Source organism: Crinia signifera, chromosome 7 (assembly GCF_055691185.1).
Source record: "Crinia signifera chromosome 7, ASM5569118v1, whole genome shotgun sequence".
Taxonomy (NCBI): Eukaryota; Metazoa; Chordata; class Amphibia; order Anura; family Myobatrachidae; genus Crinia; species Crinia signifera.
The window spans coordinates 79,733,103-79,805,191 of NC_139223.1; the positions used below are offsets into that span (position 1 = coordinate 79,733,103).

The 72,089-nt window shown below is 45.1% G+C and overlaps 1 protein-coding gene across 6 annotated transcripts; it reads right to left on the reverse strand.

The window, feature by feature from the left end:
- Positions 1-12,795: 12,795 nt before the first annotated feature.
- LITAFD (LITAF domain containing) lies at positions 12,796-52,126 on the reverse strand. Of its 6 annotated transcripts, none has more exons than XM_083153371.1 (5): positions 52,073-52,126; positions 26,933-27,051; positions 24,789-24,845; positions 15,742-15,901; positions 12,796-13,014 (listed from the first exon to the last, which is right to left on the reverse strand). In XM_083153371.1, exons 2-5 carry the CDS (start codon positions 27,036-27,038, stop codon positions 12,906-12,908), a joined length of 432 nt encoding a protein of 143 aa, XP_083009497.1. In that variant the 5' UTR covers positions 27,039-27,051; positions 52,073-52,126; the 3' UTR covers positions 12,796-12,905. The 6 variants fall into 6 exon arrangements, with proteins under 6 accessions (XP_083009497.1, XP_083009496.1, XP_083009498.1 ...); XM_083153370.1 differs by lacking the exon at positions 52,073-52,126 and adding an exon at positions 28,209-28,262; XM_083153372.1 differs by lacking the exon at positions 52,073-52,126 and adding an exon at positions 27,924-27,992.
- Between the last annotated feature and the right edge of the window lie 19,963 nt (positions 52,127-72,089).

Consider the following 72,089-nt stretch of genomic DNA (forward strand, 5'->3'; position numbering starts at 1 on the left):
GTGTTTGTTTGGTATATATATATATATATATATATATATATATATATACTAGGTGATTCATCGCGCTCTACGGGCGCTCTTCACACCGGCGTAAGGGGCTACGCCCCTTAATTTGTGAACATTTGTATTGTGAGAAATATATTTAGAATTGTATGAAAGATGCCCTGTATTGCAGCTTCTGGCAGTGGGTGAGGGTCCAGCGTGGCAGCACAGGAGTACCGGACGGTGGCCCTGAGTCAGTGTCTCCTCCTACTGGGTGGGAGTTAGGGTGCATGAGAGCAGGAGGCTGGGATATGAGGCATGATAGGGGTATGTGGGCAACACAGCGTCAGCGATTACCCAGTGGTGGAAGTTACGGTTCAGGAGAGCAGGAAGCTGGGTAGTGATAGGGGTGTGTGGGCATACGGGGGACTAAAGAGGGTGGTGGACACTGTGCAGCTTCTGCCAGTGGGTGAGGGTCCAGCGTGGCAGCACAGAAATACAGGAGTCAGTGTCTCCTCCGACTGGGTGGGAGTTAGGGTGCATGAGAGCAGGAGGCTGGGCTGTAAAGCATGATAGGGGAATGTGGGCAACACAGGGTGAGCGGGTCTCCACTGGCGGAAGTTACGGGGCAGGAGAACAGGAGGCAGGGCAGTGTCCTCCCACATTGATGGCAAAAGTATTCAACATCGGCCATAAACCATCGATTATTTGAAAATCATTGATGGTCGATGGGCATCCCTAGAACTGGAGGAGGGTGGGGGACAGTATGCAGCTCCCGGCAGTGGGTGAGCGTCTCCTCCCACTGGGAGGGAGTGAGCGTGCATGAGAGCAGGAGGCTGTATAATAGTGGTATGTGGGCAAGACATTGATAAAAGTTGTGGCGCTGGTGCAGAGGGCAGTGGGGAAACCTGCAGTGCGGCAGCCAGGGCCGGATTTCCCACCTAGGGGCGGTACCTGCTTGTGGTGGTACAGGATCCCCCATTGTCACGGGGGTACGTGAAATGCGGGAGCGGGGTCCGCGGTGGTCCGCTGGGGGGTGGAATTGCCGGAAGGGGGTCTGGGGGGTCTGCAAATTGCGGGAGGGGGGGTGGTGTGTGGGGATCCACGGTTAGCGGGAGGGGGCGGGGGTCCGCAAATCGTGGGCGGGGGCGCGGGGGGGCTTGAATCGTGGGAAGGGGGGTCCGCAAATTGCGGGAGGGGGGTTGTCGGGGTTAGTGAATTGCGGGAGGGGGGGTTGCTGAGGTCCGTGAATTGCGGGAGGGGCGCGTGGGGTGCCGTGAGTCAAGGGGGGGTGGTGCGGGGGTCCGTGAATCACGGGAGGGGTCATGAATCGCAGGAGGCGGGGGTCGTGGGGGGGCTGCGAATCGCAGGAGGGGGGGTGTGGGGGGTTGCCGTGAATTGCATGAGGGGGGCGTGAATCAAGGGAGGGTGGGCGCAGGGGGGTGGTGCGGGGGTCCGTGAATCGCGGGAGGGGGCATGAATCACGGGAGGGGGGGTCGTGGGGGGTTCCGAATCGCAGGAAGGGGGGTATGGGGGGTGCCGTGAATTGCGTGAGGGGGGCATGAATCGCGGGAGGGGGGATCCCCGAATGTGTGAATTACGGGGCGGTCGCAAATCGCGAGAGGTGCCGAGGGGGCCCGCAAATCGCGGGAGGGGGGCGCTACGGGGGGTTTCGTGAATCGCGGGAGGGGGGGTCGTGGGGGGTTGCAAATCGCTGGAAGGGGGGTGTGGGGGGTGCCGTGAATTGCGTGAGGGGGGCATGAATCGCGGGAGGTGGGGTCCCCGAATGTGTGAATTAGGGGGCGGTCGCAAATCGCGAGAACTGCCGAGGGGGCCCGCAAATCGCGGGAGGGGGGCGCTACGGGGGGTTCCGTGAATCGCGGGAGGGGTCGGCGCGAATTGCGGGAGGGGGGTCGCAAATCACAGTAGGGGGGGGTGCCGTGAATCGCGGGAGGGGGGGTCGCGGGGGGCCCTTTTAATGCCGGGAGGGGGGGTCGCAGGGGTCCCGCGAATCGCGGGAGGGGAGGATGCAGGGGTCCTGCGAATCGCGGGAGGGGGCTCGTGGGAGGGAGGGGTCGCTGGGGTCCCGCGATTTGCGGGAGGGTCGCGGGGGTCCCGCGTTTCGCGGGAGAGGGTGGTCGCGGAGGTCCAGCGAATCGCGGGAGGGGGTGGTCGGGTCTGGGACGGATATTAGACAGCACTTACATCGACAGCCATTACATCGACACCATTAGTTCGACAGCTCAATAGGTCGACATGGTTTTAGGTCGACATACCATTAGGTCGACATGTCATTATGTCGACAGCTCATTAGGTCGACAGCTCATTAGGTCAACAGCTCATTAGGTCGACATGTTTTTAGGTCGACACTGCTATTAGGTCGACAGAGTCTATGTCGACAGTCAAAAGGTCGACATGGGGTTTTTCACTGTTTTTTGGCCGAAATGTCGACACAGTCGACATGGACACAGTTTGAAGTGTACCGCAGCCGCTCGCTATGCTTCGGGCACGGTGCCTTGCTGCGCTCGGCACACTATTTTATTCTCCCACCACCCCCTAGTGGATAGTAGGGCATGAAATACCGCCTGTCGGCACATGTCGGCTCAATAAACAGTGAAAAAACCCATGTCGACCTTTTGACTGTCGACATAGACACTGTCGACCTAATGGCAGTGTCGACCTAAAAACATGTCGACCTAATGAGCTGTCGACCTAATGAGCAGTCGACCTAATGAGCTGTCGACATAATGAGATGTCGACCTAATGGTATGTCGACCTAAAACCATGTCGACCTATTGAGGTGTCGAACTAATGGTGTCGATGTAATGGCTGTCGATGTAAGTGCTGTCTAACAATAGTCCGGATACCGGGGTGGTCGCGGGGGTCCCGCGAATCGCGGGAGGGGGGTTGCGGGGGTCCCGCGAATCGCGGGAGGGGGGGTTCGCGGGGGTCCCGCGAATCACGGGAGGGGGGGTCGCGGGGGTCCCGCGACTTGCGGGAGGGTGGAAAGCGGGGGTCCCGCGAATCGCGGGAGGGGGGTGCGGGGTCCTGCGAATGGCGGGAGGGGGGGTCACGGGGGTTCCGCAAATCGCGGGAGGGAGGGTCGCGGGGGTCCCGCGAATCGCGGGAGGGAGGGTCGCGGGGGTCCCGCGAATCGCGGGAGGGGGGTCACGGGGGTCCCGCGAATCGCGGGAGGGGGGTCGCGGGGGTCCCGCGATTCGCGGGAGGGGGGGGTCGCGGGGGTCCCGCGATTCGCGGGAGGGGGGGGGGTCGCGGGGCTCCCGCGATTCGCGGGAGGGGGGTCACGGGGTGTCCCGCGAATCCCGGGAGGGGGGGTCGCAGTGGGGGTCCCGCAAATCGCGGGAGGGGGGGGGTCGCGGGGGGTCCTGCGAATCGCGGGAGGGGGGTCGCGGGGGTCCTGGCGGAGGGTAGGGATGTGCAGGAGTAATGGTGGATGGTGGCTGTGGAGTAATGGTGGATGGTGGGCGTGTACTGTAGCCCTGGCTGGGCGGGGGGAGGTGATGTCATTGGGCAGCACTCCAAAGGCTTGCAAAAACTTTATTGTATTAATAATAAATATTTATATGATTGCCATTAAACAATCAAAGCCTTTTCTTCAGGTTTGGCTGCGTGCAAAGTGCTGGAGCTCAAACAAAGTGACATTGTGTAATTCAGGTGCACAGTCTGGAACCTGATCCCTAGAGGAAAAGGTGGGCCCAATGAGGGTTTTCTCTATTCCAATGTGGGCCAATCCAACCCTCGACTGGTTTCAAAATTTAAAGTTATTCGTTTTAATGTAGCCATATAAAGAAGTAATTTGTGTTTTTGCCTTCTGGTTTTCTATGTTTCCTTCCGATTCCTGTTAACAAAGGATTTATTGTGACATTTCTCAACACACACACCCCCACATACAGTATACATATATATATATATATATATATATATATATATATATATATATATATATATATATTATAAAGGCAAAGTCATAACAGATGTACAGTAAGGTGATCTGACATTTTAGTAAATAGTGCTCTTAATTATTAACCAGTGACTCACACCTACATGGACAATGATGAATATGACGTAGCTTGTTTGCATTGTGTAACACTGCAGGATAATTGCTACCTTAGTGTTCTATTAATTGCAGTGTGAGTAATAACCGTAAAATACCTATTGTGAAACTAACAGGTTACATTTAAAGGAGAACTAATCCAAATCCATTTTTTATAAAATGGCAATAACTGCAGGATTGCTTGTTGTAAATGTTCTTCAGAAAACATTTTAGCCTAGTTACCAGTCTGCCAAATGTCTGAACAACATAACAGCATCGGTGGCTGTGCACACCCAAACATAGCAATGCTTGTATTGCTCCATCAGATGCCTTGTAGTGGTTGCCAGCTCACAATTCCCCCCACAGAATTCCCCCCATAGAGGTGAGGAGCAGCATTACCATTTTCTTATATAAGATAAGCTCCATACACACTAGATTACTTTTTAAAAGATATCACTCATTTTGGTCCTTCTGACCAATATCTTTTAAAAAATGTGCTTAATGTGTAAACTCAATATCGTTAACGATACGTGCTCCTGAACATCGTTAATGTCTAATGGTGTGTACACATTGTGAGATTACCTTCCGATTCGACTTAAGATTCGAGTGCTATACAATCTTGCTATCTCTGTACTTTTTACATACAATCAGCTTTAAATTTGCACCTTTTAGTCATTGCTGCGCTGTCTATCTGGGTTTTCGAATTTTGTGCTGTCATGGGAGCACACATCGGGATCACAAGGTAAAAAAACCTGTGCGATCTGCATACGATCTGTATACGATCTGCATACGATTTGACTATATAGTCAAAATCTAATGTCAAATCTCACCGTGTGTACACAGCAAAAGACCCCTGTTGTCACCTGTGTTGACTATATCGTCAATCAGGCATGTAGGAGGGATGACATCACTGATGGTATTGTTTACCGATATTGCTCAGTGTGTACGCCAAAAATATAACTTACCTGGGCTTACCCCCAATATCATTTTGTAGTGTAGGGCTGTTTATAATTTCCAAATGAAATAAAGTGATTAATAAGATAACCCCTGCCTTGCGAATGGTTAGCCGGCACCAGGGCCGGACTGGCCATCTGGCCCTTCTGGCAAATGGCAGAAGGGCCTATGGCCAGGTGGGCCGAATTTGAGTTCCGCTGGCCGTGGCTTTAAGAATATGGGTGTGGCTTAGGAAACATGGCCGTCGGCCTCCTGCACTGAGGACCTGTCTCCTGTGAAAAATGTGACTGCGCATGCGCGAGTCACCGGAGTTCTGCAAGAGCGGCGTCATGATGTACCCCGTCATAACGTCATTGTCCTAAAAATTCCAGCCACCGTGGGTCTCTTTGGGGCACTATTATCTGGTGGCAGTAACACTGGAGGGTGGAGAGCGGGAGTGTCAGTACCATAGGAACGGCGGCACCTGCACAACAGTACGAGCAGGGGCAAGGGTAAGATTTAAATTTTAACTAGCTGCTTCTATTCTCATCCCCACTGCTATAATATTATTCATTAGGCTCCGCTCCGTTTCTCTACTTCAGGCATCCATGCTGCTGCAGCTTCATTTAAATGGTTCCTCTTCCCCCTCCCCGCCACTTCATAATTTTTTTTATGTAGCAGAGGGAAGGGGGGGGGGGGGGTAGAGAGATGTATTGGCAGAGTATCTGGCAATGGTGCTCGTGGTTGTTAGATGACACAATTCAGAAGACTTAATTACCAGCTTAAGGTTTATTCTAAATGATATGCACGCAATGTACAACAGTACTGCAGAGGTTAACTTCAAGTATGATATAACTGGTGCATGGACCACAATCACAGGTACAATCTCATACAGGTGATATTCAGCAGATGTATGATGCAGTTGTCTACTTATCTGTTCCTTGTAGCTTATAGGGTAATGCAGGCAGCCCTGAGCGTCTAGACTGATCTGCACTTGGGAAGTCTGTCCCGGACTCTGTCCCTCTAGCCCTTCGGGGTGAATAAAGGATCCCTCCATATATAGGACTCGCTGACAGCGGGGATATAACGGGACTCCCTGAATACACACTCTGGTGCTTGGGATGACAGCTCTATATGCATGGGAGGACGCCACTACACACTTCTCCGGTACACAACAAGCGCCAAGCTCAGAGGAGGAAGCTGTAACAGCCGGGGTCAGAGGATGCTGCCCTGCTGTTTGGCTACGCACGCTGTCACTCAGTATAGTGACAGCGAATAGGGATGCTGAGCCTGTGGGCTCCTCGCTGGTGGGGAAACTATGAAGACAGGATGCTGAGTGCTCCTTTCCAACAAGATGAACTGAAGCAGGGGGAGAGGATCAATTTTTATGAAGCTGCAGCAGCGTGGAAGCCTGGAGAGGGGAGAGGAACGAGCTTTAAGAAGTGGTGGGCAGGGGGAGATGAATCATTTTTATGAAGCTGCTTCAGCACAGTGGAGACAAAAGAATACTTTTTATGAAATCAGCTACACAGCCTCATCTATACAGGGGGAGAATAGGAGTCAGGACACCACAGGCTTCTCCCAGATAACCTCTCTGAGAGAAGCCTGTGGTGTCCTGACTCCTCAGTCCTGTTATTGTTAAGGGGAGCAGGCTTTGGTGTCCAGTTATTGTGCAGGAGGAGCAGCCTGTGGTGTTGTTACTGTGCAGGGGAAGCAGCCTGTGGTGTTCTGTTATTGTGCAGGGGAGCAGCCTGTGGTGTTCATTTATTGTGCAGTAAGGACAGCCTGTGGTGTTCTGTTATTGTGCAGTGGTGCAGCCTGTTGTGTCCTGCTATTATACAGGGGGAGCAGCCTGTGGGGTCCAGATTGTGTCATATTCTGTAATGGGCATTACGGTATGTTCCATAATGTGTAATGCCTCCTTTCCATGAGACCTTGCCCCCTTTGGCTGCGCAACGGTCCCGCCTACTGCAGGTGGGCCTGTGTGCTCAAAATGCCAGGGACGATTTCTGCTCCCAGTCTGGCCCTGGCCAGCACCACCCATTCGCAAGCGGGATACGTTCGCAAGGCTTGCGAATGGATGTTTTAAATGAACATCCATTTGCATGCCAGTGGGAACCTCCCCCATCTTTCGATGGTCGCCGACCATCGAATGATGCTGATAGCACATGCAAGGTTGGTCCAGACCACTCGTACATATGCATGTAGAATTCCAGGGAATTGGGCGACAGCTGACATCCGGTTAGGTCAGCTGTCCGCACCCCGCACTTGCGTCACAAACGCATTAGCATGTGTATGCCCAGCATTTTTATGGGAACGCCCATGAAACACTGGGTGCTCACATATGCTAATGGCCCAGGCTGGCACCCCACGCCGCTTTTAACCCTCCACTCGCAAGGTTGGGTGCGTGCACGGGGAAAACAGACTTTATGCCGAGTTTGCACACACCCAGTGTATACACATGCGCAGGAATGCTGCTGAGCATACGCAAAACATCGGTCTGCGTGCAAATTCGTGGCTGCTATGAATGAACCAGAATAAGGGCCTATATGCGGTTTAATGAGGACAGGATTGTGCTACTGTGTGGCCTGTAATTTGAATTTGGGGCTACTATTTTGTGACCTCACACCTTCTTTGGGAGACCATACCCCCTTTTTTGCCATGCATCGTTGATTTGCACAAAGAGTCCCAGAACACCCTAGCACAGGGTCCAGATCCACATTCTCTTGATGCTATTATGATCAGATCTGTCACAGTGTCTTCTGTTTTCAGTTATAGTCTTTTAGATCTACAGTATCTAGGTCTACAATAAAAAGATTGACAAAAAATTGTTGATAGGGCCAAAGGTCAATGTTCAAAAAGTTAACAGGATCAAATGGTCGACCTTGAAAAGTTCAACAATGGTTGTCATGAGTCTTTCATGTGTTTTTTGGATGACAATGGTCGATTTTTTTCATTTTTGGTATCTATGTTGACATAAGTTGGCACAGACACATGCTCCGAGCACGGTGCTTTGCTGCACTTGGCATACTATTATAATCTAACTGTAAAACGGTTTAAAGAAAAATTAAAAACTCATGTTGACCTTTGTCAACCTTAAAAACTCATGACAACCTTTTTCATGCAGACCTTTTGACTACGTTGATCAACCATTGTCAACCTGTTGATTGTCTACCTAGACACTGTAGATCTAAAGCCTGGATGCCCTGGTTTCTGGCAGTGCTCTGTCCACATGTGCTGTATTTTGTGGAACAATATCAGTCATAAAAAAATATGTTCTATAATTAATATAACATGACACAAATGGATAGTTTTTTTAAAGGGACTGTTATGATGTAGTTATAATGCCAATTTGACATGTTAACACTGAACAATGTTCACATGAACAATGTAACCTTTCTGCAAGGACCAGATGGTTAGGATGCAGGGGAGGTTATGGTTAGGGCTGCAGGAGGGGTGGGTAAGAGATAGGCACTAGTGGGAGAGTTAGGCTACAGGAGGGGTGGGTAAGAGGTAGGCCCTAGTGGGAGAGTTAGGCTACAGGAGGGGTGGGTAAGAGGTAGGCACTAGTGGGAGAGTTAGGCTACAGGAGGGGTGGGTAAGAGATAGGCACTAGTGGGAGAGTTAGGCTACAGGAGGGGTGGGTAAGAGGTAGGCCCTAGTGGGAGAGTTAGGCTACAGGAGGGGTGGGTAAGAGGTAGGCACTAGTGGGAGAGTTAGGCTACAGGAGGGGTGGGTAAGAGGTAGGCACTAGTGGGAGAGTTAGGCTACAGGAGGGGTGGGTAAGAGGTAGGCACTAGTGGGAGAGTTAGGCTACAGGAGGGGTGGGTAAGAGGTAGGCACTAGTGGGAGGGTTAGGCTACAGGAGGGGTGGGTAAGAGGTAGGCACTAGTGGGAGGGTTAGGCTACAGGAGGGGTGGGTAAGAGGTAGGCACTAGTGGGAGGGTTAGGCTACAGGAGGGGTGGGTAAGAGATAGGCACTAGTGGGAGGGTTAGGCTACAGGAGGGTAGGTTAGGGCTAGGCACTAGTGGGAGGAGGGTTAAACACTAGGAGGAGAGTTATGCTGCAAGAGGGGAGTGGAGGGTTATGGTTAGATTACAAGAGAGGATTGTTAGGGTTAGGCACAGGGCTTTCCTGCGCTTCTTTTTCTTCCTTGCTGAGAATCTTAAAGGGAAAACCTGTGGGCAAAACATGGTTTGGTCTCAATAGCAAGGGCGCGCCACATAATAGTTTCCAATAGTACAAGAAAATAGTGGGTGACTGGGGATGAAGGGATGATAGGGAGGGAGCGGGTGGCTCTGTGACAGTTTCTCTAGTTAATTGAAGCCTGTAAGTGGAGGGTTACTGTGTGTCCTGGGCACAGTGCGGGATGCATGGGCCGGAGAATAGTCTTCTGGCTCCAGCAGAAATTTCATATTGCTTCCCCATCACCCTGGAGCCAGCTGAGAAATTAAATCCACCCACCCCCCGCCCCCCCACACACACAGACCAGATGAGATTCTTTTCGACTTTTTAATCATGTCAACATTTCATCAGTGCAAACATAATGAATGTCAATATGGTACACGGGGACATTATGGATGTTAAAATATCACACAGACTGTACATTCAAACATATACTTAAGAATGTGGACTATATTTTTGGTATCTATGCATCTTTTATTGATGTTGTATGTATGTATTTATCTACCTACCCGCACTATAAGAAGTGGGAAAAATCAGGTGAGAATGAGATAAGGATGATATAAAGATAAATCCAAGTTCAAATATCTCTCCAATTGAAATATGTATTGCCCACTTCAGTGAAAACTAATGTATAATATTGAAAGTAAAAAAAATGATTTACTACTTTAATTATTATTTTCTATTCTCTGCTTATACTGTAGATGCAAATGATGCATATTGAATAGAAGAATGAAATCTCCAAAATCAATGTTTATATTTGAATCAATTTATTGATACTATTATATTGAGATTACTTGACACATAAAACTGTGATTGAATACAAATTTTTGCAGGTACATTTTTTTTAATACATATCCAATAAAAATTGTATTTTAAACACACACCTGAGCACAACCAACCTTGAATACCCTGTAATAGTGCAACCCAATAGACTCTTTTTCCTGTATATTCCATTATTCGTATCTAATCATACACACTGAATATTCCATTATTCATATCTAATCATACACACTTAGCAATAATATTTAATGTAGTATTCAATATATTTAGCTCAAGCATTCAAATGACAGAACATTACATTAAAGGGTACTTATGTATTATCTGGGCTCCCATGTTAAATGCACCCCATTTTTTCATACCCCTACTATCCAACTACGCATGGAGTTGATTTTATATAGTGTGGCGAGCGCAGCGAGCCCCGCAAGGGGACGCGGTCTCATAAGAAAAACGGGAGCCCAGATATTACATAAGTACCCATTAAAAACAAGTCCAATAACTTTGGTCTAGTTCAGGACAGGCCAACCTGTGGCTCTCCAGATGTTGTGAAACTACAAATCCCAGCATGCCTTGCCATAGTTTTAGCACTCCCTTATAGCAAAACTGTGGCAAGGTATGATGGGATTTGTAGTTTGACAACATCTGGAGAGCCACAGGTTGGCCAGGCCTGGTCTAGTTCATGAGTGTGAAATAATATTTTCAGATGTGCACTAAACTCTGTGTGTAACGGCCTCATATACTATGCAAGTTCTTCCCTCGGAGAAGTCTCATCAAATCCCACTTTCATCACCCGGGACCTTCCGATCGCATGCGATTCCTATTCCATGATACCAGGAGGGGGAGTGACCTGGAGATCATACGTGCAGCACGTATGATCTCCAGCTCTGATCTGATGCACACGGGACCGTGCATCGGATTGGATGTCACACACAAATCATTAGAAACACCACTTTCTCTATATGAAAGATGAGACATGTGCTTGCCGCCTTTTTTATGATCACTTCCTTTTACCAATGTTTTTTTTTACAAATTTGAAATAAAGTTTTTCTAGTATAAATAAGAGTACCCAGCAGTGGCCAAACCATCCTTGAAAAAGGAGTACCCACTCGAAACGTGTTGGATGCTAGATGACCGCAAGTCGGAAGCGCCGATACCACACCCGGAAGACGCTATCCGAACTTCCGGTCAGAGCCGGACAGCATACGCAGAACGGACCGGCTGGGAAGAAGTAACACCGAACTGGCAGCGCCACACAGAACAACAAGCAAAGGTATAGTAGGGAAAGTGTAGGTAGCTGCTGTAGCACACTTCAAGAATTACCGCCACAGTCATTCCGATCCCACCACCAACAAAATCACTCATTAAAGAGTGTAAACATTTTTTCAGTACATTTACATATAAAAATGCTTTTCTTTTAACCACCATTTTTTCAAAAGGCAAAGCACATGTCCATCTTTTATTTAACATATAGCGCTCCCATTTCTTTTTATTAACACACACATGCTATTTGGGCCAATTTCCCTGGAATTCTTGTCCCAATCCGTGTAAATCTGGCCCAAATAGCATAGTGTATGGTGGCCTTAAACATTTTCAGTCCCCAGCACCTTGAGCCTAATGCTAGATACACAACTAAGCAATGCACCAACCCAGTGAGGTGTTGTATGGATATATTGCATCATCTTACACCATGGGCCTTCAAACTGTGGCCCTCCAGATGTTGTGAAACTACAAATCCCAGCATGCCTTGCCACAGTTTTAACATTCCCTTAAAGCAAAACTGTGGCAAGACATGCTGGGATTTGTAGTTTCACAACATCTGGAGGGCCACAGTTTGAAGACCCATGTCTTACACTATGCACAATCAGACGTATGAAGACATAATATATAGTTAAATGCTTGGGGTAACTACACCAGGTTGTACATTGCATATTCCCATCTACACAAATCAAACAATGAATTGGGTGTATATACCATATGATGATCATTGCAAGTGGATTAACAAAAAATGTGACGCCCACCACTAGACAGGTGCAGACACCTCCCCTCCATCCATTGCGAGGTCTGTAGCTGTTGGCATCTGAAGATTTACTTCCTGCTACCATTAAAAATGTCTCTCTCAAAATGTTATTAAGGATGCTAGATGCCATTTTGTGAGAGACATTTTAAGTAGATCTGCAGGTCCCAACAGTGGTACAGAAATAGCCCCTGCAGACCCCCACACTTACCAAGCCCCTTCAAGCCTCTGCGAGGTCTGCATTGCAATGATTTATGGATCACATAATTGACCAGTATCTTGTGTAGTGTGTACCCAGCTTTAGAATTCCACCCAAACTAATATTATCAGCAATTCTTTAGTCATATTATCAAATGTGCTGAGATGCATCTTTGTACCTCTAGAAATTGTTTGCAAAAGTTTTACACAAAACCAAAATATTGGAATCCTAGGCCATTACCCAATCAGGATTGATACTGTGTAATACATTTGCATACCCGCAATGGCTATATGATTAGCAATAACATCTATAGAGTAACACCCCCAATGGATCCAGGGGAATAGACAGACTTGCAAGGCCATGGTAATGAACAGGGGAATGGCCTTAAAAAAAAAAGAGGGGGGGGGGCTTGTAATAGTCTTCAAATGAAACTACATATTCTATACTAATCTCATATCACTTGATGAGGACATACAGTAATACAGAATTTGACAAAATAATTCAACATACTTTCTTTATAAAAATGAAATGATTTGAAAATGATAAATTTAATATGTACAATGAGGCACATCATTTTAAAGTACAATACAAAAGTTATGAAGCATAGGATCAGTAAACAATCTCACAAATTCTTTGGAAAGGAAAATAAAAAATATAAACTAATAACAGTGTTCAAACTTGATCTTATTGTGCAAACAGTAGGAAAGAAATTGTAATTTTTCTGTTGCTGGACATTGCATTCCATGGTAGGAAATCCTCTTCATAGCCTTTTGTATTTAGACAGATGATGATTGCAATTTGGGCAGTAATGGTCAACATCCTTACAGCTGTCCACACAGAAGGGAATGAGGCAGCAACCCAACCAGCAACTTCAAAGGGAAAGATATTTCACCAGTTAAAAGATGAATAAAATAAAATGTAACCAGACCATGCAGTCTGTACTGTGAGGTTTTATTTGTATTGTACATTATTCTTGTGGCACTACATGGCAAACACAGGATTTTTAGAGGGGAGTTTCCAAATGTAATCCAAAAACTCACACTCTGCAGCGCATTGGAGTAAGTACGGGAGTCTGGGGGAGTAGTAAAACCCCTGAAAATTGGTCTTTTTTTATAAACTAGATACTGTATGGAGTACAGTATTAATATGTAACAGTACAGATTATCTACATTTAAATAAAATAAGGGGTCAGGAAAAGGTTAAACATATAAGAAATAAATACACAAACATAATAGATCCAGTACTGCACTTTCTAAACTCACAATCTCCCACTTCATGGTAAGGCTCCTGTCTTCCTCCTGGCAGTTATTCTCTGGTCCATTGTGATGTTTGAGGGCTCAGATCAACACATACAGTATATGTGGTAGAAAAAGGTGGTACACTAGGCGTGTGCAGCAGCTCTGCTCTGTCCCTTACACTGTGTGATGTGGTGGCACATCATGCAGTGTAAAGCTTGTGTGGACCTTCCAACCCTGTCGACCTATTTCATGTGTCAACCTAAGAAATGTCGACTTTCTGTGGTTAACCCAATGCATGTCAACCTAATATGTGTCGACCCTATGACCCATACCCTTCATGGCACCACCTAAGCTGTGGCCTAATTAGCCTTTTGGTTAATAAGGCACTGTGGGTGGGATGTATTAAAATACATTGCTGCGCCACTGCAGCGATGCTGGCGCATATGTATTATTATATGTGACTAGCATCACAATGTGACGGAGGCCCAGTGCCGTCTTTCCCATTGGGCACGATGGGCAGTTGCCCGGGGGCCCTAGGACCTAGGGGCCCCCGGCCCAGCCCAATGGGAAAGATGGTGGCCGGGGTCCGGGAATCCGCTCACCCTCGCTGGGGGATCCGGGCAGGGGGATCAGGGCGGTGGCGGCAGAGGCGTAGCGAGGGCGGTGCCGGTGGAGCACCAGCTCCGGGCGATGGAAGCTATCCTGGCGCCGGAGCCGTCCCAGCACCGCCAGCTCGCCCGCTCCATCTCCCCCGCTAGCTCCCACCGCGGCTCGCTGTGTGCGGGAGACGTGATGCTATTTAAAATTCACGTCTCCCTCTGGACCGCCAGCCAATAGGCGCTTGCGGTCCAGCAACTGGTGGCTGCTGGACCGCGAGCGCCTATTGGCTAGCGCGGTCCAGCGGGATATGTGAATCTTAAATAGCAGGCGCAGCAGCACACACTAGTGCACTGTTACAGCGGGGACTGGGAGCGCCTGGGCAGCGGACAGCTGGGGGGTCCCCACTGTCAGATGTCGCGCGCAGGGGCGATCCGCGGCACTGCTCCCCTCTCGTGACAGCCATCACAGCCGCCGCAGCTAACATCATCATCCCGCCCACCCGGCTCCAAATGTGCTGGTAAGTTGTGGCCATCAGAAGGGGGACCATGCTCGAGCTCCAGTATAACAAACCTAAAAGAGGTCCAGACTCACCACCCTGGTGTTGGATGGTATGGGTATGTTGGGGACAGTGAAAGAGTAGGGTGTGTAATTGGGAGTGGTGTAGAGGAATAGGGAGTGAATGTGGCACAAACAGGGGGACTAGGGTGTATATGTGAGTAAAGCTTTATAGGGGGTCTGTGGGTAGAACAGGGTTTTGTGGTGGGGATAGAGGGTTATGGGGTGTATGTTGGGGGACAGGGTGTTTGTGGTGGGGATAGAGGGACGTGGCAATGAGGTCTCTCCTCTTATATGGAATCAGTATGGGAATTCTGTAAGGGGCAGTAATATGGGCAATGTTTAAGGGGCACTACGAGGGGAATTATGTGTAAGGGACATTACGCCGGAAGCTGACTGGCTGCCGCACGGAGCCAGAGAGGTGAGGGTTGGGGAGGTGACTGTGGGCTCCTGGGCAAACTAATTTGGGGTGGGGGGGGGTCCAGTGAACTAGGTTGCCCAGGGGCCCTTCCTAATGTTAAGACGGCCCTGCGGAGGCCCCCCGCGATACCTGTGATGTGGTGTCTCCGTCACCTCCCTGGGCTTCAGCGGCTGTCTCCGGTGCCGCCTCCACCCCCTGCACCCGGAAGGTACTCCAGCTGTGACATGCTGCTAGGGGAAGGAGGAGTTTGATAAAGGACGGGACTTAGAGTAGGGTCGGCTTCTGCGGCGGGTGGCGATTAGAAGCCCATAGGCTTCTATAGGGTATCGTCACCCTAAGGTCTTAGTACATTTGAAAATTCAGTTAAACACCAGAAAACAGGGGGTTTACCGCATTTTTCCCTTAGTACATCCCGCTCCTAATGTCATTCTACACAAGGCTTATTTCTACTTCATTAGAGAAGTAAATAGGGAATGTTTAATTCTCAAAGGCAGAAAAACATGGACGCATCCTCATACTTTACATTGATATTTGTTAGTGGATATAACGCCCAACTCAGCATTAGGCCCATTTTGTCTGCCGCTTTAGTCTGCGCTTTTTAGCCATGTATTGAAGCCTTCAAGCAAGTGATTACTATGCATTTTTGGCTATTTGATCCGCCACACCATACACGGTGACGGCAGTACACCATACACTATCTTATTATAGAAATAAAGTTTAGCTTTTTATAAACTACAAGGGCTAAATTACTGGTTGTAATGTGAACAGAGTTTGATGCTTACCCAAAAAGTAGCAGGATGCCGAAGATAAGCCAAGTTAGGAGGCCAGAGTTATACTCGACTCGTGTCACTATGTTCTGGCGACACACTGGGCAGGTGCATGATACTGGCGTGTCAGTGAATTGTGCATTCAGCACCACTGTTGTTGTAGGAGCTAAAATCACTGTAGAGTAAAACATGAAACAAAACCAAAAAAAGCCTGAAACATTGGATTCTTATACATGAAAATGCCCCAAAACAGTAACTACAAGAAGCACATTGTAACAAATATATGCTGGCTACATTATTCTTGCACTTTGATTTGTAATGTATTTTAATACAATCAGTTAATCATTTCATTTAGAACATCAAAAAAAAAAAAAAAGTGTAAGAAGAACCAGAACATATGTACGATTAAATGCACATACTTATGTATGATAAAAGGATCTTGAGATATATATATATATATATATATATATATATATATATATATATATAAGTCCAGGGGTCCAGCACAACCACAGCAAGGGGTTCCCGGTCGGGTGCCCACATAAAATGGGGATGCAGCAAACAGAACAATGTAGCACTCCAGACCTCTCAGCAAATAGTTTAAAATTTAACTTTTAATTTGCAACGTTTCAATGTTCAATGCCCGTGCGGCATTGTCATCAGGCTATATATATATATATATATATATATATATATATATATATATATATATATATATATATATATACATACATACACGCACACAGGTTGAGTATCCCGTATCCGTTAACCGAATTATTCCAAAAACCATACATTCCAGAAAGTGGTAAAAAAAATTTGGGGGATAAAAACTTACTGGGGACATCTGTAACAGCACTACTGAGGACATGATATGTAACTGGCACTATATATAAGCAAGAAAATGATTGCTTGGCATTCAAATTCAGTGCCTGAGATTGGTGTGCATTTCATGTGGTTGATGTGTTTATACTAGAGATGAGCGGGTCCGGATTCCCGAGATCCGACAGATCCGAATATCGGGGATCCGGGCCAAATCCGAGCCAGCTCGGGAGTTCCCGCCTGAATTCCGGACCAATAACAAGGCCGAACGTCATCATCGCGCTGTCAGATTCTCGCGGGAGCGGGATCTTATAAAAGACGCACGTGCGCCCCGCCATCTTCACTCCAATCTTGGAGAGGGAAGAGGGTGGTTGGGAAGCTCCGTGTGCTCCGTGCTGTGCTCTGTGCCATGTGCTCCGTGACCTGACCTGTGCCCTCACTGCCCTGTGCTGTGCTCCGTGCCATGTGCTCCGTGCTGTGCTCCGTGACCTGCCCTCACTGCCCGGTGCTGTGATCCGTGCTGTGCTGTGCTCCGTGACCTGCCCTCACTGCCCTGTGTTGTAGACTTGAGAGTCAGTGACTGTTTATAGGCCTGAGCCCTGTAGTGTGATTTAACAAACTAGGTGCTGCAGTGCTCACACGCAGGGGCTGCAGTGTCCACTGTCCAGGGGCTGTCCTGTGGCCCATGCCCTGTTGTGATTTATTTAGCCCTAAGCCCTGTGTTGTGATTTATTTAGCCCTGAACCCTGTGTTTTTTTTGTGATTTAACTAACTAACTCAGTGCTCACACGCAGGGGCTGCAGTGCTGCTGAGTAGTACACTGTGTACAGGGGCAGCATTAATACAAGGGGCTGTGTCCAGTGTGACGGCCTATATCTTATCCATTGTCCAGTGACACAAGTCACTCACGACATATATCCTGTCACTGTGTCCTGTCCTGTGTGACGACTGACGACATATCCTGTGTCCAGTGTGAGGACATATATCCTGTGTCCAGTGTGACGACATATATCCTGTGTCCAGCGTGACATATATCCATTGTCCAGCGTGACATATATCCATTGTCCAGTGTGACAACATATATCCTTTGTCCACTGTGACGACATATATCCTGTGTCCAGTGTGACGACATATATCCTGTGTCCAGTGTGACGACATATATCCAGTGGCCAGTGTGACGACATATCCAGTGGCCAGTGTGACGACATATATCCAGTGGCCAGTGTGACGACAATATATCCTGTGTCCAGTGTCACGTCACAACATATATCCTGTGTCCAGTGTGACATGTAATGTGTGCCGGCATATATCCTGTGTCCAGCGTGACATATATCCTGTGTCCAGTGTGACAACATATATCCTGTGTCCAGTGTGACGACATATATCCTGTGTCCAGTGTGACGACATATATCCTGTGTCCAGTGTGACGACAAATATCCTGTGTCCAGTGTGACGACATATATCCTGTGTCCAGTGTGACGACATATATCCTGTGTCCAGCGTGACATATATCCTGTGTCCAGTGTGACGACATATATTCAGTGGCCAGTGTGACGACAATATATCCTGTGTCCAGTGTCACAAGTCACAACATATATCCTGTGTCCAGTGTGACATGTAATGTGTGCCGGCATATATCCTGTGTCCAGTGTGACGACATATATCCAGTGTCCAGTGTGACGACATATATCCAGTCTCCAGTGTGACGACATATATCCAGTCTCCAGTGTGACGACATATATCCAGTCTCCAGTGTGACGACATATATCCAGTCTCCAGTGTGACGACATATATCCAGTCTCCAGTGTGACGACATATATCCAGTCTCCAGTGTGACGACATATATCCAGTCTCCAGTGTGACGACATATATCCAGTCTCCAGTGTGACGACATATATCCAGTCTCCAGTGTGACGACATATATCCAGTCTCCAGTGTGACGACATATATCCAGTCTCCAGTGTGACGACATATATCCAGTCTCCAGTGTGACGACATATATCCTGTGGCCAGTGTGATGACATATATCCAGTCTCCAGTGTGACGACATATATCCTGTGTCCAGTGTGACGACATATATCCAGTGGCCAGTGTGACGACAATATATCCTGTGTCCAGTGTCACAAGTCACAACATATATCTTGTGTCCAGTGTGACGACATATATCCAGTGGCCAGTGTGACGACATATATCCAGTCTCCAGTGTGACGACATATATCCAGTCTCCAGTGTGACGACATATATCCAGTCTCCAGTGTGACGACATATATCCTGTGTCCAGTGTGACGACATATATCCAGTGGCCAGTGTGACGACAATATATCCTGTGTCCAGTGTCACAAGTCACAACATATATCCTGTGTCCAGTGTGACATGTAATGTGTGCCGGCATATATCCTGTGTCCAGCGTGACATATATCCAGTGTCCAGTGTGACGACATATATCCAGTGTCCAGTGTGATGACATATATCCAGTGTCCAGTGTGACGACATATATCCTGTGTCCAGTGTGACGACATATATCCTGTGTCCAGTGTGACGACATATATCCTGTGTCCAGTGTGACGACATATATCCTGTGTCCAGTGTGACGACATATATCCTGTGTCCAGTGTGACGACATATATCCATTGTCCAGTGTCCAGAGGCTGTGTCCAGTGTGACGGCTGTGTCCATTGTCCAGGGGCTGTGTCCAGTGTGACAGCTGTGTCCAGTGTACAGGAGCGGTGTCCAGTGGCTGTGTCCATTGTCCAGGGGCTGTGTCCAGGGTGACATGCTGTGTCCAGTGTCCAGGGGCAGTGTCCAGTGTCCAAGGGGCTGTGTCCAGTGTGACAGGCTGTGTCCAGTTTAAAGTAAGAAAAATAGATAAAAGTAATAAATAAAATAAAAACACATTTTTGGAGGATGATGGAGGAGGAAATAGTGGGAGTGCTGAAGCTGCTACCACCAGTAATGACAAGGCCGATACCTCTTTGTATTTGCTGTTTGGAGCATTTCTCTTTTTTTTTGGGATAGTTTATTAAACTGCCACCCTGTCTGCCCCTGCAGTGCCGCTCTGCCAGGTTGGAAGTGTAAGGTCCACATGTATGTGATGCCGACTGCTGTCGCTTAGCTTAGTCATCCAGCTACCTCGGTATACCCTTTTGGCCCAACTACAGTAAATGAAAACAATTTTGTAAGCTGTGAAGTGATCAAAATTGACTAGAAATAAGTGGAAACTAATGTTATTGAGGTCAATAATACTTTAGGGGCAAAAACAGGCCCAAATTCTGTTATTTTAGCCATTTTTAGCATTTTTTCATAAAAATCCAGATCCAAAACCAAAACCAAAACCCACAAGGGTGGTTTTGCCAAAACCAATCCAGATCCAAAACACGAAGGGAGATCCAGATCCAAAACCAAAACCCGAAAAAGTGGCCGCCGCACATCTCTAGTTTATACAGCATAAATGCAAGATACGTGATTGAAATATTAAAATATTCCGAAATACTGAATAATCCGTTATCCAAAATTCTGCTGGTCCCGAGCATTTTGGATAAGGCATACTCAATAGATAGATAGATAGATAGATAGATAGATAGATAAGGTAAGCACAGAGTGAGAGGGGGGGGGGGGTTTCCCTATGGGCAATTATAAAGGGAGAGGGATGTCAGTCGCACAAGACAGAAATGTTTTTAGAGGACCCCCTTATTTAATACAATAGTAAAGAAAATAAATAAGTGTGAGATCGCTGAGCTCTCACACTGATATTTTCTTTACCATTGTATTTACTGATTATGTGTTCGCAAATGGCTTATACCCTACAGCCCTTGTAAGGGCATTTGATTTGGGATTATATGGTGGGGCATTAACCCCTAATATCCAGCCCCATTGCACCTGTGCAGCACTGTGCATACTCCTAAAACACGGTTAGCTGATGGGGAGCTGTAGGTTCAAAGGCTGACTGTAATCCCCACGTGCGGGCCCGCAGTGGGTGATTAATTGCCATAGCAAGTGTTTGCCCAGATAGACTGACTTATAATATATATCCCACTAGTACTCCTTTCACACTGCAGCTCTTAACCTGTATATTGCCAATTTTTTAGCCTTTTAAAATGGTCAGAGCTGCAGTGTTAAAGTGCCAGTGTGCATTTACCGGTTACAAATAACCGGTATTTGCAAACGGGTAAAAAGCAGAGTCCTACACGGCTCTGAACCGGTATATAGGACTCAGGCAGTAGCTACGAGAGCGCATATGTAATGAATGGCTCATTCATATGCACTGCACTCATTACATATGCACATATGTAATGAGCCGCTCATTACATATGCACTGTGCTCTCATAGCTACTGTCTGTCCTCCTTTTACACTGTAAACCTGTGCGTTGTGAAAGAGGTTTAAAACGGTAATATACCGTTTTAAATACCGTTTCAAAATACCGGGTCTCAAACGTTTAGGCAATGTGAAAGCAGCATAAGAGAACCCTACACAGGGAATATATTTATGCCACTAAGCCAATCTGGGGTTACATTGCCGGTGATATACTGAGCAATGTAATGTGATCCAGCACTCATGCAAAAATTCAGCCTGTGTAATTAGGGTAATACTGTGATAGACACCGCATTTAATGAGATGCGAAAATTTGACTTTTGCAATCTTTTCGTAAAAAACAGCTGAAATCACACTTTCCCGAATTCGCATATTTAATGAGATGAGAAAAACGGCAAAAAAAATTGCAGATTTTGCTGCAAAATCTCACTTTCTGAAAGTGCGATTTTTATTCACGCCGGAACTCGCATCCAGATGTTTTCCCTTTGAAAAGTACACAATTTATATTTAATGATATGCAAATTTGGGAAAAGGTGTCTAAAAATCGCCAAACATTTAGACCAGGTTCTGATATGCGAATTTGCCAGAACCCTGCACAGATCTGTGTTAAAGTGTTTGTTTGTTTTTTTTAAACAGCGTGGGGTCCCCCCTCCTGAGCATAACCAGCCCCGGACCTGTCCCCCGTATTTTCGGAACCAGGTCCGGCCCAATGAGCTCGGGGTATATATATATATATATATATATACCCTGTTTCCCTGATAATAAGACCTACCCTAATAATAAGCCCTACCCTTATTTCTGGACAACGGTCCAAAATAAGCCCTACCCCGAAAATAAGCCCTAGCTTAATCCCCATTTTGCCCAGTCCCTGTGCTAAACTCCCAGCTCCGCTAAACCCCCCCACCCACCCGCATGAAATGGATGCTGCTGCTACGGTAGCAGCCCTGGTACCGCTGAAGCCTCTGCTGGCATCAGCGGTCCCAGGGATGCATTGTGCATGTGACGTCACTGCGCACCTCAAGGACTGAGTGGCGTCTGTTCAAAGACGGGAGCGGAGTGACAGAGCGGCGGCGGAGGAAAGGCTGAGTGACTGAAAAATGCAGAAGGAAAGGAAAGCGGCAGTTGTGCTTAAAGTATAAGGTGATTGAGGGGCATGATGTAGCTAAAAGAAGGACTGAGGAGCTAAAATAAGCCCTACCCCAAAAATAAGCCCTTTGGTGTTTTTGGACTGAAAAAAAAAAATAAGACAGTGTCTTATTATCGGGGAAACACGGTATATATATATATATATATATATATACACACATACATACACACACACACAGATTTTCCTAATGTAATCCAACAGGACTCCAGGAAAAACCCGCACCAGTCATATAGAATCCAGGATATTTTGCTTTAAAATGGCATATTTATTCAGCCCAAGCTCGCATCAAACAGAGCATTTTAGAAAGCATATTAGACACCCAACAGGCAGATACATGCAAGATACATTACAGGTCTCCTCGGCGGCCGTTTTGGTGCTAAACAGCACCTTTCTCTCTGTAAGACCCCTCTTGAGAAAGGTGCTGTTTAGCACCAAAACGGCCGCTGAGGAGACCTGTAATGTATCTTGCATGTATCTGCCTGTTGGGTGTCTAATATGCTTTCTAAAATGCTCTGTTTGATGCGAGCTTGGGCTGAATAAATATGCCATTTTAAAGCAAAATATCCTGGATTCTATATGACTGGTGCGGGTTTTTCCTGGAATCCTGTTGGATTACATTAGGAAAATCTACCTCTGTATAACTACCCCCCAGCACAGTCCATAATATACCTGTCAGTGGGTGCGATTGCTCTTTAGAAAAAAAAAAAAGAAAATGCCGGGTGCCCTCATGCAGGAACAGACAACATGGGAAATATAGCAACAACAAGTCAGAGAGTGCCGCTATAGCAACAACAAGTCAGAGAGTGCCATGAGAATATATATATATATATATATATATATATATATATATATATATATATATATATATATATATATATATATATATATATATATATATATATATATATATATATATATATATATATATATATATATATATATATATATATATATATATACATATACATACACACACACACCCCACCTCAAATTCGCACATTTTCATGCCTAAAATTTGCACATTTTCATGATTAAAAAAATCGCCCATTAGCGCACTTTTCTTTCCGGAATACACACCTCATTAAATATGCAAATTTGCGGCAAAAAATGCGATTGAATAAAGTGCGGTAATGGGCGATTTTGAAAGTGAGTGAAAAACGCATTCTATTAAATGTCACCCCGCATGTCAAACACAATAGAGTCTAGGTAATACACATCTTTTGAAATAAGTGTATTTGAGAGTGCTGTCTGTCTGCCACCTTCATTTAAAATATTTGTATTTTCCTACTTTGTTTGTCTTGTGTCATTTTAAAATATTTCACAGTTTTTATCATTGTTCAATAAAAGTTACATTTTACATATGATTAGGTGCACCCGAAATATGGGACATTCTTCTTTGTATTCTTTTTCCCTATGTGCAGCCTGACACATAAAATCAGAACTATACACACACACACACACACACACACACACACTATGTGGGGTTATTGTGGTTCACACGCAAATTAACTCTCTAAATCAGGCATGTCCAACGTTGGCCCTCCAGATGTTGTGAAACTACACATCCCAGCATGCTTTGCCACAGTTTTGCTATTAGAGAATGCTAAAACTATTGCAAAGCATGCTGGGATGTGTAGTTTCAAAACATCTGGAGGGCCAACGTTGGACATGCCTGCTCTAAATGGACAAAACCATGTGCATTGCAGGTGGGGCAGATGTAACATGTGCAGTGAGAGTGTTAGATTTGGGTGAGTTATTTTGTTTCTGTGCAGGGTAAATACTGTCTGCTTTATTTTTACACTGCAATATAGATCTCACTTTGAAGTACACCCCCCACCCAAATCTAACTCTCTGCACATGATACATCTGCCCCTCCCTGAATGCACATGGTTTTGTCCATGATTAGAGAGTGAATTTGCCTTTGCAAGTGAACCAGAATAACCACCTATATGAAATGTATCGAGTGTGGTTATGACTAAAAATTGTGGAACTTTCATTGCCACATTAATATATTGTAGAGATCAAAGGTTAAAGCTCAGCCTGAAATTGCTGCAGTTTTATTGTTTGACAACCAAGGCAATTGCATAGTTATGTTGTGAGAAATGTGAGCGTATGTTTACCAAAGGAAGATGTTTTTGCGTTTATGTTTATTTATGTTTTTTTTTTTATTAAAGCTAATAGCTTATTGTCTTTTTCTGTTACTATGATTTTAGTGCATATTGACACCTTTCAGTCAATCCTTACGCTTGTGGTACATATGCCCCCCCCCCCCGAAATATTAACCCCCTCCTTACCCGTCCCCATTGCCGCCGGCGCTTCTGCCTCTAACCCGACACGCAGATCTGTGTCGGGTGACGGCGGTCCCCGGCTCCGGCTGCAGTGCTAATATAATAACAGACACTCGGAAAATGGCGGCCCCCATACAGCATTATGGGGGCAGCCATTTTCCGAGTGTCTCTTATTATATTTGCACTGCAGCCGGAGCCGGGGACCGCCCGTCACACGACACAGATCTGCGTGTCGGGTTAGAGGCAGCGGCGGCAATGGGGTAAGGAGGGCAGGAGTCGGGAGCCAGGACCAGGTGGTAACTATCGTCCCGCAGACCCCCCAGGCGCCCACACCTGCCTAGCACCTCCCCGCCACCGCGGGGGCTGCGGGACTATAGTTACTCCACTGTACATATGCGCACAACTTTTCCTAGATCTCACATTACTATGAAGGGCATAGATCATATTGAAAAGGAAGTATCACATTAAGTAATGACTGTACTTAATTATTGTTCTATACCTGTTGGCTGTGGTGGGGAGCCTCCATATGGTGGAGGGGGTGGATAAACGCCATCACCTGCACACAGAAAACAAACATGAGTAAGTTTTAATAGTGTACAGTATATTTACCAAAACCTCATACCGACTTAGCCTACATTTTAAGCTATACATACGAATATATTCCTCTACCCTAAATGAGAATTATAGGTCCTCAAATTTGGACTAGACAGTTGCTGTCAAGGTGCCCATACACTTATACCCCTTTCGCATCACATCTCGAACCCGGGATGCAGTGTGAAAGCACCAAAGCTTATAACCTGGCAAAATCTACCCAGGTCATAAGAAGGGTTAAACCCAATTTGACCTCTGTATAAATGGGTGACCCGGGTTAAATCTGAAAGCGCCAGACCTGGGATCACGAGAAGACTTACATCGGCCCCAAATAGGTGCTTCGGGTATGGGCTACGGTAAGTAGGTTGACCCAATTAAGGTTGACATGCATTGGGTCGACCACTGAAGGTTAACAGGTCTTAAGGTGCCCATACACGTACCAATTACCCGGTACTTTTTGTGCTAAAATAGCATCGTTGTGCATGGGATGCAATGCTATTTTAGCACAAAAAGTACCGGGTAATTGGTACGTGTATGGGCACCTATAGGTTGACACAAGCATTAGGTCGATAGTCAGAAGATAGACATAAGTTTTTTCCAAATTTTGAGCCGACAGGGGATATTTCATGCTCTACCATCCACTACGGTGTGGTGGGAGAATAAAATAGTGCCTGAGCAATGCGAGGGAACACAGTACACTTCCTGGGGTAGCCAACCCTAGTCCTCGAGAGCTACCAACAGTGCATGTTTTGCAGGTCTCCTCACATAATCACAAGTGAGCTAATTAGCTCCATCTGTGTATCTTTTAAAATGTGTCAGTGATTAAGGAGTGCAGCTGTGCAGCAGCTAGGTTGTCTGGAAAATGTGAACTGTTGGTAGCTCTCGAGGGCTAGGGTTGGCTACCACTGACTTAGACGGTGTCAATGTCAACATTCGGGATAAAACCCGAAAAACTCATGTTCACCTTCCCATTGTCGACCTAATGCTTGTTTCGACCCTCCAACCTGTTGACTTTCAGTGGTCGACCTAGACCAGTGGTAGCCAACCCTACCCCTCGAGAGCTACCAACAGTTCACATTTTCCAGACAACCTAGCTGCTGCACAGCTGCACTCATTAATCAATGACACATTTTAAAAGATACACAGATGGAGCTAATTAGCTCACTTGTGATTCTGTGAGGAGACCTGCAAAACATGCACTGTTGGTAGCTCTCGAGGACTAGGGTTGGCTACCCCAGACCTAGATTGTCCCAGTTTAAAAATAGAATATCCTTTCTAGTTTCCAAAATTAAACCCCCCAAAAAATGTTTTACCTTTTTTTCACTGCTGCCAGAGCAAATGAAATTATATATATATATATATATATATATATATATATATATATATATATATATATAAATGTTCGATGGATGGCCGGCACTCCAAATGTCAGGATAGTAGGGTCGGGTGCCCTCCCAGGGGGAGAGAGAAAGTCTCTGTCCAATATAGCGATGCTGCACGGGTGGCACTCCAGGAGTAACGACAGGTAGACAGGTGTCAGGTGACCAACGTTTTAAATGTTATATTAACATTTTTCATCAGGGTGTTAATATAACATTTGAAACGTTGGTCACCTGACACCTGTCTACCTGTCGTTACTCCTGGAGTGCCACCCGTGCAGCATCGCTATATATATATATATATATATATATATATATATATATATATATATATATATATATATTTTGAATTCCACAAAGTTCATAGTAGGAAACGTGCATAAACAAAGCACCTGGTGTGCCTGGCCCATGAAGCGGATTATGCCTCAGCAAGATTCATAAACAAAAAAAAAAAAAGTTTTAATCCCTGCGATAAGAAAGCAAATAATCAGGTTTAACGCTGTTGCTAAGAGATTGGTAATTAAGAGACTATGCCAGCAAATAACTTTTTGACAGGGTTTAAAACTTTTTTTCTGGATAAGAACCTTTTAAATGTTATTGCACTACCAGCCAACATCTCAAAACTCTTATTAATAGATAAATAACACACAAAATAATATATTATAATTCCAACCTTGTGGTGGGTAAAATCCACCTGGCTGTGGGTAGGATCCTGGTTGTGGGTAGGATCCTGGTTGTGGGTAAGCTGGGTAGCCCTTGTCTGGTTCTGGCTGATACATGATTAATATTCACCTGTAGTGGGGGAAAAAAAAAAAAACTTCAAAGAAGGTCTTGAAAAGCCATCAAAAGTAATATACCTACACCAGTGGTAGCCAACCCTAGCCCTCGAGAGCTACCAACAGTTCACATTTTCCAGACAACCTAGCTGCTGCACAGCTGCACTCATTAATCACTGACACATTTTAAAAGATACACAGATGGAGCTAATTAGCTCACTTGTGATTCTGTGAGGAAACCTGTAAAACATGCACTGTTGGTAGCTCTCGAGGACTAGGGTTGGCTACCCCAGACCTACACCAATGAAATCCGTGTGAAATACCAGGATTACAAAGATATTGCAGAGCACACTTTTAGGTGGTTTCCAGTTGCCTATAAACCCAAAATCACATTTGTCTATGGCTAGGGTTACCACCTTACCCCTTTATTTCCGGACACATATTAATTACACAGGTTCTGTGGCTGGCTGACTTCAAGACTCCATTTCACCTGATTTTAAACTTCCACAGAACCTGTGTAATTAATATGTGTCCGGAATTAAAGGGGAAAGGTGGTAACCCTATCTATGGCACAGGTTCTCAAAGTCAGTCCTCAGGACCCCACACAGTGCATGTTTTGCAGGTCTCCTCACAGAATCAAATGAAATAATTAGCGCCACCTGTGGATCTTTTAAAATGTGTCAGTCAGTAATGAGTGCACCTGTTGGGTTACCTGGAAACCATGAACTGTGCTGGGTCCTGAGGATCGAGTTTGAGAACCACTGGTCTATGGAAAATTGCTTGCCAGTTGCAGTGTGGCTATATGGACATACCAGGTATATAACACCCTGCCTGGTTCACATTTGCTTTAGCTTTAGCACCGTTAATAAAAAAAGAAATGAACGACACCTTAAAAACAACTGCATGCAGTTCATAGAGAGGGAATGAATTGTAATCAGATAGGGCGTGGGAGATTTGTAATGTGGGAAATAGGTGAGCTGGGAGAGGTGTGGTTTGTACTATGGGAGATGTAGATACACGGGGAGTGGAATATACGCAGCAAGGAAGAAAAAATACTCTCACTGTTCTTATGGAATGCGCTTGTAAATTGTAATCTAAAACTTAACTTTAAATTGATTGTTGTAAAATAAATGAGTGATGTTCAGTTATATAAACAGACATACATGATCATACCTCCAAACATGACCCTCTCCAGGAGGGACACAGTGCTCTGTTTCTGGACTTTCCTCTCCTGTGGTGAAACGGAATGGGATCATTCGTCAGACTGCATTTAGGTCTACAGTCATTAGGTCGACCCCACTAGGTCGACTGGCAGGAAGGTCGACCTGACTTTAGGTCGACATGGGCCAAGGTCGACATGACTTAAGGTCGAATTTGCATAAAGGTCGACATGAGGAAGGTCGACTGGTCATAAGGTCGACATGGCTTTTTCACTGGTTTTTTTATCCGAATGTCGACACAGTCGACATGGACACAGTTGGCAATGAGAATCGGACCCTCGCATCGCTCGCTTCGCTCGCGATGCTTCGGGCACGGTGCCTCGCTGCGCTCGGCACACTATTTTATTCTCCCACCACGCCCTAGTGGATGGTAGGGCATGAAATACCGCCTGTCGGCACATGTCGGCTCAAAAAACAGTGAAAAACCCATGTTGACCTTATGACCAGTCGACCTTCCTCATGTCGACCTTTATGCAAATTCGACCTTAAGTCATGTCGACCTTGGCCCATGTCGACCTTAAGTCAGGTCGACCTTCCTGCCAGTCGACCTAGTGGGGTCGACCTAATGACTGTAGACCTAAGTTCATTCTAATAGATGACCGCATCCCGGTGAAACACCTTTGTTATCAATTAACCTGTTTAAAACAGGTGATGGCAATCATACATTTAGGGGAAGTCCAGAAACAGAGCATTGTGTCCCTCCTGGAGCGGGTCATGTTGGGAGGTGTGTACTGATGGAAACGTACATAAATATATACATGAAAATAACCCATACTTGCCTACCTGACCCTCTCCATGCGGGAGAAAATGCTCTGTTCCTGGACTTCCCTGGTAATGTATGATTGCTATCACCTGTGGTGAAACACCTTTACCTAGCTCACCACAGGGGATGGCAATCATACTCTACCAGGGAAGTCCAGAAACAGAGCATTTTCTCCCGCGTGGAGAGGGTCAGGTAGGCAAGTATGTAAGAAAGGTGTTTCACCACAGGTGATGGCAATCATACATTACCAGGGAAGTGCAGGAACAGAGTATTTTCTACCTCATGGAGAGGGTCAGTTAGGCAAGTATGAAATAACCCCATTTGTAGCGACTTTGTATAGTCAATTTTTTATGGGGCTAAAAATTAAACTATTGTAAGTCTGCGAAATATCTATAACAATTTCATATGCAGTATCGACAGTTCTATATAGTATCGTGTACGATAAATATATCAACACAATGAGATATTCGTATGCAGCACCAGCAGTTTTATTTAGTATTTTATACACTTCGAGGACACTTATAGTAGATAAATACAAGCCTGCCGACAGTTTGACATACAGCAATTTCACTAAATAGATACAGTCAGCACTGTTAGTAGTAACAAAGGTATCTTAGTTCCTTTTAGTAACAATGGGCCTTATTCAGATTTAGTCAGCTCTCCTGCGTGTTCGCGCAGCGGAGTGATGTTTTGCGACTGCGCATAGTCAGTTATGCGCATGAACAGCCGCTGCGTGCGAGAGGCCACGGCAAACCATGCGCTCGCACACAACAACGAGGCTGGGGGGGGGCATGGTGTTGCAGGCCGGGGGATTCACCCATGAATTGCCCAGCGTTTCATGGGCATTCCTATGAAAACGCTGGGCATTCACATGGTAATTCGCCGATGATGTGGGTGTGGGGACACCAGAGAAAAATCATTCGATGGTTGGCGACCATCAAATGATTTTGTGCCTGCATGCAAGGCTGCAAATGGATGATTATACAAATCACCCATTTACCTGCCTGCGGGGAATTACGCCATGCAAGGGGGGTGGGTGGGTGTGTGGGCGGCGACTGGTGGACTCGCAAAGCTGTGAAATTTGCAGCCTTGTGAGTAAACCAGAATAAGGGCCAATGTTTGTCTCCAAGGAATGGTAATAGTATGTATTAATATTTATCATACTAATAATAGTGAATGCTACAGTGCCGCTTTTCAAGGGTTTGTCAGTAAAACTGCATTTTGTCTGTGTGCACAGTAGCAGTAATTTCTATGTCATTAGAATCTTAAGCTGAGCCCACACTAATAGATATATCTGTAGATCAACGGATGGATTGGGCCGTATGTTCTCCAGTAACACTTCCCGATCCGTCGGAACTGACATTACAAGTGCACCCGCCCATTGAGTTGTCAATCACTGGCAGCTCCCGGCGAGACTGCATGGTTGGTTGACAGATTGTCCGTACACACAGCATGATGCATCTGAATTCACTAACGCCCCATTCCCTCTCTCGGATCACAACCTTATCACCTTCTCAACCTCCTCCATTTCTCCAAACTCTACAATACCTAAATCATGCAAGCCTCCTCTAATCCGCAGAAATACTATTGCTATTGATTTTCAACAACGTTCAACCTCTCAGCAACAACTGCTGTCACCCATTTCTACACTTGCCTGTCCTGAGACAGCTGTAACCCACCTGAACCAGACTCTGCAAACTGCCCTTGGTGAAGCTGCTCCAGCTACTCCTCACAATCCATGTAGGCTTAGATGCCAACCGTAGCACTCTAAATTAACAAGACACCTACAAAAACTATCACGTAGATTTGAATGTCAGTGGCGTAAATCTCAGAATCCAAGTGACTTTATCACAACATTGATAAACAAACTTATTTTCAATCTCTCATCACTTCTTTACCCCCCCCCCCCACACACACACACACACACCCTCCCCACCTGCTCAGTTTGCTTCCTTCGTCATGGCAAAGATTGCTAAAATCCAAGATGAAATGGCATGCTCTTCTTCAGCCAGTGACTTGCTTCCTGAGCCTTTTGCCACTTTCTCCTCAAATGACCCCACAAGCAGAGGCGGATTGGCCCACTGGGAAACCGGGCCGTTTCCCGGTGGGCCGGACCAGATTTCACTCTGGCTGGGCCGCTTACCTTGGTTAGAAGCGGCCGCAGCCCAGCCTGGTCACAAACAGCAGCATTTCCCAAAATAAATATGGCTGCCGCATATATGCATATACTAAATGCACATATGCGGCGGCCATATTTGTTTTGGGCCATGCTACACTGTGTGAGCAGCTGCAGCCGCTGGATGTCAGTGCGGCGCAGCAGTGGTGAGTAGTGTCTGCACCCCCGCCGCTCCCCGGCTGTGGAGGCAGCAACCCCCGCCAACAACACCCCCCCGGCTGTAGCGGCAGCAGCCCCCGCCGCAAACACCCCCCCCAGCTGTAGCGGCAGATCTCTCAGCTGCCTTTGACACTGTTGACCACTCTCTTCTCATACAAACACTACAATCCCTAGATCTTTCGAACCCTTTCTTGGTTCTCTTCCTATCTAATCGCTCTTTCAGTGTTCGCTTCTCTGATTCTACCTCCTCTTCACTACCTGTCAGTTGAAGTACCACAAAGCTCAGTCTTAGGTCCTCTACTTTTCTCAATCTATACCTCCTCTCTTGGGAAACTAATCAACTCTTTTGGATTTCAGTATCATCTGTACGCTGACGATACTCAAATCTATCTATCCTCCCCAGAATTGTCACCATCAGTATTGCTCCGTACTTGTCTCTGAATGCCTTTCTGCCATTTCATCTTGGATGTCATCTCGCCATCTCAAACTCAACCTTTCCAAAACAGAATTAATTATATTCCCACCAGCCAAGAGTAGTTACCAACCTGATATCTCTATCACTGTCGAGAACACAACAATCCTACTCAACAAGCTCGCTATCTAGGGGTCATCCTCGACTCTGAACTGTCCTTCATTCCTCACATTCAATCTGTCTCTAAATCATGTTACATACATCTAAAAAACATGTCCACAATTAATCCGTACCTTACACAAGACACTGGAAAATCTCTAATCCATGCACTCATTATATCCCGCATTGATTATTGAAACAGCCTCCATACCGGTCTTCCTAAGAAAAGACTCTCACCGCTACAATCCATTCTGAATGCAGCTGCGAGGCTGATCTTCCTGGCTAGACGTTCAACGTCTGCTGATCCGCTTTGCCAGTCTCTCCATTGGTTGCCTGTATATTACCGCATTCAATATAAATTACTTCTACTTACATACAAAGCCATTACTCTGACTACACCAATGTTTATCTCTTTGCTTATCTCAAAATATATCCCCACCCGACATCTCCGCTCTGCACAAGATCTGCGTCTCTCATCCACACTCATTACTTGCTCCCACTTACACTTGCAGGGTTTTTGTTGGGCAGCACCCACCTTATGGAATGCCCTTCCACGCACATTAAGACTCTCCTCTAGCCTCCAAACTTTCAAGCATTCCCTGAAACATTCTCTACAGGCAAGCTTATCATAATAAGGAACACCCACATAACCTCCAGTAGCTTTCATATCTAATTACATCCCATCAAGACTGTCTTGTAATCTGATGGGACTGCCATGCTATGGAATTCTATCCTTATGTATCCCTCCTATTATCCCTATAGACTCTAAACTTGCAAGCAGGGCTCTCCTACCTCTATGTCGGTTTATTTCTACCCAGTTTGTTTAATCACTGTTGTTTCCAATTATAAAGCACAACAGAATATGCTGCGCTATATAAGAAACTGTAAATAAATAATAAATAAATAAATAATGCACCGATATATGTCTAGATATATCGGTGCGTCGGCTGTGTTGCAGAACTGATGCAAAATATCTGTGAACAACGCAGTTATATATCGCTCGTACAAATACAGTAATACACACTAAATTATATGCACCTAGTCATAAACAACATAGGCGTAGGCATGGAATTCATGTGCAAACGAGAAAGGAGATCGTGCATTGTTATCGACAGAACACACTAAACGAATGCACACACCCCCCAAGTGCATCGTCTGAGCGGATGTGTACAAGTGCACACCCGTTCCGAATATGAGATGCCACAGCTCCGGGTGTGCAGGGGGTGATGAGATGCCGTAGCTCAGGGCAGGCAGGGGAGGGGATGACTCACCGCAGCTCCGGGTGGGCAGGGAGGGGGATGACATGCCGCAGCTCCGGGCAGGCAGGGGGGTCAGTGGTGTGCGGGCGGCGATATGGCTGACTCACCTGCAGCCTGCTCCAGTCCCAGGCTCCTAGCCACTTTCTCCCCTCGAAGCTCTGCTGCTGCTGCTGCTGCTCGCAGCTCAGTGGCGGATTCAGGGGGGGGGGCACCCGGGCACGTGCCCCCCCTGTCATTTAATTTGTCATTTAGCTGAGGACCAGGGCTTTCCAACAAGCCCAGCCCTGTGTCTCTAGCCCCCCGGGAACCAGAGATATCGCCTGGCAAAGCTGTAACGTTTTTTTCCCCATAGGATAATATGGGACCCGTCAATTCCGACCCCCACCCGGTTCCGACGGCTGCCAGTCCCCCCCCTGGCATCACAGAAGCTTGTGGTTGATCTCATTCCATTTGAAATCGCTGGGCCTTCAATATGATACCAGGCTGGTCCATATCAGTCCATCGGTTCCAGAGATATTGCGTGTAAACCGATTTTTTTATTGTTGAAATGTAATTTCATAGCTGTTCATGTTCTTTGAGGGCAGATTACTCTGGAACCAAACGTTCCAGTTTCACTGGACCAAAATCATTCAAAGCCCACTCAAAAGTTCTTCAATATGATACTTGTCTCATGTAAATGGGTTAGTTGGTTCCGAAGATATAGCCGGTTAAATTAGATAACTGGTTAAAGGGGGGGAGGGGTGGTTTTCTCTCCCCCACACACCAGAAAATGCAGGGACTGGGCTGGTGTAAAAGGGGCCAACCTGGGAATGCATTTTCTGGTGTGAAAGGGGTATTATTTCAAATAGCCAGGACCTGCAGTGCTCTGAATACAGCCAGGCTCTGCCACTGTCCTGGCGGCAGCTGTCCCCCATTTACTGCGAGCATGTATTCCCCTTTGGCAATGAGCATGTAATCCCACATGGCAACAAGCATGGAACCTCTGGCAATGAGCATGGAACCCTTGGCAATGAGCATGTAGATAAACAGCACTTATATAGCATAATTTTTAATAGGCATTATGGTGTTTGGCATAATACATAATGGACATAATGGCGTGTAACTTAATGTGTAATGAACATTATGGTGTAAATGTTCAATGCGCGCCTTTGGCGCACAATGTCCCTGTTTATAATTTTGGCTTAATCTGTGTGGCATTATGTGAATTCTGGCTCAATCTGTGTGGCATTATGTGAATTTTGGCTCAATCCGTGTGGCATTATGTGAATTTTGTCTCAATCCGTGTGGCATTATGTGAATTTTGTCTCAATCCATGTGGCATTATGTGAATTTTGTCTCAATCCGTGTGGCATTATGTGAATTTTGTCTCAATCCGTGTGGCATTATGTGAATTTTGTCTCAATCCGTGTGGCATTATGTGAATTTTGTCTCAATCCGTGTGGCATTATGTGAATTTTGGCTCAATCCATGTGGCATTATGTGAATTTTGGCTCAATCCATTTGGCATTATGTGAATTTTGGCTCAATCCATTTGGCATTATGTGAATTTTGGCTTAATCCATTTGGCATTATGTGAATTTTGGCTCATTCCATTTGGCATCATGTGTAAGGGGCAAGTATAATGGGGTCTAGTATTTTGTTGCATAATGTGTAGAAGTTGTATATGGTGTTGTACATTACACTCAAGGACACGCCCCCTGTTGAGTGGCCACGCCCCCATCCTTCACTTTTGTCGCCATGGTGGGCCTGCGTACTTTAAATCCCATTCCCACCCTCTCTCTGCCGCTCGCTTAGCATGTACACTGGCACCACTAACACTGCCCCTCCCCTACCTAAACCCTCTTTTATCATTGTGCCCCCCCTGTCATTTTATCCTGGATCCGCCCCTGTCGCAGCTCACCACCACTCTCCAGTGGCAAATGCCTAAAGCTGCCTAGTGGTGGCGCCGGCCCTGACTGTATACAATAAAATACATTTTATAGGCAACAAAAGGCTAGCAACTCTGTGATCCCACTGTTTCACCAACAGCATATGAGGGAGAGGACTATTCCAAACTCAGTTCATTTTTTACCTTTGTGATAGCCAAGAAACATATCTCCCAACATGACCTAATCCAGGAGGGACACAACGCTCTGCTCCTGGACTTCCATCTCAATGTATGATTACCATCGCCTGTTTTAAACAGAATAATTGATAAGAAAGGTGTTTCACCACAGGTGATAGTAATCATAAATAAAGCTAAAGCTGTGTACACATGCTGAAAATTTTCCCTGTTTTCGATTAGATTTTGCTTGTAGAAGCAAAATCAAATCCACGTTGAATGGTTTTTAGGACACTGTCGATCTGCATTCGATTCGATGCGCGCTCCCGTTTTCTCAAAATCTAAAAGAAAAATAGACTGTGCAGCCAAGGAAATATCGAATTCGATCCAGTAACTCGAATGTGTGCAAAGTACCATGAATGTAAATCGAATTTGATATCGAAATAGATATCTAATGCAAAAGTACAGATCTAACATCAAATTGAATGGGAAGAGTCTAATGCCAGATCTAATAGAAAATCGAATCTAACAATCGAATCTAAAGCAAAATTAAGTGTGTATACATAGCTTTAGTTCAGGTATTGAGCATTCTGTCCCACCTGGAGAGGGTCATGTTGGATGGTATGATCTAAGACAGGGCTCGACAAATCCCGGGCACCAGGTCGACCAGAATTTCCTGCCTGGCGATTAGATTCTGATAGGATATAGCACGCAGCAGCAGTATGTCTCAGCTCCTGCCTCAGCGGATAGCACAAGTCTCACACGACCTCTCAGCGACCCCCCTCCCCGCATAGTGGTGTTCAGTGGAGTTCTCAGCAGCAGGAAGCCGCAGATGTCAGTGCGGCTTCAGCCGGCTCCTGCTCAATGCAAGTAAATACTGTGTGTTGGCTGGCTATTTCCCCTGCCGCGGCTGCTATTGTTACCCCCACCCTGCAGCGGATAACAGTGTGACACCCCCTTCGGAGATCCGGACCCCCCGTGACTGCCGAAAACCCCTGCATTGTCTAGAAACTTCTGTGCAGTGGGAAGCTGCGCAAATGTCAGCGGTGCTCCAGCCGCTGTCATGCTGAATGTACTGTAAGTGTAAGTAATACATTACACTTTTAAAACTGCTCCTCTGCCGTGGCTGTTACACCCCCTGCTGCGGATAAGCATTAAAATAAACCCCGGCCACGGATAACAGGTGGTACACACACACACCCCCCCCCCCCCCCCTCGGAAACTTCCGAGCAGCAGGAAGCCACGCAGACATCAGCGCTGCTCCAGCCGCCCTCCTGCAGAATGTTAGTGTAAGTAATACTTTACACTTTTAAATCTGCTTCCCTGCCATGGCTGCTATTGTTACTACCCCCTTTCTGCGGATAACAGAATGAGCCAAAATTCACATAATGCCACATGGATTGAGCCAAAATTCACATAATGCCACATGGATTGTGCCAAAATTCACATAATGCCATACGGATTGAACCAAAATTCATATAATGTTACATGGATTGTGCCAAAATTTACATAATGCCTCAGAGATTAAATCAAAATTTACAATATGCATCATAAACAGGGACATTAAAAATTTACACCATAATGCCCATTACATGTTAAGCCACACAGCATAATGTCCATTATGTATTATGCCAAACCTCATAATGCCTATTAAAAATGATGCTACATACAGATGGAACCGGGCTCCCTCTTGCTGGCGAATCGCCAGAACGTCACCGCTGGCGATCCGCCAGCAGCCCGGCTCTCCATCTGACTGAGACACGCGTGCGTCTCCAACGCACGCGCGTCTCAGTTTCCGTGCGGCGGGGTGAGAGGAACCTGTCCGTCTCCGCTTCAGGGAGACGGACAGGGTTAGGGGGGGTGCGGGGAGGCGGTGGGGACCCCGGGTGACCGCCAATAAGCCGGCGGGGACCCGGGGGAAGCCGTCGGAAGGGGACGCGCACGCATCTCGTGCGCCCGCATCCCCTTTCGCAGATACAGATGGCGGGTGGCAGGGGATCGCAGCTGGCGTCGCAATCGCCATCCCCTGCAAAGAAGAGACCCGCTCCATCTGTAAGTGTTGCTTACCTACATGCTCATTGCCAAGGGTTTCATGCTCATTGCCAGGGGTTCCATACTCCTTGCCAAGGGTTCCATGCTCATTGCCATGTGGGATTACATGCTCATTGCCAAGGGGGAATACATGCTTGTGGTACCTGGGGGATAGCCACCGCCAGGCAGAAGTGACAGCCATTGAAAGCCAGGCAGAGAGTGGGGGGCTGCCCGGCTGTATTCAGAGCACTGCAGGTCCCGGCTATTTGAAATAATACCCCTTTCACACCAGAAAATGCAGGGTTTTACCAGGGAATATTGTCCCAGGATCATGCAGGGACATTCCCTGATTGGCCCCTTTTACACCAGCCTAGTCCCTGCATTTTCTGGTGTAAGGGGGAGAAAAAACACCCCCTCCTCTCCCTTTAACCGGCTATCTCGTTTAACTGGCTATATCTTTGGAACCAACTGACCCATTTACATGAGACCAGTATCATATTGAAGAACTTTTAAGTGGGCTTCAAATGATTTTTCCCGTGAAACTGGGGTGCTTGGTTCCAGAGTTATCTGCCCTCAACGAACAAGAACAGCCATGAAATTACATTTCTGAAATAAAAAACCCACAATATCTCGGAACCAATTGACCCATATGGACGTGCCTGGTATCAAATTGAAGGCCCAGCGATTTGGGTTCGAAAGAGATCAACGAGTTTCTGTGATGCCGCGGGGTGAAATGGCAGCCGTCGGAACCGGGTGGGGGTCAGAATTATCGGGTCCCATGTTATCCTATGGGGAAAATGTTCTAGATTTGTATGACGATATCTCCAGTTCCCGGGGGGCTAGCGACACGGGGCTTGGCTCATTGGAAAGCCCCGGTCCTCAGTTCCAAAATGAGCTATGTCTGAAATGACAGGGGGAGCACGTGCCCGGGTGCTCCCCTGAATCCGCCCATGGGTGGGGGTGATTTATGACATGAGTGGTATTTATAAATGTTAAGCCTAATCAAGGGGTACAGGAGAGAAAAAATTTTGGCATTTGCTGGCTTAGACCATCAAATTAATCCTGCCCCCTTCCCTGATTAGGTGTCTGCAGACTGCGTAGCACAAGCAGGGACATCCAGCTATGGGTAAAACCATTGATGATTCCTTAATGTTATGCTCTGGTGGCACCAGTGATGCTTTAACCCAGGGATGGGGAACCTTCAGCCCCCCAGCTGTTGTTGAACTACACATCCCAGAATGCCCTGCTACAGTTTCCCTATTTGGCCATGCTAAAACTATTGTATGGCATGCTGGGATGTGTAGTTTAACATCAGCTGGAGGGCCAAAGGTTTCCCATCCCTGCTTTAACCCTCTGATGGCCAAAGAGACTTCCTTTATTGCTAAGGGTTTGATTCAATGTTGTAAGCAAACGAGGTTCAAGGTGTGAGCCTTCGGACACAGCACTCGGATATCTGCAATGACAGAACGCATCTTTTTCTTCAGATCCCTCCTGCGGCATTAGTATAATTTCACTGTTGCAGCTGCTACTGGTTACTATACAATGCTGAATCAGGCCCTAAGTACAATGCCCCATGTTTTGTGTAGCAGTGTAAAACCATAATTTAATTGTGAAGGAGGAGATATCGAGAGCTGTCAATCACCGGTGGCTCCTGGTGCAACTGTACGGGTGGTCGGCGGGTTGCCCGCACACACAGCTCTAGATTTATCAGGCATTGGCTGTGTAGCAGAGCCAAAACGATATATCTGTGAACAACGCCATCCACAGATATATCATTCATGCACACTGGCTGATGGAGCATCGATATATCGGCCAGTATGTATGTACACACCTTAAGCAGTGAATCTTTAGGGCATTCCTTGCCGAGCAGGAGAGGATCTAGCTATTTCTTCTCTGCAAAATGACTTTTCCACAAGCTCAAAACATGCAGTACCCTGGGAAACGATATTTGAATGTTGCCAGGTACTGTATGGAAACATGATACATGATACAAACCTTTGTGCTTAGCAAATACAAAACCATTCAAGATGACATTTAAACAAAAAAAACAAAAAAAAAGATTACCATTACAGTATCAAGTTAATGTGCCGAGCCATCAATACGAACAAAATATTTACTGATTCCACCTTCTTCAGTTTTTCTTGCTGTCCAACATACTGTATAATAATAGGTATGCGCACATTGAGTGTTAGGGGTGCACAGGCACCCCCTAATGCTGTGCCTCACCCTTATGAACACCTCTGCCGCTAACAATACCAGCAATACCCTTAACCAAAGACTTTTGCTTTTTAGAACTGTATTCCATTTAAAGAAGCACCCATCAATCAATTATATGTGTGTTTGCATTGTTAATTGTACTAGACCATTGTCATATCACTAAATACCTGCATCATCCATATATGTTTATGACTGTATTTGCATGTAATGTTACACAAAGTAATTAGAAGTTTACAACTGAAATAGGCAGGAGATTTTGGTGTGGCTTAGAGACTTTTTATATTGTAGCGAGTGCCAATAGAAGGAAGACACGCCTGATTGGCGGTGTTAGACACGCCCAATAGGTGGAGCTATGCCCACTCCTTTGGCGGTGCACCCCCTAATAAAATGTGTATAATCATCTAAATAATACATGGCTACATAGCAGATGGTTCAGACAAGGACTAATGTGGTCCAAACCAGTGGGGTAGCTACCGTACGGCAGCCACCGCGGCTACTTGGGGGAGCAAGCACCAGTGGGCTGCCGCCGGTGCTCCTCAGGGCAGACAGTCTCCCAGCACCTCCTGAGAGCTGCCCGTGCCGCCGCCGCATTCCTGGTCCCGCACCGCAGATATCCTCCTGGCTCCGTCCTACAGTTCTAATAAAAATTACACAACAAAATGGCTCATTATAACTGCAGGAGACGGAGCCATGAGGACATCTGTGGTGCGGGACCAGGAATACGGCGGTGGCATGCGGAGGGGTAAGGGGGTGCTTAACTTTACTTGGACGGGCGGGTGGGGGAGCTATGGGGGGTGATGTCAATGTCGGCGGGGGGGCGGAAAAATGTTAGTTACGCCACTGGTACAAACATCTGAACTGCAAAGACACATTCATATTTATTCCCTATTTTGATCATGCTATCCCTGCAGAATACTACAACATATTCTTCCTATAAATTATTATATAATATTTGCAAAATATGACCATTGCCATCATTTCCCATCAATCCTAATTACATAAACCAGTCTGTTGGGATGTTGGCCAAGTGATACTCTGAAGGCACATACTGTAACTAGGCAGAGAACAAACTTTATATATCCTGTTTCACCCTTCCTTATCTAATTATCCCACAGTTATAACTGAGGATCTGGTTGCAGCCAAACCTGTTTAATATATATATAGACACAAAGCTAAGATTAATATTTTCTTTTTCTATTGCTGCTAACATAGTGGTGATACCTGGATATCCATGTGAGGAGTGTGACGAGTTACACTGGCCAGACTTGTTCTCCTCTGCCAAGTGGATACTTATCTTTAATGACATGTTTGTAGTTACTAGCAGTATACAAGAAAGCAAGAAGGTAACCAATTACAAAATGTCACACCACTGATATACAATTCAATAGAATGTTCCATTATACTGTGACTGGGCTGCATATCTACCTACAGCATATTCTACAAGCCAACCTAGGTGCGTGCCTAGGGCCCCGCAGGTCCCATGTGGGTAAGATATCCTGGCTGTCCAAAACTTTCCCAGATGAGCATTGAGTGACTACCATATGACATCACACTCCCACCCACCTACATTCTCTATCAACACTCCAGCAGGCAGAGCACCCAGAGACACACTGTCCTCCATTCTTTTCACTTCCAACTCTCCAGTAGCACCAAGACATATACTCTATCCTCAAATAATTACCAACACCTCAGCACATCAACATTACATATTGCTGATCAGGGACTTCCGTCTCCTACAGCAACAGTAAAGGCAGCAGGCCATGTCCTGCACATGCTTGTTTGTGCTCTGGGGTACATAAAGCAGAACCTAGAACAATGGAGGATCTAAAGGTGCTCACTTTAGGACTGGCACCATCCATTGTCTCCTGTATTTATGCCACTGATTGGGACAAAGTTTTGCTGGTCTTTGCTGGAAAATAATAAGAGGCCATTTTTTTCAATGAGTTATAACAACTTGAATGATTAAACTCATGGTTATGGATAAATGCTAATATAGCCAATCAGATCCCAACTGTAATTTTTCAAGCACATGACAGGTGTTAAAAAACATAAATGAGTACGTCTGTTGGTTAAAGAGAGACTTTCGATGTCAATGGTCAAGCTCTTCACCCCAAATCAGTATGATCCAGTCCATTTAGTTTATTTCACAGTTGTATTGAGCAGCCTTTGTTGACGGGGAGTGCAGTGGATAGTAACTTGTCTTGTGTTGTCCACATGACAGGAGTTGAATGGCCTGGAGCACCATTTGTCAAACACAAAGCACAAGTTAAATAGTAACGATGCAGGACGTGGAATGACGGTAAGGCTATGGGGCCTGTTCACATTTGCCCACATTTGCACTTGCATTGCATGCATGGAATTAAAATAGTATATTTGTCCATATGCAAAGTTTCACATATCTATTCCCCTATATGTATGCTTCATGACTTAGTCACTATCATTATTAGCGTGCAAGAGCTCGATATCTGGGATAAAAGATTTGCATGAATGAGATGGATCTCTGCCCAGCAGTGCCCACAATTTGCTTTGCACATCCTTAATATGCCCTAAGCATAACATACACATACAAATGAATCTTTAAAACCACATTTCCCACTGTGGTCAATGCCACAACAAAATAGGTGCATACCTTAAAATTCAAGGATGCTCAGTAGTTTCATTGTGACTTGCAGAGACTTCCTATTGGAAGTGCTACCTGCCAGTCACCCACAGGACCCGCAGTCCCATTGGGAGGTGTTTCCTAACACCTTTGAATTGCAGGGGCTCAGTCTGGAAATCAGTCCCGGGCCCGAAAATTCCTAGTGGCAGCCCAGGCCGGAGCTTGTTATCTCCTTTCTCTGGCATGGGTAGAGGAAGCCCCCTACCCAAATAAAATAGGAACCGCCACTGATTAGTTGTTATCATATTTCAGACAATTCAGTTAAACTTGTGATAAATACATGAGAAGTGACGAATAAACATGTGCTATCTTATTGTCACTGTGTGATACCATGATCATCAATAATCTCCACATCCTCTTTTTGTGGAGAATGGGGAAAAGCTCATGACTTGTGCAGAACACACTTCCCTTTGTGCTTATCTGTCTCCATCCACTTCAAGAATAATTATGACTCCATAATGTGAATTTATAATATCAGGCTATCATTTTTATTTCCATTTCCATTATGAAATAGGGAATTGATATGTTATGCGAAGTTAAACCTGTTTTTATACATTCAGAGGCCTGTTCATCATCCATTTGGGTCAGTTACACATGCGGAAACTCTTCATTATTAGGGGCAATTTGGAGCTGAATAGCAATGTCGCCACTGTGAAAGTGGGGGATGGTACAGGCCTCACCCGTGTGTCAGCTTCTGAGAGGTGACACCAAAGTACAGACTGCTCAGTAACAGATGCTGTTCTGTAACGTTACATGCAGCACTTGGCTACTGCAACAGTACAGATGCTGGAAATGCAGCTACTGCAGTCTCCATTTGCAACCTGCATCTCCAAGACCCCCGACACAACAAAAATGGGTTTTAGGTCATGATGCCACACCCCCTACCCACTAAGCTATGCCCCACCCACACTAGGTGGCTTTCATATATTAGCACCATCTGTAGTCCTAGAGCCCCACATCTTACTATGGGAAGGAGGGATACAAGTGGATCCCTCCACCACCAACATACTGCGATTCTGACAACCGTGAATATGCTCTTCAGAGATAAACAAATGCCCTGGTGTGATCTCTTGAGTTAACACAATATGCTGCCTGTGCCAGTGCTGTATGAATGTGACTCTGAGTACCAACAAGAAGCTTATGGTTTGTGCAATTGAAATATTGACATTAATGTATCAACACATGTTTATTATTGGCAAGAGATCATCGAGATATTTGGAACATCAATAAGCAGTGCATGCACATAGGATAACCACTTCTTTGTTCACAGTAGTATTCATGTAGGCTGCCTAGGAGGCATTTATGTAGCAGAGTTTCTGTTTACTATCGGCCAGCCTGTGACTCTATAGCAATCAAGGGGCCACAGAGCACGGTCTCCAGGCATCCAGTACCACAATGTTGTTAGGCAATAACATCAATTGATAGAGGGGTAATGTCAGACCCTCATCAACAATGCACACAGATTAAATAAAACTCATAAATTATCGTTATCCCTGACTTTTATTATTGTTCAGTGATGCTCCCTAGCCTGCAATCCCTTTCTTTCATGACATGAAAGTCATGAAGTCCAAGACCATGGGCCAAGTAATTTGTTTCAACACCACCATCTTGGCCACCCTTCCCCAGTCCTCCAGTGAAGCTGCTGCCACCTAAGATTTTGATCAAGCCCAAATGTAAGATCTTTTAAATCAAACAGGAAATATTAAGGTGCCCATACACGGAGCAATATACTCTATACTTTTTGTATTAGATCGCATTGCATCTAGTACAAAAAGCATGTGATGTTCTACAGCAGCAGCTTGCATTTTGTACTAGATGCGATCTAGTACAAAAAGTATGCACCGAACATACAGTACTTTATGTGCCGTGCCATGTGATGTGCACGGGAGCATGAATTACAACACACCCAAACATTGCTCCGTTTATGGGTGGCTTTAGAACTACAATAGCTCGCCTCTAAAGTGACAAATTATATAATTATATATATTTACATATTGTACATTGAAAAAGAAAGTAACGTCAATGAAGAAAAAAAAATGTAGATCCATTGCTGAAATAGTTTCACAAATCTCACCTGCAGCACTAGCAGAAGCAACTCTAAATTAGGACAAAAGTGATTGGACACCCTCATGAAAGTGTTTGTGTTTGTAAGTATAAAACACTTGAGATCAGATGGATGTGTTTGGGTTTGGTGATTGCAAGGAGAATGTATAATGTATGATAAGAGTGTACAGTAGATAGAGTAAATGGTGGAGGTGGTGGTGTTATGCTACGGGGTTATTTCAGCTGGTTTTACAGAACATTCAGTAACCTGGGTGGACTGGCCAGCTCAGGGTCCAGGTCTTAACCCTCTTGAGGACCTCCGGGATGAATTGGAGTGATGGGTGCATCCTAGGCCTACTTCAGTGTCACAGTTGGTCACTGTACTTAAGTCTGCATGGCAAAACCTACCACCTGCTGTTGTCCAGGAACTTGTGGACAGTTTCCCAAGAAGCATTAATCACACATGGTGGCCCTACAAATAGGGAGGCCAATCCCGGGATCGGCGGGATCCCGGGATTTTGGCCTAAAATCGCCGGGATTTGAATCCCGGGATTGAAGATTTCAATCCCGGGATTCCAGGATTAGCAACCCCATTAGTTTTTGCTTAAAGCCGGGCAGCGCTGAGCACCAGAGTATGGCTCAGACGCTGCCCGGCTGACTGTTCCTTACCTCCGGTGCTGCTGTCGGGAGTTGTGAGGGACAGTGTGCTGTGCCGACGGCGCCCAGGCTGTGCAGCGTGACCCCTGACATCACGTCACGCTGCGCAGCCCGGCCGCTGCTCTGCCTGTCGTGCTGACCCGGACAGACGCCCGCTGTTATGCCCCCTGCCTTCCGTCCACCCGCCGGAGATAGATGCTGCCTGTGCCCTGTCACCGCCACTGCCGCCGTAAGTGACAGGGCAGAGACTATGGGCACAGGGAGGATGTGCGGGGTGCAGCAATTTGTATTGACATCTGGGATTGCCCGGATTTTTTTATTAGGGAGGCCAATCCCGGGATCCCAGGAATCCCGGGATTGAGCATTTTTCAATCCCGAATCCCGGGATCGAAAAAATGCCCCGGGATTGGCATCCCTACCTACAAAGTACTGGCGTAAATAAAATCTTGTTGATCTGTTTGCTGTCCTTGTCTAATCACTTATATTTTGCCTCAGTATAATCTATTAGTCACATAAAACTGAATCATCTTCCTGGAGAAATCTTGCTACAGGCACACATGACATAGCCTACACGCCCTATAATTGGGTGCACTTGTACAATATTATTTTACAACACAACCCTTGTACCCTTGTACCTAACGCATACTTGTCTACTTTGAAAGAGAATTTCAGGGAGCTTGTTAAAGAAACACTTACTTTACATGTGCAGTGTGAAAGCGGATGTATGGTTACATCTAAGAGGTGTGTTATAAAAAGGACCAACCAAATGTAAATGAGCCCCCATAGCAGTTAGTAAGATCTGATTGTTGATGAAAAGACACCAAGACTTTTCAGAGCTCAGTTATGTATTGTGTTTTACGAGATGTTTTCATATAAGTGGCCAAGGGAAACCTTATTTACCAATGCATGTAGCCAAAGGGATCATTGTGCTTCATAACCAATGGAGGGAAATTGCACTGATGATCCCATTTGTTGTATATATTTCTGATTTATTTTTTTTCTCCAAGAAAATAACAGCTAAATAATAATAATAACAATAATAATAATTGTATTTATATAGCGCACTTTCTCTAGTAGGACTATGTGTTTAACAGATAAAATGAATGTAATGCAGTACAGGAACAATAAAGGTTTTCATAAACAATACTTAAGGGACCTACGGAAATGCTTGAGTAAACAGGAAAGTCTTGGGTCTGTTTTTGAAGGATACGGGATATGGTGCGATCTGGGAGATTGCTAGACTTCAGAGAGTCAGGGAGATTGCTACTACCTGACATTCAGAGAGAGTTGGCAAATATAATAATATATTATTAAAAAAATGTAGATATGGTGAATTATATTGTTCTTTTTCTTTGGGACGGAGGTATTCTTAATTACAATAATTAAAAGGACCTATGTTTTTTACCTTCACCTTGGTTTTTCATTGCAACAATGGAACAAAACAAGATTTGTGTGTTACAGTGGAGCGTTTTCAAAAGGATGTAATAATTTATGTTCCTTTAGCTGCACTCACATCTACAGGAACAGAAATGATCAGATCCTTTTGAAAACTTTATTTTGCACCATATTGTCTTATTTTGTGTTTCAGAAACAGTACCATCTACCAAGCAGTACACAAAAAAGGAAAGTGCTGTATATGTAAAAAGGTGGTGGGATAACTACCGGCAGCGCCACTGTAACGCACAAATCTTATTTTGTTGTATTGTTCTGTTTGGGCTATTGGTGTAAACCCAAGTGTGTCACGGGCAGCAGACAAAATGTTGCGCAGTATTTTTTTCACAAACCCAGAAAGAACGTCATTGCAACAATGGGCCTGATTCAGACTTGACTGCGTGGCTGCTAATTTGCAGCAGCCAGCGATCAGGGAAATGCCACCCGCTAGAGTGAAATCCCACTTTGCGTCTCAATCTGCACACCATGCGAAACACGTACAGCTTGTGAATACGATGCAGCCGAGCAAATATTCCCCAAACCATTCACCATTAAATGATTTCCCCACTGTTCGCAGACTCAGAGTAGTCAGTGACTTACTGAGCAGCTGGGATGAAGTCTGCCTGATCAAGGCCGGAGCTGATGTCACACACCCCCATAAAATCCTTGGGCATGACTGCATTTTTTTCTAGCACGCATGTGGTTTTTTCAACACGCCCATGAAGCAGCCGGTTACCACCCCCAAATGCCGGCTTCCTGTCAATCACCTTGCGAATGGCTAGCAATCCAATAAAGTAGCAGGATTTCATCACTGGACAGCGTGGTGCACGCACATTGTGGCCCAGTGCAGTCTATTGATAATTGGTCAATGTGAGAATTCAATCATCCAATAATAAATCATTCCTACATTGTTAAGGACATGAGAAAGAAGACAAAGTTCTTTATTCTCCCTTTAGAATAGTTGCTGACTTTTGAATAACACTCAAAACAGAGAGTCAGGCCGCATTATTTGAAGTGAGACCAGGGATTAGACGTTCTGGACTAAATGGTTGACAATGTTTAGATAGACAGTCAATAGGTCCAAAAGATCGACAGTGACAAAAGGTCAACATACACAAGGTCGATGGGGACAAAAGGTCCACATGCACAAGGTTGCCATCCACAAAAGGTCTACACATGAAAAAAGTTGACACATGAGTTTCATATTTTTTTGTGTCAATGTCAAAATCTGAGCTTGTGACCTTTATCATTCCCATTCGGCGTCCGCATGGATGAAAAAGTCCATGTTTTAAAATGTTTAAATAAAATGAAAAAAACTCAAAATGTTGAGCTTTTCATTATTACCATGTCAACATTTTGCATGTGTCGACTTTTTGTCAATATCGACCTTGTGCTTGTCAACTTTTTGGTGTTATTGACTGTCTATCTAGACACTGTTGATACTGGTATCAACGTCTATCTGTCTGAAGAGCAGAACATTGCCAATTTCTTTTCAAATATCTTATAGATTCAACATATTAATAAACTGGAATAAAAAAATGTCCCCAAGAAGCAATACCTGAAAAATAAAATATTGGTAATTTTATTAGTAGATCCATGGACATAATTGTGGTAAGCCCAAAAAAGAACAATTGCACTGTTGTATTGAATCAGATTCTATTATCTTCTAGATGATGCTAAATAAATAAGAAGTAGAATCTGATTGGTTGCTATGGGCAATATCCCATCTTCATTAGAACTCCCATCTTAGTCAATTTACCCTAAAGCTCAAATGTGTGCTTGCAGTTCTATTGCCATAGGCAATACAGAAAACACCTGAACACCGACTGCATAGAATATTAATGTAGTTTGGAAAAGAATCACTATAATCAGGGTTATTAATATTCATGCCCTAGTAGATATCTTAGCATTCCCTACCAGCAGACACATAGCACTGTATAGGCAGCCTGGCAACCTGGCTACTGCACTCAACACCTGTTGAGTGTTTTAATATACCATAGCCAACAACTAATCACTAATCACTGTGACACAGCTGCACCTTCATTTAGTCTTCAACACCTTTTAGTAGGCACAGCCAGAAGCAGAACTACCATTGGTGCAGCAGGTGCAGTGCCCCAGGGCCCCTAAGGACTAAGGGGCCCACTGCTGCCCCTGTCACACTCTTTCTGTCACCCACTGTTTTTCTCTATCATACTCTACCGCCTCTCCCGTCACCCTCTGCCTTTCCCTGTCACCCACTTCTGTGTTGCATATTGTGAATTTGGTTTGGGGTGGAAGAGGGGGGCCCAAGTTGTATTTTTGAATCTGGGCTCACCACCCACACGTTCCGCCACTGGGTACAGCTCTTTGCGCCCTTATGCAGGGTACACAGTTACGAGTGAATTGCTGCAGTACAGTATATTTGTTCTGGACTCATCTATGGACTCAGCTGATCATAATGTAACTCATTATATGCAACTCAAAAACAATTACAATAATGTTTGCAGGCACATCTCTACTCATTTATTTATGTATTTATTAACAGTTTCTTATATAGATTATGCAGCGCTTTACAGAGAATATATGAACATTCACATCAGTCCCTGCCCCAGTGGAGCTTATGGGGCAGATGTATTAAGCCTTAACAAGAGATCAATGCAAGGGTGATAAAGAGAGATAAACGTCCAGCCAATCAGCTCCTACTTGACTTTTTTCAAACACAGCCTGTAGCTTGGCAGTTAGCAGGTGATTGGCTGGACGTTTATCTCTCTTTATCACCCTTGCATTTATCTCTTGTTAAGGCTTAATACATCTGCCCCATTATTCCCTACCACATGTACACACACACACACAAACACACACACACACACAGACGTTCAAGGGTTACTTTGTTGGGAGCCAATTAGCCTACCAGGGCCGCCTAGAAGGGGGTGCTGAGTGAACACCTGTCCTGGGCCCCACCACTTGACAGAGAGAGTAGGGCCCCAGCTGGTCATTCCACTGTCCCTTCAGTGACATTGGAAGCAGGGCCAATCAACCATTACGCCGGGTACGCGGCCCACTTAGAGTCTTACAAGGAGCAAGGTGCCGGGATTCAGCTGTCAGTATCTCGACTGTGCAGGCAGAGAAGCAAGAACAGTGGCATTATGGGAACTGTAGTTCATTTTTTACTGTTCAAACGTTGAGCAGTTAAAGATAAACTACAAATTCCATGATGCCATTGAGTCCTGCTCTGAGAGAGTGAGAGAGGGAACACTGACGTCCTGCAGGACATCACACATGCAGCCCTTGAGGACTGAAGAACTGTTCCAGAATGTTTGCATTTGAGATAAGACTTTCTTCAACACTGACAGGCTAATGATCCCTTATTATCCAGCATTGTTAATATATATATATATATATATATATATATATATATATATATATATATATATTGATATATATATATATATATATATATATATGGAAAAAAGGTTGTGGCCCCAATATTGCGCTTAGAAAAGCAGCACCTCTATAATACCTCGCTGTTAGTGAAGGTACAAGTGGGATAAGGATACAATAAAAGAATAGGGGTGCGCTAAATGTACCACTAGGTGGCTTTACAAATAATAAATCAATAAAATAGATAAAAACAAGTAAACATTTATTGAAGGTTTGTCAAGCAATGCATTTTCCTTTTGAATTTTTTCACTTGTGCCACATATAAGGTAGATCCGCGGCCCGACAAGTTTCGTCCCTTAGGACTTCATAAGGGGCGATGAGCCAATCCAGAAAAAGGAAGGAGAAATCTCCTATATAAAGTATGAACGGGGGTTTAATCTTCTGATCGTTTATTGGGGCTACCAATTAGGGTAGAAAGGGATCTCTCAAGTGGAATTTCTTACATAAAATGGCAACGTTCACTATGGATCAATCCAGCCGATTTAGATGGATATGGTCTCTAAGACAAGAATCAGGTAAATGGTTTTCACACGGGTAAAAGTGATGTTCAATACGGTGTTCATAAAGGTAAAAATATATGCGGCCTCAAAAAAAAAAGAGAGAAAGAGGTCTCTGAAGTCGAATAGAGGGCTATTTCATAGACAGAGATGGGTTCAGTACGGTATCTGTTCACAATTTTATACAGCCTCTAAGTGCAGCCTAGACCAGGAATCACAGGATTTCCTGGAGAAATTGTGAACAGATACCGTACTGAACGCATCTCTGTCTATGAAATAGCCCTCTATTCGACTTCAGAGACCTCTTTGCATAGATTTAAATGATTGGTAACTTATACATGTTTTTATTAATATAGAATTGATAAGGTCATCTGCAGTTTTACATTATGCACACCTTTTTTTTTTACTTACTGTTATTTTTTTAATTGCATTACAATCTATTCAAGGTTATAAAAAGCTCTGTCGCACAGACTTCTTTCTTCCACTTCAAATTTACCATATTTCCTTTGCTAGTGGTGGCTGGCGATCTGGGGATTGCTATACATTTCTATTTGTCTGGTTTTTAGGTTTGGATTTCTATAGACTATTTTTGAAGGTTGATCATTGTTTCATAAATAATAGACATAAAAAGTCACGTCTCTATACATGTATAATAATGTCTGTATGTGTATGGGGCCATCTGGAGATAAAGTGAAACAATATTAGGACAGCTGGCCACTGTGGTCGGTGTAAGGAGAATACACCTGCTGCAGTTTTAAAAGGTGACTGTACATAAAATCTCACTCCCATTTCACTAACAAATTTGGTTTGTCTGGTGGTGAATAAATAACCAATATGTACTGTATATCCCCTAATGCCCCTTTCAGACCGCACATATTAACCGGTACATTGCCGTTTTTTTACCATTTCAAAATGGTAATATGTGCAGTCTGAAAGGTCCAGAGTGAATTTACTGTTTTAAAATAACTGGTATTTGAAAACGGTAAAAAAGCAGTATCCTACCCGTTTCAGACCCGTTTTTCTTTGCTGTCTGAATGGGTCTGAAACGGCACCCAGGCAGCAGTGAGCACTATTGGTCCCCAGCGCAGTGCATATTTAATGAGCCGGCCGCTGATGCTGCTTTCACACCACAAACCTGCTTTAGACCAGGTATTTACATGCGGTGAGAAAGGGGTTAAACTTGCTCTGACCCTTTAAAAAAAACCTTTTTAAATACCTGGTCTAAGCAGGTTTTGCGGTGTGAAAGCAGCATTAGATAGCATTGCAGTGAATGGAAGGTGTGTCAGTAATAGCAGCGGTGCCAATTCTTTCCTTCCTGCAGCACACAGAAGGGTAGAACTCTACTTTTATTCTCTCTCTTATTAACTCTACCAGCTTGTGCATTTGGAATACATACGCAAGACCGGCGGACAGGATGTCAGTGGTCAGTAAACCGACAACGGCATTCTGCTGATCAGAATACTGAAAGCAGGCTGGGCAAGTATACTTACCCTCTATCCTTACCCCCTAACCCTCCCCCTTAATGCTTACCATAACCTCCATTTTTTAGTGCTTACCCCCCCCCCCCCTGCTTCACTGACAGACCCCAGGATATTTACTCATCAGTATGCCAACTGTCAGAAATTTTCTGGCGTTGGCATCTCCAGTCATGCTGATTTTCCGGCGCTTGGGTTGTGACCCTCGGTCCGGAGTCTGGCGCCAGGATTTTGACAGCTGGCATACAAGTTACCGGCAACTAAACGCTTCCAGTGATGCTGCACTAAACATACATTTTGAACAGATGTTAGACAGGTAGGTAGATAGATAGATAGATAGGTGACATTCGTGATAGATCACAAAGCAGACTTTGATATCTTATGTCAAATAAAATTGTAACTCAAGAAAGGGACTCACCAGCAGACTCCACAGGCTGTACAGCAGGATAATGACTGTTCTGTGTGATGTTCTGTTATACTGTAGCTTCTGAGAGGGAGGTGTCTTGTGTGAAATCTGATGTCATTCCTAGATGTACTACCACAGGCTGCCCTGTGTGCTCTGTGTGCCTTTGCTGTAATCATTGACTGAAATTATATGTCTGATGCCACTGGTTAATTGTCGTCATATCATGAAAATGATTTATTCCAACCTCGTGATTAATTAAGGCAGAAATATAATTATCATTGCATAAGAAAGATTAAAACACTGCTACTTCTTACATAATGAGCTTAACACTAATAAAACTTAAGTAAATAACTATGGGTGCGATGTACTAACACTAAAATGATGTCAAACCTATTTGTGGTGATTTGCTACAATGCCCACATATCAAGCTCTGAAAAGTTTTCCATTTCCATTTTTTTTCTGTGGGCAACACCCCACCTTCAACTCTCATCTTAGTAAATTTACCCCTAATGTAGGTATCTCCTGCAGCTTGTGGCTCGTGTGAGTGCATGCTCAATAGGACTTAGTGGTCATAAACCCAGTAGTCCTCACAATGCTAACCAATCTTTTCGGAATATCTGCCCCTTGAATAAATATTCAATAATAAATGCTACTATGCATGTGAGAAGGGGCAAGATGTATGCGATAGTTGATACGTCACACCCTACGACCAGTGTTTCTAATGTCTTTATATATAGGCTGAGCCTGTTACTAGTGCTTCCCAGTATCCTGTTTGTACTTTGGTTGTCAGAACACACCTTGCAATACATTTACTACCTTACCACAGTTAAATGTTTAGGGGAACCTACAAGGTCCTTAACCACTGCTACTTACAAATTCATGTTTGTTTTTCGATGTGTTTCAACTATTGTTAAATATTCTTACTGCAACAACAGTAGGTATGTGACAAAGAAACACAGAATGTGACAGCAGATAACAACCATTCGGCCCATCTAGTCTGCCCCTTTTTAAACATATTGTTCACCTTAAACCATACTTGCCTACTTGCTGGCTGCCTTTACCGGGAGGAGGCAGTCAGCTCAGTGAGGGGCAGGGCCGCTGCTGAGAGTGGAAAAGTGGAAAAGGGGCATGGGGGGGGGGGGGGGGGCAGAGACAGACTGCCTCATGTATAAGCACCCACGGCATTTAGCCCCGCCATGTAATGATGGTATTTCAGGCATTTCACTGCGGTGGGCGGCACTTAAATGACACGATTCGTGTCATCTGACCCATGGACCCCCCCGTCGAGGAAGCAGGTTCCTGGGAGTCAAACACTGCAGGCAGCTTTCCGGGAGGGTTGCCCCCCTTTCCAGGAGGCCGGGAGGGGGACCTGATTTCTGGGACCCTCCGGCCATTCCGGGAGGGTTGGCAACCCTGCCTTAAACTCTATTTCTTCCTTCTTTCTTTGTTAGGATATCCTTATGTCAATCACATGCATATTTAGAATGTTCTACTGTCTTACTGCGCAATGTGCTAAGGGAAAAATGCAGTTAAACTCCTGTTTTCTGGGTTTTCCACATTTTCTAATGTATTAAGAGCCGACTAACACATTTTTGCCAACCAGGGTATCGCCACCTTTTGATGACGATGCCCTTTAGAAGACTATGGGCTTCTTATCGCCAGCTGCCGCAATCTGCCGGCTCCACCGACCCCCGCAACAGATGCCAACCGCCCCGCCCCCTAGCATACCTTCCTCCAGGAAGCCTGGACCCGGAAGGTAAATTCCTCCTCACTCTAGCAACGTAGCCAGAGGTCCTTCCAGCTGAAGGGGGAGGAGGAGGTGCTGAGGACAGCCTGCTTATGCTTCCCAGCATGGAGGGAGTGAGGAGAGACCAGGGAGGTGACGGTGACCCCCCACACACCACCTCACAGGCATCGCGGGGGACTGCCATCACCGCATTGCGATGTTGATCGCATATATTAGTACATACTCGATCAACATCGGTGTGATGGGTGGCGAAGGGCGACTATGTGTTTTAATGCATCCGACCCTTAGCCTCTACCACCTCTGATGGGAGGTTAAACCTCTTGTCCACTACCCTTTCTGTGAACTAATTTTTCCTCAGCTTTCCCCTGATCCTACCTCCCTCCAGTGTCAATGCATGTCCTTGTGTTCTAATACCTGTACTTCTCTAGTTTCCCTACTGGATTTTGGGGTGATTCACCACCACTCTCTAAGCAGCGGTCATTTTCTGCATAGTAAGCTGCTTAACGCCACCCGCCAAACGTCCACCCCCCTGCCACCTAATCCACTCGGTAACATGCAAGGGGATCTACTTGAACAGATCCCCTGGCATGCCGCCCAAGAGGAGAAAAATCAGTTGATGGTCGACAACCAGTCAATAAGTCAATCAGAACTAACGTTTATTTCCTTTGGTGTCCGACCTACCATCGGTCATAATGTGGGTTGGATAGTTTATTCAATCCAACTTGAATTATCCCCAATATGCTTTAATCCATAACTATAGATTCTGAATTAAATCCCCATAATCTATTGGGTACCCCCATTCCAGGGGGTACATTTAATGCTCATATTTCCTTGCAGATGCTGAGGCTGTAAGGAAAGAAATCTGCATTAAATACACCACCCAGAGTTTTTTATATAATTGATTCTTTAGGTGCACCACAAAGTGACACACTTTTCCTTTCTTTATCTATATTATCCAGTGTCCAGTGGTAGCACACCCTCCAGGCCACATTGAAATATCATATATCGAGCCAAAAACAGAGGGTTCACCTAAACATACTTTGAACAGATTTATTGTCTTTTTTTCACTAATATTGGACTTGGCGTCCCACATATTTTATAAATGCAGTATTTTTTATTATTATTATTATTATTATTATTATTATTATTATTATTATTATGTGAGAGAATTTCCAGAATACTTTGCATTCCATATAGGGAGGCAAATCCCGGCATTGGGATCAACGGTATCCCGGGATTTTGGCCTAAAATAGTCGGGATTTGAATCCCTGGATTGAAGCTTCCAATCCCGGGATTCCTGGATTAGTACCCCCGTAGAAAATGTACTTTTTTTTTTTTTAAAGCTGGGCAGCGATGAGCACATTAGTATATGGCTAAGATGCTGCCTGGCTGACTGCTACTGACCCCCCCCCCCCCCCCCCCGAGCAGCCCAGCCACCCCCATGCCTGACAGCACAGAACACTGTCCAAACCCAGACGCCCGGCTCCCAGCCACTCCCAGCCGCCCATCCGCAGGACATGGTCAGACGGACTCCTGCTGCTGCCTGTCACCACTGCCATCAGTGACTGCATTCAGGGAGGATTGTCGGTGGTGGGTGGCGGGCTTAGTAAGCCTTTATAATGACATGTGCAGGGTGGGCAGTTTGGGGGACGTCATCATTTTTTTTTATTACAAAAATCCAGAGAATCCCGGGATTGAAAAAATGTCCAGGGATTGGCATCCCTAATTCCGTAATTTGGCCCTTCCAATCCCAGAGATTGTTAGCACGCTGCACTTTATGAGCTACACATTGCAGATGTAGCCAGCAAAGGGTTCCCCTTGAACACTCTCTAACAATGACCACCATGCATTTGCTCTTCTGGGAGGGGCTAAACCCCCAAAGATCCATAAATGCCCATATTTGACTTTTGGAGAAGGGGAGGGGGGCAGATAAATGCGGGAGGCTTGCTCACCCTTACGGGGGGCAGGAACGGGGTCCCGATTTTCCAGGAGGGTAGGCAAGTATGTTCCACACTGAGCACATTACACGGACGGGCTCCTTTTTTAAGTATGAACATTGTGTCTTCGGTGCATCGTACGCAGTGAAAATCTGCAGCCTGTAGATATGCAGTGAAGGTGCTTACAGTATGACACGCACCAACCCTGCCTGGGGGTTTTAAGCACATCCTTGTTTCATCTTAATCTTTAAAGAAGGTGGTGCATGCAGCACTCTGTAGAACAGTGATTCTAATTGTCTACTGTGTGCCCCTGGGAGTATAAAGAGATAATGTTTTTGGTTTTGTTTTAGCCGCTGTAATAACATTTCCACTGTTCATTTTCTATCTTATTTATTATGGATGAGATCATTCAAAAAAGGTCATATTAAATAATTAAAAGCTGAAAAAAATTTCCCCATCCATTGCGTTTTCTAAGAGCCGGCCTATTCTTTATAAGATCCAGCAGTGGCGTAAGTTCGTCCGAGTTTCCCAGAGGCAAGATAAATATTGGTGCCCCCCAAATAGCTCAATCAGTAAGGTGTCTGTCTCCAGTAGGTCATGGGTTCTAATACAGAGTGTGACACCTGCAAAAATGATGTTAGGAGGGGAGTCAGTCATAGAAGTGATATCAATGGCTTTCATTTAACTGATTCAAACTGTCAGGGGAGGAGAGGTGCCTCCTTGGGAGCAGGAGCCCGGCGGCAGATGACTCCATTGCCTCCCAGAGTTACGCCTCTGAGATCCACTACCTCCTGGCTATGGAGTACCAGGCTAATACATTGTTCTTTTGGCAATACAAATGCCGATATGCACTGACAGACCATGAGCGTAGTGCGTTTTGTCAATTGTAGTACTACAAACACCAGCATGCACATCGCACAAGTATATTATAGGCACTAACATGTCAACAATCAAATACTAAACAATGACTAATAGTGGACATTGTAATAAAGTCCACAGCATTACGCTTTATCTCTCCCTCTGCCTGCCTCCCCCTCCCCCTCTCTCTCTCTCTCTCTCTCGCTTTCTCAGCTCATATTACACAGTGAAATAATAATCCATAAATATGTAATGCTCAGTGTGAAAGCCACTATAAATATTGTCGCCTTGTTATTCCAAGTAAGTGCCTGCACATTTTTTCCTAGAATAAAAGCAGTGCCATAGAATAACCGGATAAACCACATTGTCCACACCCATAAACTCCTCACCTATGCTAATGAATGCAGCTGCCACTATGATATACCTATAATAGTTTGTTCCTGTGTAATTTGTTTATGAATGCATGAGGGATGTCAGACAAGCTATTTCATGGTACAGGTGCACATTTCTATACATGCTTGTTCCATTTAGTAGAACACATCAGGAATACTTTTCCAGCTGTTTTTCACTACTTAACTACTTCTCATAAGGATTCAGTTGCATTCAGAAAAACCTAGTAGGCCTAAATTCTGTCCTTGTAGGAAGTAGAAAGATGGCACTAAAAGATGTGTGCATAATGTCAGCTACATACAAGGGCGGATAGGTGGAGAGATCCAGCCCGGGAAAAGCTTTGAAGCAAAATGAATACTGCAAATTTTAATCTGTTATTTCAAAGCCTTTGATATTGCTTCCTTGGCTGACTCCTCCTAGCAGGACCATAAATCTCATACTCTCTTTATTTTAAACATAATATCCATAACATACATACATTTATATAAGGTGGTGTGTGTGTGTGAAGGAGAGGGGGGCAATCATTTTATCTTGCCTCCGGGCAACTGGGACGAACTTACGCCACTGCTTCATAGGTCTGTTTAAATCAGAGTTGCCGACTTTCACAGTCTCCTCTCCGGGAGAAGCCCGGAGAGGAGACTGTCAGCATCGCTTCTGGGGCGGGGCCTGATGGAGACATCATCAGTCCCTGCCCCCAGTGATGCAAATCCCACAATGTGCGGGTCTCTGATGAGGGGACGGAGCTAAATATGCCCGATTTGCATATTTCGCCCAGCCTCCTCCCGCCGAAAAGACGCAAATCGCGGCAATTTCAAGCTTCTGCCCCCAGGTAAATGAGGGGGGGAAGGGGACCGCCGGAACCGGGAGGGTTGCCCACCTTTCCGGGGGGTCGGGAGGGGGACCCAATTTTTGGGATCCTCCCGGACATTCCGGGAGGGTTGGGAACCCTGGTTTAAATGTACCTATTAATAGTTAATACTTTTTATTTTACACATTTTTAGTGAGGGGAGGGCCATCATTTGGACATGCCTGCAATACAGATTTGCAGGCATGTCCAAATGATGGCCCTCCAGCTGTTGTGAAACTACAAGTCCCATCATGTCTTGCTACAGTTTTTCTAATAGGAAATGCTAAAACTATGGCAAAGCATGCTGGGATGTGTAGTTTCACAACAGTTGGGCCATGCCTGAGGTAGTGTATTTTATAATGGTAACTGTAATTTGGCATAATTTGGGCCATTGTCATGTGTCAGAATCTGATCTGCCCATTAATGTGGAGGGCACCATAATATTACATAATAGGAGCGATACTGTAATGTGGCACAATATGAAATGCAGACACTATAATGTAGCATAATATGAACTCAATATGTTTGTCATTATTTGATTTGGGGATACTGTTTGTGAGCCCTATTATGTGACATCATGAAACCTAAGGAACTACAGTATGATGGTTCATAAATTAACTACAGTAGGGCACTATTATGGGGCATAAAATTAACCCCTTCAGTGGTGTTTTTTTTGTGGGGGAGCGCTTCCCACTGGGTGGGTTTTTTTATGGGGAGCACTTCCTTAAAAAAAACACACCACTGCCTCCCTGGATCCGGGCAGCGCCGCTGAACTGTCAATCATAAGCCGGAGGGGAGGGGGGAGGAGGAGGGAGGAGGAGGCGTGGCAGAGGGGAGGGAGCCGGGCAGTGCCGAAGCTGCCCGAGTTTAGTAATTGAACAGCAGCACTGCCCGGCTCTAAACAGTGGCAATCCTGAGAATTTTCCGGACTAGCCAGACTGGACACTGAGGCACAGCCCGGAAAATTCTCGGGATTGCCACTGAAGGGGTTAATAACTGCTATGGAAAGATGTCTCTCAAGAATCATTGTGACAGGAGCCCCTTCGATATGTTGCTGTGGGGCCCACAAAGTTGTGGTTATGCCCCTTGATCTGCATATTGTTATCTGTATATACTGCTACATTTGTTTTACATTTCTAACAGAAGCAGAGCTGGCCCTAGGCATAGGCAGTAAAGTCAAAAGCCTAGGTGCTACTGGGCATGCTTGAAACTGGCTTGGAATGGAGGAATACATAATGTGTGTGACATCATGACTTCACGCAGCACAACTGAGATGAGCAAAGGAGTTATGGGATAGGGAGGCCAATTGCGGTCAATTTTTTCTAATTCTGGGATTTGGCATTGGAAAACTCTTAATCCCGGCATTTCTGGGATCCCTGAGTTGGATGAGACTTGCTGTGAAGCGAGTGGGTGGGAACTCTAACATCACGCTGCGCAGCTGCACAATCTGGTTGCCGGGCAGCGTCTGAGCCAGCAAAAATTGCCCTAAATCCCAGGATCCCTTCAAATATTATATGTTGGGACGAGAGTTTTTGTTGGTCACAGACCATGTGCCCTTGTAATGGATGCACATGAATAAAGAGGTGAATGCAGACCCCTTTTTCAAGGTGTACAGAGAAAATGGGAAACAACATACCTTAAATACTTGAACAAGGTGATAGACACGGTCCCGTTCCAGGAGCGGGCGGAGGGGTTGTGATGTAACTTCCGGAGAAATCCTGGGCCCCGGTACAACAACTTCCTGGGGCCCCCATGGACGGCGCTCCCCACACACTCTGTTGACCCTTGTTACTCCACTGCTTCCAAGGTGGATACAGGGACACAAATTTATATCTTAATGCTTATTACACATGTCACACACCCATTACATATTATACCACATGCCATAATGCTCATTACACGTTATGCCACACCGTAGTGGCCAGTACACATTATACCATACACTGTAATACCTATTACATATTTCACCACATGCCATAATGCCCATTACACATTATCCACACACCGTAATGCTCATTGCATATTATGCCACACACTGTAATGCTCATTGCATAGTATGCCACACACTGTAATGTCTATTGCATATAATACCACACATACTATGCCACATACTGTAAGTTACACTTACCTAAATGCTCATTGCTATGGGCTTCATGCTTGATGCCAGGGGTTAACATGCTCTGCATTGGGTTACATGCTCTACCAGGGGTTAACATGCTCTCTTACTTGAGAGCTCTAACCTGTTTATTACCAGGGTGTGTCTGAGGTTTGGGCCAGCTCCTGTCATTCCCACTGCACAGGACATCTTGACTTTACAGAGAAAGAGGCTAGGAGAAGTAATCTGGAATACAACCTAAGGATACTGGAATTGCTTCTTTATGCTGGGTGCCCTACCAGGCCTTTAATAATTGAGAACCGAAAAAGCATTGTGTATAATTGAATTTTGTTTTTCGTAGATAAAATTACTCCACTTAACTTGCATAACAGATAAACAAGCAGCCGACTGTCTGTTTTGCAGATATCAGCAGCTATATACAAAGACCCAGAATTTGCAAATGATCAGTTGATTATCCAAGTCCTGAACAGCTCTGTAGTTGCAGAGCATGACTGCAGGAAGTAGGACGGCAGAGACATTGCAGCTGCATACAGGATTACAGTCACAGCCTAAAACACGCTGCCAAGATAGTCACGCCATGTCTATATTTTTGCCGCCACTCAGGGCCGGATTAAGAAATTGGTAAAGGGGGTCACTTGGCATGTATTTTAAAAAAAAAATGTAGCTAATGGTTTTGTGCATGGGAGCGGGGTAGTGCTGTAGCTTTGCCTATCTGCCAATGTGACAATGATTGATGGTGCTGAGCATCAGGAGCCAAGGCACACTGACTGCACAAGAGTGCAGTGCATTACTTGGAATTTACTAAATCCCATGATGCTTTGCACAAGAGGTCAGAGGCGGAGAGGCTTGTGCTGAGCTCTGCTTGGTGGAGCTCATCATATGTTCTCAGGCCCCTGGAGGAAAGCAGCAGCAGGGGCCTCGTCATGGGAGGGTTTTTAATTAGAGGCAGCACTGAAGCCTGTCAGGGCTCCTACAGAGTAAGGTACAGAGGGACAAACACAGGCTTTTCATGTGGTATTTTATATATATATATATATATATATATATATATATATGTGTGTGTTTGTGTTTGTATTAATCCCCCCCCCCCCCTGCAGTTACTCATTGACCAAGTTTATACTGCCTTTTACTCTGTGTTTTGACTGTGTAATATTCTCCCATGCAGTTTGCGGCCAATAATTACAAGTGGGAGGGGGCCTCTCTGTCTAAAGTGACCCAAAGGCTTAATCTGGCCCTGGCAGCACAGGAGTGGGAGCAGACATAATTTGCCCTCACAAACATGGCATATATAGGTAAAGCCTTAGCCTGCAGGAGGCTTTAAGGACTGCTGGGCATGTGCAACAGTGCCACCTATGCCACCTTGGTGGCATTCCTAACACTTTCTGTCTGTGCCCGCAGTCCCCCACTGATGGCTGCCCTGGTGCTACTCATCTACCCCAGTGACTGTGTATGTGGAAAAACTTTATTAAACCTCCATGGTTTAGATTTATTAAAGCCTCAGTGTTTCTTACTGATCACAGACCTCAGGCATGACAGTAAGCACTGGCCTAATGGATCCATCTGAAGATCCAGTTCTGACAACCAGCCTGGTCCTGCGAATTTCAGCCTGTATTAAACATCAAGAGGTTGCACAGGGCCAGGTTATCAGATGTCTCCAGGAATTGTCCTCTAAGCTGGATAATATTCAGACTACACTCCGTAGTTCTGGACCTTCCCAGGTAGCCCAAATTGAGTCTCAACTCCATTACCCATGGCTGCTTCCCAATTTCATCTACCAACACCTGCCAAGTTTTAATGGGAATCCCAAGAATTGCAGGGTTTTCATTAACCAATGCGATATCCATTTTGAGCTGCAGCCCAATAACTTCCCTACCTACTGACTGCACCAGAGTGGAATACATTATCTCTCTCCTCTCCAACTTTGCCACGAATTGGGCATCGCTCTTATGGGAAAGGTTGGACACTCTGTGGTCATTCTAAAAGGACTTTCTAGCCACCTTCCTTTGCATCTTTGAGCCGGAGCAAATGATCCGATATCTTGTGGCTTTGTCGAGGATCCCGGTCTGTTGAACAATACTTGGTGGAGTTTCAAATTCTGGCTTCCAATTTATCCTGGAATGATGAAGCTCTCTATGCAGCCTTCTAGTATTGTTTGCCTGAGCGCATTAAAGATGAACTTGCCACTCAAGATTTTCCTCAGATATTGGAGGATCCATGGAACAGTGGATATTAGTAAAATGCTTGGGAGAACAGGAACGTCTTGAGTCTATTTTTTAAGGAAAACAGAGTGGGTGCCTCTTGCACTGTACGGTGAAGGGAATTCCACAGATTCATAGTCACAAAGCTGAAAGCTCAACTCTCAGATGAGTTTAGGCAGATTCTTTTAACAATTAATACTCCATCATCTGCAGATTTCAGTAAACAGGTGGGCAGTAAGGAACCAGAAGCTGTTCAAGTACTTTGGGCTCTGGTCAAGAAGGGCTTTGAAAGTCATTTAGCCAATCTTAAAAATGATTTGCCATTTTACAGGCAGCCAGTGAAGGGAGTAAAGAGTGGGTGTTATCTGGCTGGAGTAGGACTGGTTGGTAAATAGCCTGGCAGCTGCATTTTGTACCATCTGCAAGCGGTGCAATTCTTTTGCTGGGGGACCAAGATAGACGGCATTGCAATAGTCTAGGCGTGATGATAGGGAGATCTGGGGGAATTAAGTGCTTGATTTTGGCTATGTTCCTCAGATGAACAAAGGAGGCTTTCGTTGCGGCTGATATCTGATGTTCAAGGGTCTATCCAGAACAATGCCAAGATTCTGCACATGTTCAGTGTATTGTAGTTTTTAACCTCTTATGCTGGGTACACACCAGGACGACTAGGGCCCGATTCTGTCAATTTAGATCCAATTCCGACCGGTTGTATGCAGATTGTATGTATTATCGTGTGTTTTTGACATTTATTTGATCCGATTCCGATCCAATGCGCGTACACGCCACTCGTTTGGTCGCATCTTTGGTCCTACGTGCTGCAGGTAGGATCCGGCAATCCCAGGCCGACCGACCGTCAATCGTATGCAGATCGTGAGTGTTTTTTGCCGCCTCCGTCGTCCGTCCGTCGGTGCGTCCGTCGTTTGATCCAGCCTATTTGAGTGGCATTTCCTAAACACTCCCCCGGCGCCATGTTTTTCCACATAGCAAACAGTGCTGGCGCAGCAGTTGGACTCTCCTTCTTGTCTCATCTCCCAGAACAACAACCTGGTATGTTTGCACTCCCAATGCTCTCCTATGCATGCCCACTGTTGCCACCAATGTATATAGTGTTTATAGAGCAATGTTTTGGCAACCGTGCACCCGACCATGTCACTGTTTGCTCGGGTGGGCCCCATGTGTGTATATATACATATAACCATTGTCCACCATTGCAGTATTCCATGCACTCCTCTCTGCTAGGCCCCATTCACCTGTGTGTGTGTTTAGTTTGTGTATATATACATATAACCATTGTCCACCATTGCAGTATTCCATGCACTCCTCTCTGCTAGGCCCCATTCACCTGTGTTTGTGTATATATAGATATATACATATAACCATTGTCCACCATTGCAGTATTCCATGCACTCCTCTCTGCTAGGCCCCATTCACCTGTGTGTGTGTTTAGTTTGTGTATATATACATATAACCATTGTCCACCATTGCAGTATTCCATGCACTCCTCTCTGCTAGGCCCCATTCACCTGTGTTTGTGTATATATAGATATATACATATAACCATTGTCCACCATTGCAGTATTCCATGCACTCCTCTCTGCTAGGCCCCATTCACCTGTGTGTGTGTGTGTGTGTGTTTAGTTTGTGTATATATACATATAACCATTGTCCACCATTGCAGTATTCCATGCACTCCTCTCTGCTAGGCCCCATTCACCTGTGTTTGTGTATATATAGATATATACATATAACCATTGTCCACCATTGCAGTATTCCATGCACTCCTCTCTGCTAGGCCCCATTCACCTGTGTGTGTGAATGGCAATCTGCACAATAAAATGTATAGTGGTTTTCATAAAAGTTTATTAACATTTTAAATACTTAAAACATAAGAACTAGGTAAACTGGTAACTATAACTATAAAAATTTAAATAGGAAACAAAACATGGATATAACTATAACTATAAAAATTTAAATATGAAACAAAACATGGATATAACTATAACTATAAAAATTTAAATATGAAACAAAACATGGATATAACTATAACAACTAAAATGGTTTTATCTTTTTACAGTCCCAATGTCCAACGCAAAGGAACAAGAGTTTTTGGAAGGGTTTATTGAAAAATATCGTTCACACGAATGCCTGTGGCGAACAAAATCCAAAGAGTATTCGAACAAAATGAAAAGAAACCAAGCCTTGGAGGACTTGGCACGCTACAGTCTTCCATTTCACCCAGAGGCCAATGTTGAATGGGTGAGGAAACGCATCCAGAATCTGCGCACGGTGTTCTTAAAGGAACACAAGAAGGTGGAGGCTGCAAAGAAGTCTGGTGCTGGAGTCGACGAGATGTATCAAACATCGCTCTGGTACTATGATCGGTTGACATTCACCCTCAGCCAGGAGTCGATGAGGACAGGAGTAGTCCTGATGGTCGAACATGAAAACCAAGAAGTCACGGCGCAGGAGGAGGAGAATTCGCAGTCTGCATCGGTGAGTCTATTTTTTTGGCTATCTAATTGATTCCTCCTGCCAATCCACAGCGCCCTCCCCATTAAAGTAGGCCATGTACTCTTCCCTCACCTGTTTGGCTCGTGCACTCCCTGTGTAGTGTTGTGTTGGGGTTTGCAAGGAGGATATCTGCACTACCTCCTCTGGCAGTTCTTGGTCTTCTTGGAGTGCTGTGCCTGTAGCCCTTTGCTGTGTGGCTTTTCTGCGGAGCAAATTGTGCAGAACACAGCACGCCGTGACAACCCAGTCAATTTTGTCCACCCTCAGGTTAATGGCAGTGTGGAAAATGCGAAACCGGTTAGCCAGGATGCCAAAAGCATTTTCCACAACACGCTGTGCCCTGGATAGTCTGTAGTTAAAGATCCTTTTGTCATGGTTCAGGCCCCTTTGCGCATATGGCTTCATGACATGCTCGTGCAGGCCAAAAGCCTCGTCAGCCACAAAAACAAAGTTAAGCCCCTGTTTAGTTTCCTGGACAGACGGCAAGTGAAGGGTGTTCGCTATGAGCCTTTCGTAGAACTTTGTGTCCTTGAAAGTGCCACCATCCGATGCACGGCCATTCCTTCCTACATCCAGGAAGATAAACTCATAGTTTGCATTAACAACAGCCATTAGTACAATGCTAAAATAGCCCTTGTAATTAAAATAGTAGGAACCACTATTGATAGGCTGGGCTATGCGGACATGTTTGCCATCAATGGCTCCACCGCAATTTGGAAAGTTCCATCGCTGTTCAAACTCCTCTGCGATGACTTTCCATTCATTCACGCTGGTAGGGAACTGAAATTAGAAGTAAATAGAATTGATTAGTAAACATGTTCAATTTCTTTACAGCTTGGTGACTACCCACCTGCAACCCCAGACCTATCTGTCCTATCTGATAATGCATGCACATCGAGCAAAGTTCCTACTCCGGCACGCACTCCGCCACCCACCCTGGAACCCACTCCACCACTCCCCCGTGCCAAAAAAATGCGTGGCAAAGGAAAAAAAGGAGAAGCATCAGCACATGAAGAATTTATGATGCGGGCACAGCAAGTCCTGCAAAGAAACCCGGACAAACATGATAACTACTTCACTTATGTGGCAGAGTGTGTTCGCAACATGGCTCCGGACCAGCAACTTACTTTTGAAAAGTTATGCATGGAGTTGGTGTATAATGGCAGTTTAGGGTATCTCAACAGTGGCACTAAAATAGTTGGCATGGGTAGTGCACCAGCCACACCACTGTCATTAGAATCACCAGTGCCTACTCCGCCTGCCACCGTAGCAGGCCAGTCGAGCACAATTCCAACACATACCCAGTCAACACCTTCACAGCCTTCTCAACCCCCCCAGTACCGTCAATTCTACAGTTCTTTACTGATAGAAGATCCAGAGTCTCCTGTTTTTGAGGATCTGTCTTAAAAAATAGGCTATTTTATCATTTACCATCGACATGGTCTCAGCTGCAGGTATGTGATGGCCACTGCTCACATGGCGTATGGCGCACATCAATGGGGCCGGGACCATTGCATCTGCGCCATGCGCCATGTGGGCCGCAGCCTTTACATATCTGCAGCAGACATCCTCTGCCACACAAGGGCCACAGTGTGTTTTTTTGTTTTTTTATATGCTGCTACCTGTACCTGCATTACCAGAGGGAGAACAGGATTCTCCTCAATCTGGATAGCAAACTCCATTTATTGCCCTTTTGTCTTTGCCAATAGTATGGGGTACTGTGCGGCAGACATGGTCTCAGCTGCAGGTATGTGATGGCCACTGCTCACATGGCGTATGGCGCACATCAATGGGGCCGGGGCCATTGCATCTGCGCCATGCGCCATGTGGGCCGCAGCCTTTACATATCTGCAGCAGACATCCTCTGCCACACAGTACCTTATCCCTACTGTTGTAAGGGCCTGTTCCAGAAGTTACCAGAGTGTGTTTTTTTGTTTTTTTATATGCTGCTACCTGTACCTGCATTACCAGAGGGAGAACAGGATTCTCCTCAATCTGGATAGCAAACTCCATTTATTGCCCTTTTGTCTTTGCCAATAGTATGGGGTACTGTGCGGCAGACATGGTCTCAGCTGCAGGTATGTGATGGCCACTGCTCACATGGCATATGGCGCACATCAATGGGGCCGGGGCCATTGCATCTGCGCCATGCGCCATGTGGGCCGCAGCCTTTACATATCTGCAGCAGACATCCTCTGCCACACAGTACCTTATCCCTACTGTTGTAAGGGCCTGTTCCAGAAGTTACCAGAGTGTGTTTTTTTGTTTTTTTATATGCTGCTACCTGTACCTGCATTACCAGAGGGAGAACAGGATTCTCCTCAATCTGGATAGCAAACTCCATTTATTGCCCTTTTGTCTTTACCAATAGTATGGGGTACTGTGCGGCAGACATGGTCTCAGCTGCAGGTATGTGATGGCCACTGCTCACATGGCGTATGGCGCACATCAATGGGGCCGGGGCCATTGCATCTGCGCCATGCGCCATGTGGGCCGCAGCCTTTACATATCTGCAGCAGACATCCTCTGCCACACAGTAGCCCGTACTTATTGGGAAAGTTTAAACTGGGTCATACATACTTAAATCTTTATATATAGTGTGTGTTTTTGTACAATATCTTTTATATATGGTATTATAATATATTTGTGTTGACACAATCTATTTACTATTTTACATGTTTTACCTATGAAAGGCCTAAAAAACCTGTTTCTGTCCTAGGCCTAAATTATAAATAAAAATATTTTGTTTGCACAATAAAGTGTACGGTGTATATTTCATCCTTACCTTGCAATACTGGTACTGCAGCACCTTCACAATGGCTTTGCAGGTCTCTGGGATGATGAGGCCCAAAGCTTGCGGAGAGATGAGGGATCCAAACTTTAGGTCAGCAAGAGACCGTCCTGTCGCCAGAAACCTCAGGGTCACCACCAGCCGTTCCTCAGCAGGGATAGCCATGCGATACTTGGTATCCTGCTTCTCGATGTGGGGAGTCACCAGACGCAGCAATTCCTGGAATGTGGCATCATCCATCCTCAAGAAGTTATGAAAATCGTCTGGGTTATTTTCCCTGATGTCCCTGAGCAGTGGCATGTGCGAACGAGTCTGACGCTGAAGTAGCCACTGCTTTGTCCAGCATGATCTTTCTCTCCTGCGCTGGGCTCTCTGACGCCTGAGCTTCAACACTGCATAATAGAGCAGGTACTGTTGCTGGTGACTACCCATCACTGCATTCTCCATAGTGCAGGGTTAAAAGACACTTTGTAATGGCAGGCAAAACAAAGTAATGTGTAAATAGCTATGTCCAGCGTTCAGCAGGTATAAACCAAGCCTCACTAGTAACAAAGCAGAAATACACTGGTTTAAAATGGCTGCTGCTATTCCTATCCCCCTCTGCTAGTCCTCCCCCTCTGCTAGTCCAGCCCCTTCATTCAAATTTCAAAGGCCAATCTGACGACGGTAGCATGTGTTCTTGCAAAAAAACAAAAACCAGCGATCCGACCGTCTTAACGACCATCGCGGGCGCATCGGGATCGGATCTAGATCTTTCAGCCAAAAAACCACAATTTTTGCTAATCGTTTGCTGGGGACTGCCTGGGAGCTCCCGGGAAGTCCAAGGGAAATCGTTCCATGGTCGTCTATCGGTCGTGGACGACGGTGGTCGTCCTGGTGTGTACCCTACATAAGTGTAAATCCCGTTGGTTGGCCATGCTGCAGTCTTGTCCTGTAGCTTATCATAAGGACCTCTGTTTTATCAGTGTTGAACCGCAGCAAACTGGCAATCATGGACTTCTGCAGTAAGCCATTTAGGGTTGTTATTGGATTATCAATACCTGGAGCAAAAGATAAGCACAGTTGCGTGTCATCTGCATAGCAGTGGCAAACCAGGCTATGCCATCTGATTATATAACCTAGTGGTAGCATGTATACTGCAAAAAGCAATGGAGATAGTATAAAACTCTGGGAGACTCCAGTGGCATTGCTGATGATGAGTATACTCCAGATAACACTTTCTGTGACCAAAGATTTTAACCAGTCCACAGAAATTATTCAGGCACTCAGTTAGAATCCCATGGTCCATGGTGTCAAATGCTGCTGAGAGACCCAGAAGGATTAAGAATGAACAGTCACCTCTACCTCTTGCTATTAGATTTCTGGAATACCGATAGCTGACATCCCATATGTGTATATGGGATGCGGTCATTTGGTCTACTGCATTATGGTAGAAAGTCATTAGGTCGAATCCATTAGGTCGACATGCTAAAAGGTCGACATGACTCTAGGTCGACATGGGAAAAGGTCGACATGATTCTAGTTCGAAAGGTCATTAGTTCGACAGGTCATTAGTTCGACAAGGTCATTAGTTCGACATTGTCTATGTTGACATTCACAAGGTCGACATGGAGTTTTTCACTGTTTTTTGAGCCAACATGTGCCGACAGGCGGTATTTCATGCCCTACCATCCACTAGGGCGTGGTGGGAGAATAAAATAGTGTGCCGAGCGTAGCGAGGCACCGTGCCCGACGCATAGCGAGCGCAGCGAGCGATGCGAGGGGATGCAGTGCACTTTAAACTGTGTCCATGTCGACTGTGTTGACATTCAGGTAAAAAAACAGTGAAAAACCCCATGTCGACCATGTGAATGTCGACATAGACAATGTCGAACTAATGACCTTGTCGAACTAATGACCTGTCGAACTAATGACCTTTCGACCTAGAATCATGTCGACCTTTTCCCATGTCGACCTAGAATCATGTCGACCTTTTAGCATGTCGACCTAATGGATTCGACCTAATGACTTTCTACCATAATGCAATAGACCAAATGATCCCAACCCGTGTATATGGTATACCAACAGCTGTGGGGCAGGTTAGGGTTAGGTCAGTGAAGGAGGGGGTTTAGGCACTTAGAAGGGGGGTTTAGGGTTAGGCTGCAGGGCGGCAGGGTACGGGGGTTAGGCATTAGCTGGAACGTTTACAGTCCAGCTATGAGTTAGGCTGCTGGAAGGGATACTATTCTGACTGCCGACATCCTGACCGCCGGTCATTCATATTTATCCTGTTTTGAGGTATTCACTTAATTCATGTGATGCACAGCACAAGTCTGGATGAAACTTGTAATATAACAGAATTGCTTTTATCCTTCATAGATTCCAAAATAAAACTTCACAAAAATGATTATAGTTCAAATTTAAAAATTCCCAGCTCTGGCTGCTTATCCCATGAATTCAGCTCATCTGCATATTGCACACTTTCTGTTAAAGAGACGTTTTAAGCACAATGTGCAACCAAATCTTTATTACTGTAGTTGACTATTCATTATTAGATTTCTCTGTTATCCTCCTGTACAACTCAAATAAGCACCGAAAGCTGGGTGCACACTATACAGCACAATTTACAGCCAGTATCATTAGCAATATCAGCGGAGCTCCTAGGCGAACGATATAGGGCATACACACTGAGCAATATCATTCAGTGATGACACTCGGCCTCCACTGAACATGCAGTTATTGACAATATAGTAAAAAATAAAATGGGAGCACGCATAGTTAACAATATAGTGAACACACACTAGATAATATGCACAATAATATCATTAAAGATATTATTATCTTGCAAATAATTTAGATAAATCTTATAGGGTGTAAAAAAAAAACTATAAGATTCAAGCAAACTGCTGATTGGCAGCCATGTTCCAAGCAAATTGTGAAAGTTAGTGCTGTGTAACTATAACTACCTAGTTTACTAAACTAATGTAGTATCATTTATAATTATCATTACACATAGAACGTAGCTGGGCCTTCAAAACATCAATGCGTCCTTGGTAGGTACTGAGGCGCATCACCAAGTCTGGAAGGCATGGCAGCTCCCCACCTAAAAAAAATAATAATATGTGTTGTGTCACAAAGTAATGCCACTTGCTGCAGAGGTGAAAAAGTCCCGACTGTCAAAACACCGACAGCCGGGTTGCCGACGGCCGTCGGCTATTTTCCCTCGTGGGGGTCCACGACCTCCAAAGAGGAAGAATAGAATAGGTGGCTCGTGTAGCGAGCCACCGTGCCTGCAGCGCAGCGAGCGCAGTGAGACCGCAAGGGGCTTTGTTGCGCTTGCCATGCTGTCTTGGTCCGGCCAGTCAGGATCCCGATGTCGAGATAATGACTGTCGGGGTCCTGACTGTCGGACCCCTATACCACACCCAACACGCCCGTGTATGGGGAATTGAGATAGAACACTGCAGAGACAATTACTTAATAAACAGGTCATAGCAAGTTATCTATAGCTATTTACAAGCCAGTAAAAATGACCATTAGAGGTACAATAGAAATCAAGAAAAAATAATTCCAGCTTTGCTGCTGCACTACAATTCTGCTGCATCGGAACCTACACTATGCAGGACTAAATAGTATACAGTGCATTATGCACAATATCAGAAAGTCAAACAATTTGCAAGTCTGGCAGAACACAAACACTGATTTCCATTTGGGAAGGCAAATTCTGCAATTATCAGTCAATAGTAATAAATCGGGGTATGCCTCCAATCAGGGATGAAGTATCCACAAGGCAGTGTTTTTCGGGTATGTAGGGTTTGTAAATACATTCTTTTTCCATGAGTTTGTTTAATTTTGTGGATATTTTTCACCAGTTTTGGTAACAACTTTGCATCCTCACCAGAATGGCTGTTCAACAGAACCTACCAAACAAACAATTTTTCAAATGATGGCATTAATTTTTGATGCCCAAAAATAATATGGGGCCTTATTTTGGTTCATTCTTTCTGACAAAATCCTTCTTAGATGGACAAAACCATGTGCACTGCAGGGGGGGCAGATGTAACATGTGCAGAGAGAATTAGATTTGGGTGAGTAATTTTGTTTCTGTGCAGGGAAAATACTGGCTGCTTTATTTTTACACTGCAATATAGATCTCACTTTGAAGTAAAACCCCACCCAAATCTAATTCTCTCTGCACATGTTACATCTGCCCCACCTGCAGTGCACATGGTTTTGCCCATCTAAGAAGGATTTTGTCAGAAATAATGAACCAAAATAAGGCCCATTGTGGGGAAAGGGCTACTGCATTGGTGGATTATTAGAGTATGGTTTGAATGTGTTGGGAGAGTTGTGCAATGTATTCAGGATATTTCCAATATGACTTTATTCTAGCAACAATGCACATTTCTAGGTAAGCTTCTCTTATACTTCTTTTGTTAAACATATCAGTTTTTTTCATTCCACAAGAGAAAAAGGGGCATATTTATTATTGCAGTTTGGACCTAACAATTAGAATTTATTATCTCTGCTTATCCCAGCAATAAAAAATGGTATAAAACCCCGAATTTAAAAAATTAGCCATTATTGCTACAACTCGCAGGACTTTCTTACAGACATAGCTCCTCCCCCCACTGGCCTTCTCTAACTATTTT

Bases quoted from the DNA above. Each gene is read 5' to 3' on its own strand.
- LITAFD (XM_083153371.1), bottom strand. From the start codon at position 27,038: ATGTATCAGCCAGAACCAGACAAGGGCTACCCAGCTTACCCACAACCA. The intron at 15,902-24,788 runs GTATAGAACAAT...TTTACTCTACAG, and splicing joins CTCCCCACCACAGCCAACAG to TGATTTTAGCTCCTACAACA. The intron at 13,015-15,741 runs GTAAGCATCAAA...TTCCCTTTGAAG, and splicing joins GGCATCCTGCTACTTTTTGG to TTGCTGGTTGGGTTGCTGCC.